Source organism: Pelodiscus sinensis, chromosome 27 (genome assembly GCF_052426305.1).
Source record: "Pelodiscus sinensis isolate ZL-2025 chromosome 27, ASM5242630v1, whole genome shotgun sequence".
Taxonomy (NCBI): domain Eukaryota; kingdom Metazoa; phylum Chordata; order Testudines; family Trionychidae; genus Pelodiscus; species Pelodiscus sinensis.
Genome location: NC_143078.1, coordinates 17,573,442 through 17,640,772, shown reverse-complemented (window position 1 = coordinate 17,640,772; position 67,331 = coordinate 17,573,442). Strand labels below are relative to the sequence as shown.

Here is a 67,331-nt window from a genome sequence, read left to right as displayed (position 1 = left end):
CCCAGGAGAGCGAGCGAGAGCAAGACACACCCAAAGCGAGAGCTCCGGAGTGAAAAACCTCGCCGCGGCGGAAGCTGAAAGATGGTTTTTGCGGGCTCTACGTACCCGGGGCTGAGCTGCAATAAAGGGGGAGAAATAGTGGGGTAGGGAAGGGGGCAGCTGAGGCTGGTAACGCAGCTGGGGCGATGCCAAAAATCTAGAACAAAACGTTTTCGTTTTGTCTGCACCAGCCTGTGAAGGAGAGCGAGCGAGGGGAACGGGGAGAGTGGCCGTGCTCGGAGAGGCCTACAGCCACTTGGGAAGCCTCGGCAGTAATTCTCTCCCTTCCTCGCTCGCATTCACCCTGCCCACTCTGGCTTGGCTGCCAAGGCGGGGAGCTGGCACGGCTCCCCAGGCAGCGCGAACAAAGCCGTCCCCAGCCCTGAAGAGGCACGGGCGGCAGGCAAAGGGACAGGCGCATCTTCAGCATGTTAATCCAGAGGGGTGAGGAGGAGAGCTCCCTGGCACCGCCACTCCCGGCCGGCCCCGGCCCCGGGCGCAGGCTGGAGGCAGAGCTCGCCCTGCCGGGAAGTCAAACAAACAAGCACAGGAAGGATTTAAACAAACCACCCCCGACCCAGCAGCACCCTGGTGAACGAGGCCGCTCGGCGTCTGCTGTACCTGTTCCCGCTGCCTTCATCTCGCCTTGGAACTGTGACAAGGGAGCGCGTCGCCTCTGGTGGGCTCCCGCAGCCTCGGGTCTGCAACCCTGTGCAGGAAGTTGGCATCGATCCCAGGTAGGACTTTACTCCCACATCTCCCCCCCCCCCGCCGCCTCCCGCGTCTTTCCCTCCCCTCCTCCACCCACCCTATTCCTTGGCAAAGCCCTCTCCTTCCTGAACTTACCTCCCCCCCGGCGGCACTGGCGTGGGGCACTCTAGCGACCAAGCACCTTCCGTGCCCTTCAGAGTACCAGCCAAGAAACGCACAATCCCCCCCAGGGTGACCTGGGCAGCACGGAGAAAGCAGCTGGCTCCCCCGAACGCCTGTTTTGACACCGGGGTTGGTTGGGTGAGTTGGAGTGGGGGGGGTGGGTGTTGGGGGTATTTTTTATGCTTGGCAGACTGGTCCAAAGACGAGGGGAACGGGAAGAAAATATTACGGCCGCGGCTCTGCCCAGGACAATCAGAAGGCAAGGCTGAGATTAGTGCAACTCCCTGATCACGAGCCTCCTCCCAGCCGCTCACCCCTCCTCGGCGTTTTTAATATTCCCAGCCCCCAAGCGGGAGGGAGTTTACAGTACAGGCTCTCGGGAGGCTGCCAGCGGGAGAGGGAGTTCTCACATCCAACAGCGAGAAGAGCAAGGAGAAATTAACATCCAATTAGCGCCGTGTGTAACGAGGGAGACAGAGGCAGCCGTTGTTTTATTGCCCTGTTCTTTTCATTTGGATCTAACAGGCAGTGCGGCAGGCACCCCCGGCTGCGGTGACGTCATCCCCCCCCCTTTTCCTCCGCCAAGTTTCCCAGAGGTGGATCGTCAACTGGGCTGGGGAAACGCGCTGCCTCCTTGCGTTAACACCTTCCTCCTTCCTCGCCTCTGGAAACAAGAGCAAAGCCCATCTCCTTCCCTCCGTGCAAAAGCCAGCGCGGGAGCCGCTCTCCGCGGGTCTGTCTCGCTCTCGCTCTCCGGCTCAGAGCGCTCGCTCAGCTTGTAAAAGTTTGAGCCATGTGACACTCCACCCAGCCTCCTTTGGCAGCGTGACAAGAAGCGCTTTGGTGTATCAAAGAACAGGCAGCTTGGAAGGAAGAACCTCGCCGGAGAGCGCGAGGGTGGGGAGGGGAACTGCCCAATGCGTCTGGATCGACAGGAGCGGCCTTCACAAAAGGCTGCAGCAGCCGGAGCGCTTGAGGGCTGTGCGTGCGGGGGCAGAGCCGTAGCTCAGTTCCACGCTCGTCATTTCTCCCTCCCCTTTTGGCCAGAGAGCCAATGTCTCACTCACAAGCTCTTCACCCATCTCCGGGGCAGCCTGCCACCTGCCTAGAGCTCCCAGGGGCAGAGAAACACGCTGCCCAATGAACTCTGCATCGGCTGCCATGGCTCCTGCCCACCCCAGCGCCGCAGCGGGGAGCCCTGGCCCGCCTTTCAGAGATGACAGAAGGGCTGGCTCCTTATCACCCAGGTCAAAGTCCTAAACACTGCCAAAGCTGGTCCCTCCGCGCAAGAACTCTGGGACTGGGGACAGCTCACCGGGGCCCCGGGCCGGCTCGCAGGAACCCCCGGGCTTGGTGCTTTTCCTCCAGCACGAGCACAGGGATATACGGTGCTCCCCTTCGTCCCAAACTGGGCTTCCCAACCCAGACAGAAACCAGGCCCCTGCTCTCTGGGCTGGCTGAGCTGTCCCTCAGCTCCCCCAGGCCAGGCCAGGCCAGAGCGACAGAAGCCGAGAGGTCCAGGACTACCCTGCCTGCGCTTTAGGCCCCCTCTGCACTACATGGTTAAGTCAATACAAGCCGGCTGTGGATGTCGCATCTAGGCCAGTCTCTCCCCGGTGACTGGCCTCCCGGGGGATTGCTTAAGGCCAATCTCTCTAAGAACATCCGAGCAGCCAGGCTGGGTCAGACCCTCTCGCCCAGGGGCCTCTGACAGCAGCCAGTGCCAGATACCCCCGAGGCAATGAACAAAACAGGGACTCAAGTGATCCCTCCCTGTTGCCCATTCCCAGCTTCTAGTAAAATGAAGATTAGTGATGCCATTCCTACCCATCCTGGCTAATAGCCACTAGTGGGCCTAGCTTCCATGAAGGTATCTAGTTCTCTTCCGAGCCCTCTTCGAGTCTGGACCTTCACAACATCCTCTGGCAAGGAGTTCCACAGGTCGACTGCCTTGGGCGAAGAAATGCTTCCTTTGGTTTGTTTTAAACCTGCTATTAGTTTTGCTGGGTGTCCCCTAGTTCTTGTGTTAGAGGGTAAAGAGCTCTTCCTCATTCACTCCCCCCCACCCGTCATGGTTTTATAGACGGCTAGCATTGCTGCCTAAGGAGAGAGCTCAGCCTCCCTCCGCTAGCAGTACAAGGCCATGATACCTGGCTGGGCAATACACAGGACACCTCTTTCCATGCTGGAGGGTTCCTTTGCAAGGAGCCAGGCACAGGCCTGACCAGCCTTCCACTTCCTTGCTCCCATGTGTACTCTGGCTCTCCCCTGCCTAGCCCCCCCAGGGCTGATCCCCACAATGTGGCTTGTGCCCGCAGCACCAGGAAAGGCCCCACCCTTCAGGTGAGAGTCACACTGCAAACCTGGCTGCTCACTTCCCCAAACCCAGTCACAGGGCACCTGCGCTGCTGTCTGAGGAACTGGGCACCTTCCTACAGCTAGCAAGTCTCCTCCCATCCCCACTTGGCAGCTGACTGCGCGCACTGACCCCAAGTGAAACCTCGGCTGCTCCAGATCCCAGGCCCAGACCCACAAAGGCGTTTCAACTTCCCACCGTGAGCAGCGGATTCATTGCACAACCTGTGCCCGGCCTAGCCCATCTCCTATGGCACAATGCCACCCCGCTCCCTGGCAGCAGGCCACGTACACTCAGTGACCCCTCAATGGCTGAAAGGTGGGCTCAATTTCCAGGAGTCACTCCCCACTGGAATACCACTGCTTGACCCTCCTGTGCTTGGGCTGGGGGCTAGTGTAGGACAGCGAGACTCCCAAAGGCCAAGGGAGATTGTTCGTCATTTTATTGTAGAGCTCAGCAAAACCCTCTGGAACAACGCTCCCAGCTACAGGCAGACCGGGCAGCGCTCACGCCTCTCGCACAAGCCACATCCAGGGGACTGGGCACGGGCACGGGAGGAGGGGAAGGCCCGATCCCAGGGCAACGGCGGAGGTGAGGTTCTTGCTTGAAGTTGCTGAAATTCCAAAGGCTACAAAACCTTGCGGCTGCATCGTGCACAAAACATGCTTGTGGTCAGGTCCTGTCCCTCTGCTCCAACGAGGCACCCGAGCAGGACCCAGAGCCCTGGGTGTGGAGGGGGCTGGTCGTCCTATTCCCCGAATGAATCCCTCAATCAGCAGAGCCCCTGGGTAGGCTGTGCAGGAAAGCACCATGCTGCGGTGGACACGCCTCCCTTGGCTGAACGTTTGGGACGCGGGGGCCCTACTGAAGGAAGGAGACCCCCTGTGTGTGTGGAAGAGACACAAGGGTTGCTCTGCAGAACGAGTGCGGAGGGGGGAAGCTGCCTGACCTTGGCACCCAAATGCCACGAAACCTGGTTCGGAAGCTGTCGATACCCCCCCCCCCAATCAGGCGAGGCCTGAAACACCCCCCCAGGCACCGACAATGGAATTCGCTGCCTTCTGAGCGGCGCGCAAGTCCGCCTGCTTCTGGTTTGGTCCGGTGCTCGCATCAGCAGCTAAGACTGCGCACTGAACGTGGAGCCCATCGCTCTGGGGCAACCCGAACCCATCAGACAGGCTGTTCACAGGCACCCCGGAAAGGTGCCCATTTCCAGTCCAGCTGGCGACGTGCCAGAAGCAGCGTCTGGTGCTGTGGTCTCAGTCGGCCCTGGGACTCAGAGCCAGGGCAGGAACAGACCTGCCAGGGAATGGGCACAGGCGCACGCCCAGTGCGGTCCGGTCGTCTCAGTGCCACCCAGCGGCAGGGAGACCCCAGACCGTGTTCTTAAATCCTGGGTGCAGAGTCAGGCCTCTCTCGCGCCGCCCCAGAGTGCTCTGCCCCAACCCCACCCTTCCTCAGGCGCTCCCAGCCATCACCTCACCGTGTCTTCATGGCTCATCTCGGACTCCGCTCCCGGAACGCAGCCGGGGAGAGAGCAGCCTTGGTGCCGATACCTTCCCGAGCTGGGGGAGGCTGACAAGTGTCGTTGCGGGTTGTCTGGAGTGGCACCTTCCCAGGAACAGGGCTCGCACAGCGTCATGCAGCCTTCCTGGCTCGGCCGACTCGCTCGCAAGCACCGAGGTGTGTCCGTGGGCTGGCCGGGCAAGGCAGTTACAAAGGGAGGCAGGCGAGAGCGCTAAGCGCAGACACTTCCTGTAGTGCCGTGCGGCACGAGGGCGGAGGGCCACCTACTGTGTGATCCCATTGGCAGGGCAAATTCGAGTTCATCTCCCAAGCACGGGCTGCCTAAAGCAGCTTCTCGCTGCAGTGCTGCTGGGAGACGGGGCACTGGCCACTTTTACAGCACAGACTGTCCCTTCTGACTCAAGCCCTGCAGGCTGAGCCGGAGGAGCCAACTGGTGCACCTCAGCCAAACCAACCACTAGCAATGGGCTCCAACCCAGCTCGCCACAGGTGGGTTCATTTCCGGCTTCGCTGGACAGGAGGCAGCTTGTCCCTGCACTTTGGTCTTCAGATTCAAAAGAAAAACCCTCAGCGGAGGCCCTGCAGAGCCATGTGTCCCCTCTCTCCCAGCCGAGGTAACGAGTTAATAAAGTACAAGCAGAATTAGTCAACAGGGAAACTTGCTGTGGCAGACACTCTGCGGAAAAGCAGGCTGGAGCCCCGGAACAGCTGCCCCTAGGAGAGAGAAGAGCAGGAGTTAGGGGACGGAAGCAGATACTCCCCGCCCAGCGGCCTGGTGCCCCCTTGCCAATGGCAGTGCTGTGACAGCGTTAGGAACAGGAAGCGGAAAGTTTAAGCCCTGAACTGTTCGGCGGGGAACGCCCCCCAGCGCAGGATCTCGGCGCATGGGACCCACGGGGCGACCCGACAAACATCGTCTTTTCAGGGACTAGTGAGCTCCAGCAACTTCGGCCAAAAGGCAACAGAAGAAACCACCAACATGGGTGGGTACAAGCATCTGCTCCTTCCCGTAGCTATGCAGACTGGGCACAGCCCTCACGCTCACTGGAAGTTACCAATGCAGCCCACGCAGCCCTCACGCTCACCGGAAGTTACCAATGCAGTCCACGCAGCCCTCACGCTCACCGGAAGTTACCAATGCAGCCCACGCAGCCCTCACGCTCACCGGAAGTTACCAATGCAGCCCACGCAGCCCTCACGCTCACCGGAAGTTACCAATGCAGCCCACGCAGCCCTCACGCTCACCGGAAGTTACCAATGCAGCCCACGCAGCCCTCACGCTCACCGGAAGTTACCAATGCAGTCCACGCAGCCCTCACGCTCCTCGGAAGTTACCAATGCAGCCCACGCAGCCCTCACGCTCCTCGGAAGTTACCAATGCAGCCCACGCAGCCCTCACGCTCCTCGGAAGTTACCAATGCAGCCCACGCAGCCCTCACGCTCACCGGAAGTTACCAATGCAGTCCACGCAGCCCTCACGCTCCTCGGAAGTTACCAATGCAGCCCACGCAGCCCTCACGCTCCTCGGAAGTTACCAATGCAGCCCACGCAGCCCTCACGCTCCTCGGAAGTTACCAATGCAGCCCACGCAGCCCTCACGCTCACCGGAAGTTACCAATGCAGTCCACGCAGCCCTCACGCTCCTCGGAAGTTACCAATGCAGCCCACGCAGCCCTCACGCTCCTCGGAAGTTACCAATGCAGCCCACGCAGCCCTCACGCTCACCGGAAGTTACCAATGCAGCCCACGCAGCCCTCACGCTCACCGGAAGTTACCAATGCAGTCCACGCAGCCCTCACGCTCACCGGAAGTTACCAATGCAGTCCACGCAGCCCTCACGCTCACCGGAAGTTACCAATGCAGTCCACGCAGCCCTCACGCTCACCGGAAGTTACCAATGCAGCCCACGCAGCCCTCACGCTCACCGGAAGTTACCAATGCAGTCCACGCAGCCCTAACTTAGAACATCAGTGCTCCCGCTCGCCCAGGCTGTCTAGACTGCAGGCTTCCTTCGGAAGAAGCGTTTTCCGGAAGAGATCTTCTGACAGCGTCCACACGGCCAAAGCGCATTGAAAAAGCCATCTGCTTTTCCAACAGAGCGTCCACGTTGAATGGAGGCGCTCTCGCCTGTCAGCTGTGATTGCTATGGGAGGAGTGGCCACCCGGGCACCTGTCCTTTCCGTTTTCCTCCTCTTGCGAAAGAACCCCCTCTTCCCCACCCACACACGCCCTTCGGCAAGAGCTCTTTCGGAAAAGGCTTCTTCCTCACAGAAAGAGGGTTACCGATGCTGCAAAACCCCTCTGCTCTTTCGAGGTACTTGTGGAAGAACACAATCGCAGTGTGGATGTTCCTCAAGTTTTGTCGGAAACACGGCTGTTTTTCTGTTAAAACTCTGTAGCGTGGGGACAGCCCGAACGCCTTCAGCCTCGGCACGCCCAGCCTGCCCACTTCCATTCCTTGTGTTTAAGCATGTCCCCCCCACCGGGTGCTACACAGCAGGAACGAGAAGCTTGTCTAGGCTGAACGTAAGCATCGCTGGGGTCTAGCAGGGTGCTCACCGACCATTCTAAATGCCCTGGATTTTTTCCTGGACGAACGCACGTTCCATGGAAGTCTCCCCCCAGACTGAGTCACCCAGCCCAGCCCACAAGGCCAGGTGGGGACGTAAACACAAGGACACAATTTCCAGAACTCCGTGCACAAGTGGCACCCTCCTCTAGGTGACACAGGATGGGAGGAGGAGAACCCAGGGGTGCAGACCACAGCCTCGGACGGAAGAGACCAGGGGGCGATTCCCTGCTCCTCGCACTGGGTAGCCCTGCCCTGTCTCAGACAGCTCTGGTGAAGCTAGATGCGGGAGAGATGGCGCAGGAGCCACGTCGCCCTCGGAGAGGGATGCCAGCGATGGAAAGAGCTGCACATCAGGCTGATGGGACCTCGTGTCAGGCTTCTAGGCAGGCCAGGAGTCCTTGAGAGCCTGCATGTGAACAGAGACCATCCCACACTGCCAAGGAAGCCCCGGAAATCCGCCCGCTGCCGCCCTCACCTGAGCACCGAGGTGCCTCCAGCACTGAATCCAGGAGGTGAACACAGGAGCATAGGGAGGCAGGCCGGCACGTAACCTGCACAGCAAGGTGAGAGGGTCAGAGGGGGGCCGCGAACACAGGGAGGCAGGCCGGCACGTAGCCTGCACGGCAAGGCGAGGCAAGAGGGTCGGGGGGGGGGGACACGTAGCCTGCGTGGCAAGGCGAGAGGGTCGGGGGGGCCACGTGAGCAGGGAGGCAGGCCGGCACGTAGCCTGCGTGGCAAGGCGAGGGCGGGGGGGTTGGGGGGGCAGGCCGGCACGTAGCCTGCGTGGCAAGGCGAGAGGGTCGGGGGGGGACACGTAGCCTGCGTAGCCTGCGTGGCAAGGCGAGAGGGTCGGGGGGGCCACGTGAGCAGGGAGGCAGGCCGGCACGTAGCCTGCACGGCAAGGCGAGGCGAGAGGGTCGGGGGGGGGGGGGGGGGCGTAGCCTGCGTGGCAAGGCGAGAGGGTCGGGGGGGCCACGTGAGCAGGGAGGCAGGCCGGCACGTAGCCTGCGTGGCAAGGCGAGAGGGTCGGGGGGGCCACGTGAGCAGGGAGGCAGGCCGGCACGTAGCCTGCGTGGCAAGGCGAGAGGGTCGGGGGGGCCACGTGAGCAGGGAGGCAGGCCGGCACGTAGCCTGCGTGGCAAGGCGAGAGGGTCGGGGGGGCCACGTGAGCAGGGAGACAGGCCGGCACGTAGCCTGCGTGGCGAGGCGAGAGGGTCGGGGGGGCCACGTGAGCAGGGAGGCAGGCCGGCACGTAGCCTGCGTGGCAAGGTGAGTGGATCAGAGGGGGGCTGCGAGTGCACACGCAGGGAGGATGCTGAGCCCCACAGAACGGGGCAGGAGGGGGAGGAGTGCCGGAAATGGCAGCATCAGGCTAAAGGCCAAGTTCCTGACACCCGACATCCCATGGAATTCAACGGCAGCCCGTGCGAACCCGCATAGCGCAGAGCCGCTGCTGCTCAGAAAGGCCCCAGCGAAGGGCCAGCCCCACTCCCTGTTAGCATTCCTCACATGCAGCCTGCCACACTGGGGACACAACGTGGCGAGGTGCATGTCTGGGGGTGGCTGTTTCTTAATTCTCCCCTGTGCCAGTCCTTGCTGCCCTCCTCTTGATCGTAGCCCACCTGCCTCCTTTGGTGCATGGCCCGCAAACGTCTACCCTGAGGCCATAGCAGCCTCTGAGCCCAGTCCCCTCACTCCTATCGGGCCGAATCTCTGCACCTCCCTTAGCTGCTGTCCCACGACTTGTCCATGCCTTCCGATCCAAGTCTCTGGGACAAAGCGGGCGTGTGTCTAAGGGGCTAGGAGAGCCATTTCCATCTGAGCGTGAAGACAATTATTGAAAACTACTGATCTCCAGGTCTGTCAGAACAGAGAACAAAGCACTAGGCTTCCAAATCAGACATACCCACAGTTGTTCACAGCCATGAGGTCTCCCACCAGAAGGAAGGGATACGTCAGCATGCTCACAGCAATCTGAAACCAAGAATCACCAAAGCTGAGCGGCTCCCTTCCACAACAGGACGGGGTGGAAGTGCCTAACACACTTTGGGTGCTGTAAAAAAACAACAAATTAAGCACAAACCATCGGGCAGCAGCTAACCGCTGCAGTGACAAAAGCTAGTGGCTGCAGATAGTTTTGTGCGTTTCTGTGCTAGTATTCGACAGGCTGGGAGCAGACGTTCCTCGCAGGCCCATCTTCTCGCCTCTTTCCCCCTCCAGAGCTGCCACATTATTGGCTTGACTGTTACACAAGAAGAGGAAAACGCAGTGGTGCTGCATGTCAAAGTCAGAAGAGGTGTGGGGTCATCTTGTTACCCATCAGCCTCTGCCGTCCCATGCTGGGCTCTGAGATCACGTATCTCAGCACTATCGCCTGCCCATTCTGATTTACACACTGGACTATTTACAGAAGTGATGAGCACTCACAGCTCCACCTAAGTCACTGGGACCTCGGCGTCCGATGGGCCCTTACACCAAGTGACCTAGAAAGAGGCAGGAGACACCCATACACAGTGCACGCATGCCTGCTCGTAGCCTGGCAGTGCCCCCCAGGGAATGCAAGAAGTGGCGTCTACATACCCCCATCACGAACTTCGTGTAGCTCCTGATCACAGATGCCTGGCTAAACTGCAATGGAGAGGAAAGACGAAGCCAGTGAGGTCACGGAAAAGGCAGCTGATATCAACATCTCATTGTGTCATGAACCCCACACAAGAGCATTAGCCCGAGGGGCTAGTGTCTGAAGAGCAAGTCAAGTAAGCGGCAGAAAAGCAGAGGTAGCCATGATATGGCACAGGCCTGGCACACCCAAGAAAGGAGCATGGTGTTAACAGATGGATAAGGGGATACGGAGGGCTGGGGGGCAGGAACAGTTCAGCCAACCTGTTTTAATGATTGGCTCTTTCATCATGCTTTTGTCTTACCCTGAAACCTCCTTGCTGTGCGCATGCTGTAACAGCGGAAAACTGGCAAACCCACTCGTAGGCCTGTTTCCAGGAGGGTATTTTCGGGAGGGAGGAGCAAGAATGGGGGCGCTGAGCATTCAAGTCAACAGACCCAACAAGCCCAATGGCTTTAGGCCAAACTGAAAAGGGTCCATTTTCTAGTTCACATGCCGCTGAGCTTGTGATGGTCACGCCAGTTTAGGCTAAAGATTTGGAACTACAGAGGCTGAAGCCAAACTCCAGACGCAATTCATCCCTGAGCCTGACTCCTTCCCCCTCCAACGCTCAACCTAGCGCAGAGCGGGACTGAACGGACGCCTGCTAGGGCCTGAGCCACATTCTGCCGATTTCTATGCCCCCTGCTTTACGCTAACGCCTCTAGTTTCGGGTCCCACTACAAACCCTCTGATGCTGGAGCATGAGCAGCGATGGGCAACCTGCGGCCCATGGGCGATCCATCAGGGTTCTGCGTGTGGCCCATGAGACGCTGCCTTTGCCGTTGCTCACACAGGGCTGCCAGATTTTGCTGGGTTTTGTCCACATGGTTGTTTCCCTCCCAGTGTTACTAACTGACACGAAGCCAGGGCCCGTGCAGGGAGGTGGGTGCTGACTGCACACAGCACTGACTGTGAGAGCCAATCAGAGCACGGCCACGGGTCGGTCAGCACAGCCCGCACGTTCTAGGCACGCCTGCGCCGCGAGCCAGCTGCCCAGTCCCGGGAGAGCGGCTTGTTATGACCATCGTGCGGCCCAGCGAGGCGAAGGAGAGCCACTGGCATGGCCCACACACTGGCATGGCCCACACACTGGCCTCAGCTACTTCTCTCTGCGCTAGAGTCAAAGTCCCCGGCTGCTCCAGGCTAACAGCATCCCACTCACACTGTCGTCCACGGCGTAGGTGTTGATGAAATGAGCCAGGATGTTACAGCACCACAGGAAGACGACGTCTCCCAGGATGTGAGGGACTAAGCCGCTGAAAGAACAAGGACACGAATGTGAGGCAGCGCCTCCTGAGCTGCCGCCAGGATCCCATGCTGGGACTCTGGAAGCCAGACTGGATTGCAGTTGCGTATTGCCGATTACATGGGCCAAACAGAGAGCCCTGGAAACAGGAGTCCCAGAGCAGGAATAGCCCAGGTAGCGACAATGAAACCTTCCCCGGCCTCCCCCACTAAGCCACGGAAACGGGCCCCTGCCCAACCAGCTGTCACATCTGCACCACACGTCTCCAGCCCTCGGCCGCCTGGCAGAGCGGCGAGGGAGCCAGGCCGTGGGCTGGCCCACAGCAGGACAGCTAAGAGGTTAATCATCCCGGGGAAACAAGCGACAACCCTGGACAGCGTCACGCTAGGAAAGGTCTGCAGCTGCAGGGAATGGACTGAGACAAGCTAACAGATGTTGGCCATGGAAGGCTCCTACCATGTGAATCAGACCGAGATCTACCAGATCATCTCAGCCCACCAAACAGCAGCCGCATGACGCCTTTTGGCCACTACCCAAGCGAGAGTGGAGCTGAACAAGTAAAAGGCTTCCACCCCCACGATCCACCCCCCTTCTTCACCACGGGCCGTCTCCTTGCTTCATCGCTGCTTTGAAGTCTCAGCAAGATTCTTTGCCTGACCATCCCCTGCTGTGAGTTTGTCTGTCTGCGTGTCCCAAGAGGGCCTTGTGCAAAGGCTGAGAAGGTGGGAGAAGGTGAGAGTTATCTGTCCCCGCTCACCCCGCCACCTACACTGTGTGAAGACAGGCCGTTTGCAGCCCTCTTTCGCCGCAAAGGGTCATTAAAGGCTCTTTCGAAACTACCCTGTGTCTGGGCAAAGCCAGCTTTACCCAGGGAGGTGGGGGCACCACCAGTGAAGTGCTGCAGCCACTGGAAACATCCCTCTTGAACCAGGGGGTTTCAGACTCCGAGCGCAGCTCATGAGGGCAAGCCACTAGCTGCGGCTGAGACGCTTTGCTCCTCTGCAGCTCCTGTTGGCCGTGGATCGTGGTGCAGACTGGGACACTGCTCCCATTGGCCGGGAACAGCGATCCACAGCCAGCGGGAGCTGCACTTGCCCGTGCCGGCAGAGGCGCAGGTGAACAAAGCACCTCATGGCCAGCTAGCAGCTCGCCCTCACAAGCCGCAACCCAGTGGGGAAGAACTGGGAGTTTCTCATTTTCCTGAGTGGGCCAACGTCACGGCAGAACTACCACGGACTCGGTTTCTAACAGCACTTAGCAATGAATGAGGCTGGGGGGTAAATTGCCTTATTTGTCCATCAGCGTATCCACCAGAACAGCCACTTAGTTCATTTACGCTTCCCCTGCAGAGCAGGGCACAACCCGGTGCTTTGGCCAAGGCCCCGCCCACCGCTTGCTCACACGTTTATTCCTCCGCAGCAAAGGCTCTGGAGTTTAGCTTAGTTACCAGAATAGTCCTCCCAGAGTTAGAACATTTATGGTAAATTAAGCGTGAGGGTTTCCAGAGCTTGGCAGAGCCTTCTCTGGCCCTTTCGTTCCTGTTCCACCCACCCCTCCAAACACTTCTCTAGAAAGGAAAAAAACCCCAAACCCGATTTCCTGTTCCATTTGGTGAAGCAAACTAAACTTGATCAGAGCAACGTGGTTCAGTCCCTCTCCTCGAGAGCAATGGTTGGCTTTTATGCTTTCAAGGGAATCTTGTGCTGTGAACGGCTGCACAGCTTGGAAGACGCCAATTCATTTTGCCAGGGAAATGATGCAGGCAGGGATCTAGATCTGTGGATGTGTCATACAGCGAAGTAGCACACACGGGATATGCCAGAGAAAGTGAAGGCTCTAATTCTTCAGATAGGTTGGTCCTGATTTATAATTTTAAAATATTCATAACATAATACACAAGAAACATTGGAAGCCAGCGCCCCGAATACCTGCAAATACAATGCAATTATGCCGGGGGGCAACAGGAATTAAGCGCATCATCAGACCCAGTCTTTCCAGAAGTTCAACATGTGCTTTCCTGACAGCATCCAACAGAGCGGGCCTCTCCCCACATCAGACCAACATCACTAGCAGTTAATAACTGGTTAGGGAGCATGTCGGATCAGATAGCAGGCCTTAACACAGCACAGACAATTCCCGCACCCAAAATCCCCTCCTGCAGTTTCAATGAGAGAGTTTGCTATGATTTGATGCAAGAGAGAAAGTGACTTCTCTAACTGTGGCTAACAGAAGCAGCAAGTGGCCTGTTTGATTGTATGTCAAAAGGGGAGGAAGGTGAAATTTTGATGTAAACCCTTAATTATCTGCCAGACTTGCTCTTTAGTTACTGTCAATTCGTCCGGCTTCACGGAGGTGCTTCTGGCCCTGTTGAGCTTTACTGGTGTTTGCTTTAGGGAGCGGAGTCCAGAGCATTTTGCATTGCTGTAGCCAAGTCAACCCTTCTCTCAGCGTGAAGCGCTTGCTAATTCCCACCCAGAGGCATCCGGCACTTGAATGTGCCTCCAGGTTTTACTTGTTTTACTGCAGCAGCGCACCTCTTTCATTTTTGCACTTCGTCTACTCTTAGCATCGGCTGTGCAAGCAAGTGCTTGAAATGCCCCTTTACATCACTGGGACCTCACACCAAAGATTCTCTCGAAAAGAGGGCTTTCCCTTGCACACTGCGACTGCATGCACACCCCAGACTGGTGCTAAAGACGCACTCCTCACGCCTCCAGCAACAGGGAAGTCACTTGGACAAATGAGATAAAGACTCACGTACACAAAGAATCCCAAGATCCCTTCTTCTTTAAAAATCCTGCCAATGGAGCTCAGCACACCACTGTTGGGAGAGGAAAACGGTTATAACCGGGTCCAGTGTGCACCCCCCTCTGGCCAACCGCATCCTTGCACGGAGCCCGATATCTTCCAACACTGAAGACACGTCCCTACACCCCAGGAATAATTCTGTGAATGCCTCCTTTCGAGAGAACCCTACTGCTGGCTTGAGGCATGCATGTGTATGGAAGAAAGCCCTGCATTTTGCATCCATCCACTGGTTCACGTTACACACAGAGCTCCAGCCACACTAGATCAGAATTACAACTGATTTTAAACGCTGTGGATCGGGGTGTTGTAATCTGCTGTCCACTACAAGCACAAGAGACTTTTCTGAACCTCGTGCTGTAACTGTCAGAATTCGTCTTTTGCATGATCCCTCTAGCTTCTCAGGAGAGGAACCTGCCTTCCTCTCGGTGGAAAGCCATGCTAGAAATCTCTATTCAACTGCAGTAGCTGCCAGTGTGTTTCAGGAATGAAAACGTACCACTGGCACCACCTCGTTTTGGTTAGAACTTTTCAGCGGTGGCTCTTGAAGCACGCCAGAGTCTTAACACAGGTACTCCACCACTGCTGTGAGGACTGCAGTGCTATTGCCCCCACTGCAAACCGGGCAGCGGAGGCAGAGACGACACCGTTTGCCCAAGATAACAAAGGAAGCCTGTCATGGAGCTCAGACTTCAACCAGTGACTCCCAGCTCCTAGGCCACAAGCTCAACTACTGGACCATGCTAGGTGGCTCTTGCAGATCCTCACAATGGAGCCAATGCGCAGCCATGGCCCTGGAGGAACTGGCGTCTGGAAAGGCGTCCCCAGACAAGCCGTCGGAACGGTACATTATGACCAAGAGGCCCTGCAGCCCAATTCACTTCCTTGCGGTTTTCAACATCTAGCAGGACAGCGATCCAAAGAAAAAGCCCAAGAAACTGGAGTGCACTTGTGAATAGAGCTGGGAGGGTGAACCGGAACAGGGCACAGCCTTCCCTATCCCAGGCCTCCACTGCTGGCCACAAAGCCAGTCATCCTCTAGACGCAGCACAGGAGTCAGTTAAGTTCCGGGCTCCACAATCACTGGGTGTGACCTGGAGCATTATTATTTCAGCTCCTCCACCATGACTGAAGGAGGAAGAGACCCAAGACTCCTGACTCCAAGCCTTGTGCTTTAACCCTCCGACATATGCCAGAGCTGCTCACCTGTACTTGACTTCCCGGCCTACAAACTGGACCATGCAGCGCACTGAGATCACTGGAAGAAGAGAAACAACGGGGTTGACAAGGAAGCAAATTAAGCACAATTATGTTTTTAACTGGACAGGCATCTGGCCTGGGAGGTGGAAATGACAGGGAGCCAAACCAGCCAGTGTCCCATCATCCTGAGAGCAGTGAAGGAGTCTTCGCCATGCACCCAACAGTAGCGATGGCTTCCGTGCCATTGCACAATAGCAGCAGCACTCTCGTGATCGGGACCCCCCTTGTCCTAGTAGATCGGGGAGGCAGGATTTCCCTTTATAAAAGCCATGCGGACTCTTCCCCACAAGTCTCATTCATCCAAGCCTCTGTTTCAACCAGTCTGCCTAATGCTGGAATCGTATGTGGGAAACTCTCTCCTATGCTCCCCAACAAAGACCGATGCAAAGAATTCATTCAACTTCTCAGCAACAGCCTCATCTTTCTGGAATATCCCTCTAGCACCTTGACCATCCAAGCAGCTATTCGACAGGCTCCGGTCTTGGACGTACTTAAAACAATATTTTGCTGTTAGTTTTTCTGTCTTACTAGTTGCTCTTCAAATTCTTGTTTGGTCTGCCTGATTATACGTAAAATGCCTAGCACAAGCTACCAAGCCAGCTGTAAGAGACAGCTTCATCTCCAAGCTCTGAATGTCCCATCACTAGGATGTTGGCTATTATCCTTCTCTAGGGTTAGTTTGTAATCCATGCTCTTCTAATAGGGCTAGATGCTAGGAATCACAAGCATCAATGGGCTTAAATTGCGGCAAGGGTGGTTTAGATTGAACATTAAGGAAAAACTACCTGTCAGGGTGGTTAAGCACTGGAACAAATTGCCTAGGGAGGTTGTGCAATCTGTCACTGGAGGTTTTTAAGAGCAGGTTAGACAAACACCTGTCAGGGATGCTCTAGATTATTCTCTGTCCTGCCTTGAATACAGGGACTGGATGAGTTGACCACTTGAGGTGCTTTCCAGTCCTACAATTCTCTAGTTCTAGAGAGGATTTTTATCAAACGAAAACACTGAAGTCAGGGACAGGAACAGACTATCCAGCATGCCCCAGGGCCGGCAAGCACTGAGAGACCAGGACTCACCGTGCAAGGGGTGCGAGATAACCCGGGACATGCACTGCGTCAGCATCTCATGAGAGGTCTGGAAAAAAAACAAACCACATTAAAAGCTGCAAAGCTGTGTTGCAAGGAGTTCACCGGAACTGACTCTGGCTACAAAAGATCAGCTCCCACCAACAACCAGTGGTTCAGAGGGCTCAATAACTGGCTTCTCACCCAGCATGCCCATTTTAATATTGATGAATGATACGGTGTGTTCTGGAGCCAGTGGAGTGACCCCAAAAGAGGGTGCTGAAGAGAAGCCCCTTGTGGTTACCCCAAGTGCATTAGTGCATTGCCCAGAATATGCCACGCCTGGCCGGTTCCTACCTAGGCTGCCTCTGAGGTGCTGTCATTCCTGCCCTACTTCTGCATCTGTCACCGCTTTCATTCCCTGGTTTCCTGAATATTGAGGGCCTGGAAGCTGGTGAACAACTGGCACCTGCCTCCTTCCCCTTCCCTTTTATTAAAGCTCAGGTTAAAGACTCCACAGGGGTCTGTTTTGGGGCTGGTTCTGTTCAATATCTTCATCAACGATTTGGAGGACAGCAGAGAGGATATTTATGAAGTTTGCAGATGATACCAAGCTGGGAGGGGTTGTGAGTGGTTTGGAGGTCAGAATTCAAAATGATCTGGACAAACTGGAGACATGGTCTGAGCTAACCAGATGATCTTAATAAGGACAAATGCAAAGTGCTCCACTCAGGAAGGAACAATCCATCTCACACATTCATACAGAATCGGAAGCGACTGTCTAGGCAGGAGTACTGCATAAAGTGATCTGGGGGTCCGAGTGGACCACAAGCTACATAGGAGTCAGCAGCGTGATGCTGTTGCAAAAAAAGCAAACATCCTTCTGGGCTGCATTAACAGGAGTGTTGTGAGCAAGACACGAGGAGTCATTCTTCTGCTCTACTCTGCGCTGGTTAGGCCTCAGTTGGAGAACTGTGTCCAGTTCTTGACACTGCATTTCAAGAAAGATCTGGAGAAATTGGAGAAGGTCCAGAGAAGAGCAACAAGAATGATTAAAGGCCTTGAAAACATGACTTATGAGGGAAGACTGAAAAAAGTGGGCTTGTTTAGTTTAGGAATGAGAAGACTGAGAAGGGGACATAATAGCGGATTTCAGGAATCTAAAAGGGTGTCACAAGGAGGAGGGAGACAAATTGTTCTCCTTGGCCTCTGATGATAGGACAAGAAGCAATGGGCTTAAACTGCAGCAAGGGAGGTTTAGGTTGGACATTAGAAAAAACGTCATGCCTGTCAGGGTGGTTAAACACTGGAATAAGTTGCCTAGGGAGGTTGTGGAATCTCCACCTCTGGAGATATTTAAGAGAAGGTTGGACAGACACCTGTCAGGGATGATCTAGACCACGCATGACAAACTGGTGTTTGGCGGGTCGCATGCGGCCTGATGGAAATTTTTTGCAGCCTGCCAGAACATCTTTATAAAAGAATGAAGTGCGGCCCGCTGGCAGCTCGGAGCACATGGCTGAGTGCCTGCTCACAGCTGACCAGGACGCTCTGTGCTGCAGCAACTGCTCATGCCGAGCCAGGCTGCTCTGCTCATGTGCTCACAGCTGGCCCGGCTGCTCTGCGCTGGGCTCTCCAGCAGGTGCTCACAACTGGCCACTGTGCTCATGCTGCCCCAGCGCCTCAGGCGGCAACGTTGACTCCGAGACCCAGGTATTAGGTTGTGCGGCCTGACGTGCCTGATCAAGACTTGGTCTTGCCGTGAGGGCAGGGGACTGGACTTGACCTCTCGAGGTCCCTTCCAGTTTTAGTAGTATATGATTCTTGACTCAAAGGACTTAAGCTACATTAAAATGCTCACAGTAAACTTCAACAATATTTGTATGAAAGGGTCCTAGTGAACCTCCTGTTTCGTGTCAATATCTTGGAACTCACTATGTATTTTTCCGAGCAATTACACCCATAGCAGCTGTGCCTGCTTTGCCCCAGTGTTTTCAGCCTCGAGGGTATTGAGCTCCATTGTGAGCTCTTTCGATTATTCATTAGCATGCAATATTCATACACAGATTGCTCTCACAGCCTGCATTTGATAAAGGTTTAATGAGGAGAAAACGTTTCTAACCTCTTTCATCACTTTTCTGAGGGAAGTCTTCACATCATCCTTGTTAGAAACATGCTCCATGTCCTCCACAGGAAAGACCTGGGGTGAGCGGAGGAAAACAAATACATGAAATTCACAGTAACTGAAGACAAATGTGAACAGTGACTGATCCGTGCTCACGCTGACAGTGAAACCAACATCTCAGTCAAATTCAGACTGTCCCCATACGATAAGACTAACAGGCCTGATGAGGAACTTCAAGGTTACTGAGGTCAGCCCTTCAGACAGACATCATTGATCCTTTGTGACAGACAAGTTCCCACCAGCTAAAAATGGAACATGCACTTTTCTAAAGCAACTTGGTCATAACTGAATAAGTTGCTCTCCAAGGATGGTCCAGAAGAATTGTCAGCATTGATGGCTTTAAGGACCATTTGCAGTGGTCCCTAGAGCCCATGGACAGAGAACACGGGGAGTGGGATGTGCTTGAGACCCTCTTCTCACAAAATTATCCCCCTAACCAACAGGTAAAGAATCACCAAGTGTGGGCACATCCAGAGAGGATTCCCTAGAGGCTGAAACTCCATCTTGCTTCTAAGCAATTTTCAGAGCTGACTAGAACACACTGGTTCTCAGCAAAGCTCGTGCAAAGAGGAGGCTGTAGCAATAATCACATGTACATGCCATTCAGTTCTGTTCCACAACCACTGTAAGATCAGGCAACAGTCGATCCAGGAGGTCCCTTAATAAAAGCAAACTTGTTCTTTTACCTTCTTTACAGTGCCCCGGGTGACGGTGGATAAAGTGCTGGAGAGGATTCGAGGAGCTAGGCCGCGGAAGAGGCCTGTTTTCCCATCCACTGCCACAATGTGTTTAGCTAGGTAAGAAAACATCACACTGGTCACAAGTTATCCTCTTAGCAGGGAACGGAACCACAGCTTTGCAGAGTCTCCAACTTCCTGTCTAAACAGCACCTGGATTCAAGCATGTTAAAACATCTGGACATCATGCAGAACCCCTCGAGTGATGATTTATCACAAACGCCCACCGATATTTCAGGGGACATGTAAACAACTGCTTCTAGGGTTGCTGGGAGAGATGGAGCTGATGTCTTGGACTAATAAAGCTCTTGATTATGTTCTGCCTAAGTAAGAGAGTTAAGGCAATTTAACTGGATTAAGACAATGGGTAAAGAATCCCTTATCCATTGCACAAGATTTCTATCTCCTTCCAGCTCAAGGGGGATAGTTAGGGAGGGTGGATCCCTGGGGTGCTATCAAGGAAGAGAGAAGACCCAGCTTCAATTCATCACTTTGCCACAGACTACTTACATGGCCTTGGGCATGTCATTTAGTATGTGCCTCAGTTTCTCAGCAATATATTGTAGATAATAGTACTTCCCTCTCTCACAAGAGTGTTGTGAAGATAAATACATTCAAACTTGTAAGTTGCCCAGACCCTACAGTAATGGGGGGCTAAATAATCTAACAGATTTCAAGAACAATAATTTATTCAGTTCTTTGAGATCTTTGAATAAGGTGCTGTATAAAACTTCAGGCATTACATAAAACAGCTGACTGTTTTCCTCTAGGGAAAGCAGAGAAACAAGCACATCAGTCATCCCTGGTGTAAATAGCATTAATTTCAGTGGAATTACAGCTGAGGTGAATTTGATCTGCTGAGCATAAAACAGACTGTTCCTGCCTACCCACTCTTTGCTTTCTACAAGGCTGTTTGTTCCCTAGTGGCACATTGCATGGATTCCTTCAATCACAAGACCCCAATCACTACCAACATTGTGAAAACAGACCATCTGACAACAAGGCGAGAGACTATAAAACTCTGCTTAACACAGCTCCAGAGCCGCCATAAAAACAGGTTTGCAATTTACTGGTTGATCGCAGCTGCATTTTGTACCCCTTCCCCCACCAATTAATGGATATTTCAAGGCAATTGCAGGATCCAATCCATTTCATCCTTTTCATTTGAAAAGAGCTTTACATGGGCACTTGTCACTCCCTGTCTCTCAAGTACTAGGAGTATTTCTCACAGGAGCCAAGCAATGCATCTTAGGCCAGAGAAATTCACTACCAGCCCTGGGATCAGGGGTAGGGATGTAGATAGCCATTTACAAAGTTAACTGGTTAAAAAATATGATGGCAATCGTTCAATCGGTTAACTGCACCGTAGGGGGCCTGCTCTGGCCAGCCAGGCCTGCCGCACTGCATCAGGAGGGAGGCTGTTCCTTCTGCTGCCCGCTGGTGACGTGAATATGGAGTAATCATGCCAGTAAGGCGAATGCTTACCAGGTAACCGGTTAACCTTTTACATCTCTAATCAGGAGCCATGGGTTTATGCCTCCATCTCTCTCTCGAATCAAAACCGAACAACTCTAAAATGTACCCTGCTGCAGCAGCACTGATTTCACTGGAATTACAGCGGAGGAGAAAGATCATTTCTCTTTGGAAGAGAAATTCAAGTGTATTTTTCTTCCAAACATCTCCCCCTCCCCTTGCTTATTTACTCCATTTTTGCATATTTCTGTCCCTTTAAGGTCCAATCTACACTACAAATAAGTACGTGAGGCCATCAAGTTACAACACAGCCATATTTTGTAGCAGAGAGGAGTTGAACTCTCCCTTAAACCAGGATAAATCCTTCATTGCAAAGTTTTAGCTCAGCTATAAGCCACATTTATATTCCCCACTCACAACAAAACAAAACAGTGTGGTAAGTGGCCCAGCAAATAGCAGTGTTAGGTGACATGGTTAAATGTGCCAAGTAGACCTTAATATAAAGCCATCCCTAGAACAGTCTCAACCCCAGCTTGTTAGTAAAATGACAAACATCTAATAGTTTAGTGAAGCTGTGGCATGCTTCAGGGTTAGCTCTTCCCAACAACTAGCTTTCTCCCCCTTGCAGCAAATGCTGCAGACATCAACCAAAACCTTGGACTAAAATACTGAGCCAGCAATCAGCCCAAACATTTCGGGTCCCATCTCTGCTTGCAGTTGAATTCAACGGTATCATTTGCAAGAACCAGTGTGCTCAATGTTGCCAAAGTGCGAGAGGCAGAAGCCTAGGGTATGCTCCAGAAGCAAGGCAGAATTGTATCGGGATATTACTGTTGTAACTGGGATGGAGAACAGTCACATTAGCGGATTTAAATAGACCCTAAATGGGCAGTTCTCACACCTTCCTCTTTAGAATATGATCTCAAGCTATTACTAAGTATACTCACCATATGTGAAAAAGCCAGGTAGGTACAATACTTTTCTCCCCAGCACGTTTCTCCCAATGGTTGGAGGTAGAGGTTCATGCCCGACCTTCAAAAGAAATACCCCTTAGCTGCTATCCGCTTCTCACAAGGACTCTCCGAAACCAACGGATCACAAGACCGTCATCACTTGTATCATGTTATAGCAGGACTATATCCCGTGTGTCTCCCATCTATACCAAGCTCAGTGTAATGATACCACTCCTCCTCTGCATACACAAACTCCTTCCTCAAGGACAGCCCAATGCTTAAAGAAACTCATCACCTTTTCTCAAACAACCCCATGAATGAAAGTACCCTGGCAAGCCAAGACACCAGTAGGACTGTTACAAACATTCTTGGCAAGTCTCATTCATGGCCTGCTCAGGGCTGCCCCTCTCCACCGGGCCCTGGGCCAGAACCAGGAGCAAGTGGATGGGATCAGCCCCCCCCCCCAACACTCCCTCTGGCTGGAAGGGCCAGTAGGGATTGGAAAAAGGACACTGGGCTGGCCAATGATGAAAAGGGCTCAGGTAGCAGAGTACGCTCACCTTGGCAGCATACGGGACACCCCGAGCCTCTGAGGTGCACAGAAGGACCCACCAGGAAGCACAAGACCCACAGGCCTTAGCCCAGACTTACCACAATATATATTGCAACCCAGAGCCCCATGCTCCTGAACCCTCCCCACGCCCAGCACCCTGCAAAGAGCCCCGAACAGATCCCTGCACCAGCGTCTCCCTGGATCCCCGCCCCAGCCCTGCGGGAACAACAAGCAGCGGAACCTGCCCCCGCCCCTGCCGGGCCTGCAGCTCCGAAGCGAGTCCCGCAGACTGGCAGGGGCCTAGGGACACACGTGGCAGCCGCAGCCGCAGAAATGAGCGGTAGATGCGCACAGCGGCAGACAACGGCCCCGCCCCCCCCCACCGGGCACCGGCCCCGCCCCCCCCCACCGGGCACCGGCCCCCGCGAACAGCCAGTGACCCCCCCACTCCAGGGCCCCCCCCGCACCTGGACCAGCAGCTTGGCGTAGAGCAGCGGGTGGCTCAGCGCCGTGAGCCCGGCGCCCAGCACCACGAAGAGCGACTCGGCCCCTTCCAGCGGCTCCGGCCGCGCCCCCGCGCGGGGCCCCCCGGGCAGGGCGGCGGCTGCCGCCATCCCCACAGCAACTGCGGCAGGCCGGGACGCGCTTCCGGGTCAGGCACGTGACTAGGAAGAGGCGGGGCCGGAGCCTTACGTCACTACGGCGAGGCGGGGAAAGGACCGAACCATCGCGTAGGAAAGGGGGGGGGTCGGCACAGTCCACGCCACCAAGGTGGTGGGAGATGCCATTGTGCACAGACTGCGGGGGGGGGTGGTAAAGCTGTTATTGTAGGGTCCCCCCTAACGTGCGCATCCAGGGATCGGTTATAGGGCCCCCCACAGCCTGTCCCTGCCTGTGTCTTGTTGTAGGACCTCCCGGCGCCTCTCTAGCCACTGGGAGCCTGACCACCTGCTCACAAACAGGGAGGAACTAATAGGGGAAGTGGAGGTGAGTGACAACCTGGGAAGCAGTGATCATGAGATGGTAGATTTCAGGATCCTGACCAAAGGAAGAAAAGAGAGTAGTAAAATACACACCTTGGACTTCAGAAAAGCAGATTTTGACTCCCTCAGAGATCTGATGGGCAGAATCCCATGGGATGCTAACATGAAGGGGAAAGGAGTCCAGGACAGCTGGCAGTATTTTAAAGAAGCCTTAGTGAAGGCACAGAAAGAAACCATCCCGACGCGTAGCAAGAGAGGCAAACATGGTAGGAGACCGGATTGGCTTACAGGGGAAATCCTTGGTGAACTTAAGCACAAAAAGGAAGCTTACAAAAAGTGGAAACTTGGACAAATGACCAGGGAGGAGTTTAAAGGTCTAGCTTGAGAATGCCGGGGGGTTATCAGGAAGGCGAAAGCGCAGATGGAATTGCGACTGGCTAAGGATGTGAAGGATACAAGAAAGGTTTCTACAGGCATGTCAACAAGAAGAAGGTGATCAGAGAGGGTGTGTGGCCCCTACTGGATGAAGGAGGTAACCTAGTGACAGATGATGTGGGGAAAGCTGAAGTACTCAATGCTTTCTTTCCCTCTATATTCACGGACAAGGTCCGCTCCTGGACTTCTGTGCTAAGTGACGCAAGATGGGATGAAGATGGACAGCCCTTGGTGGGTAAAGAACAGGTTAGGAACTATTTAAAAAAGCTAAACATACACAAATCCATGGGTCCGGACTTAATGCATCCAAGGGTACTGAGGGAGTTGGCAAATGTCATTGAGGAGCTTTTGGCCATTATCCTTGAAAAGTCGTGGAGATCGGGAGAAATCCCGGATGATTGGAAAAAGGCAAATGTAGTGCCCATCTTTAAAAAAGGGAAGAAGGACGATCCAGGGAACTATAGGCCGGTCAGTCTTACCTCAGTTCCTGGAAAAATCATGGAAGGGATCCTTAACAAATCCATATTGAGGCACTTGGAAGAGCGGAAAGTGATTAGGAATAGTCAGCATGGATTCACAAAGGGCAAGTCGTGCCTGACCAATCTGATTAGCTTCTATGATGAGGTAACTGGCTCTGTGGACATGGGAAAGTCAGTGGATGTTATAGACCTTGACTTTAGCAAGGCTTTTGATACAGTCTCCCACAATATTCTTGCCAGCAAGTTAAGGGAACGTGGATTGGATAAATGGACGGTAAGATGGATAGAAAGATGGCTAGACGGCCGGGCCCAGTGGGTAGTGATCAACGGCTCGATGTCAGGATGGCGGTTGGTTTCTAGCGGAGTGCCCCAAGGTTCGGTTCTAGGACCGGTTTTGTTCAATATCTTTATTAATGACCTGGCTGAGGGGATAGATTGCACCCTCAGCAAGTTTGCGGATGACACTAAGCTGGGGGGAGAGATAGATACACTTGAGGGCAGAGATAGGGTCCAGAGTGACTTAGACAAATTGGAGGATTGGGCCACAAGAAATCTGATGAGTTTCAACAAGGACAAGTACAGAGTCCTGCACTTGGGACGGAAGAATCCCAAGCATTGTTAGAAGCTGGGGACCAACCGGTTAAGTAGTAGTTCTGCAGAAAAGGACCTGGGGGTTACAGTGGATGAGAAGCTGGATATAAGTCAACAGTGTGCCCTTGTAGCCAAGAAGGCTAATGGCATATTAGGCTGCATTAAGAGGAGCATTGCCAGCAGATCCAGAGATGTCATTATTCCCCTTTATTCGGCTTTGGTGAGGCCACATCTGGAGTATTGTGTCCAGTTCTGGGCCCCCCACTACAAAAAGGATGTGGATTCATTGGAGAGGGTCCAGCGGAGGGCAACCAAAATGATTAGGGGGCTGGAGCATATGACCTCTGAGGAGATGCTGAGGGACTTGGGTCTGTTTAGTCTGCAGAAGCGAAGAGTGAGGGGGGATTTGAGAGCAGCCTTCAACTTCCTGAAGGGAGGTTCCAAAGAGGATGGAGAGAGGCTGTTCTCAGTAGTGACAGATGGCAGAACAAGGAGCAATGGTCTCAAGTTGTGGTGGGAGAGGTCCAGGTTGGATATTAGGAAAAACTATTTCCCTAGGAGGGTGGTGAAGCCCTGGAATGGGTTACCTAGGGAAGTAGTGGAGTCTCCATCCCTAGAGGTGTTTAAGTCTCGGCTTGACAAAGCCCTGGCCGGGTCGATTTAGTTGGGATTGGTCCTGCCTAGAGCAGGGGGCTAGACTTGATGACCTTCTGAGGTCTCTTCCGGCTCTATAGTTCTATGATTCTATGAGAGGTCACTGCCACCCCCGCCCCTCCCCTGGGACGCAGGGTCTGGAAAGCAGTATGGGTGCTTGACTGGAGATGTAGAGTTTGGGTTACTTAGGACAGGGGTACAGGACGGGGTCAGAGGGTTGGGGAGAGGCTGGAGTGCCAGAGGCAGGCTCTGGCAGGGAGACACTTACTTGGGCAGCTCCCAGCCAGCAGCCCAGCGGGAGCCTCAGCCAGGCTGCATGTGCTTCTCTGAATGGTGTGAGACCAAGGGGAGGGGTTCTTCGCACACTGCCTGTCCTGAAAACAGGCAGCTCCCATTGGCCAGAAGCAAGCCAATGGGAGCTGCGAGACTGTGTTGGGGGTGGGGGCAGCATGTGAAGCCTCTTCCTCTTATGAGTTTGCAGCATTCAGAGTTGCACATGGCCCTCCACAGCTGCTCCAGAGGAGCAAGAATGGACCCAAGGCAGGGCATGAACCTGGCTGGAGCAGGGGTTGGCACATGGTCCCCTTAAAGGCCTAGGATCTCTCCTGACCCAGGAGAAGATGAACTTGACTCAAGTCTCCCATTCCCTACTCTGGCTCTGCCTGCCCAAGAGTCCCCGGGGGGGGGGAGAGACTCGGGGGGCGGGGGGGGGAGATGCGGAGACACGGGGGGGGGAGAGACAACCCAGAGCCCCTGCAATTGCAGATCCTACAGCCTGTTGGAGCCGGAGTCTGAGGTCACTTACGTCAAATCCAGGGTGTGGGGAGGGGAATCACAATGGGGCTCTCCCCCGGGACTCGATGCAGAAGTTGACACTCTGTGGGGGGAGAAGCAGTCCAGGACCAATAGGCCAGTGAGCATGCTGTGCAAATGAACCCATCCCCTGCCCAGCTGATTCATTGCTCATGGCGCTTGGGAAGGGGATGTCACAATGTGTCTTCATCTCTCTAGCTGGGACACTGCTCAGTGCTGGGCTGGTCCTGTCCTTCTGAGCCCCTGAACAGCTCATCAGGCTAGAGACAGACCCCTGGCTCCTCACTGGCTCGAAGCCCTTGGCCGGAGGAAGGGAAGGACACAGAGAATTTCTCCACACACTTCTCCCGAATCTCTGTGCCAGTAGTAGAGGAGCTGACTCCCTTGGGGCCCACCAAGATCTTTAGGAAGGATTGGATTCTTCTGGGAGCACCATCTCCTGGGTCTCCTAGGGGGAGCGGGGGAGGTTGGGCAGGGGCGGGGGATTTGAGGATTTGGGCAGGGGCGGGGGATTCTCACCCCCAAAGCCAGCCAGGGCCCTGACTCGAAGTTCCATCTCCTTCCCCTGTCCTTGAAGGAGGAAGGGCCCTGCCTAGCTCTGCCCTGACCAAGGCTGGCTCACTGAGGTGCAGGCCAGGAGGACAGACTGGAGAATGGATTTCCAGTCCCTCCTTTCCAGTTCTCCCAGCGCTACGGTAAAACTGCCCCCTGCCCCGCCTGCCCATTCTCACCTCCTGGCTGTACTGGATCCTGTCCATGGCTGGGACTCTGCCAGCAGGTTCGTGCCTGAGGGCAGCCAAGCCCTTGTGCAGAGCCTGCAAAGGCAGGACAGCTGGGGTCAGAGCTGGGAAACTGGGAAACTTCTCCCTGTGGTTAGCCCCCGGCTCGGCCAATCCGCGACTGGGAGGCTCGGAGGTCTCAGACTCCCAAAGGCTGGCTCAGGTCACCCCCAGAGGGGACCAGTCTCAGAGCAATTCCTCTCTGGGAGGGCCGCCCACAGGGCCAGCAAACCTCCGTGGTGGAAGTGGGGAAGAAATGGAAAGAGGCAAAGGGCCTCGGGTGCTGCAGGACAGAGGCCGCGAGAGGAAGGCCCATCGCCACCAGAACTGCGTGATTCCTTGCCTGAGCGCTGCTGGGACCTGCTGGATCTGCAGGTAGGCGCCTCAGAGGCTCGGAGCCTGTTCTCTCCGAGCCAGTAGCAGCCCGGCGGTGGGCGGGGCAGAGAAAACACCGCTCAGGCCCCTCCTCACGCGCCTCATTAACCTCGTTCCGTCGCCACCCTCCGCCAGGAACTCGCTGCTGCAAAGCCACGGGAATCTCTGAGCTTGCCCTGCTGTGCCCCTCTGTCCCGATTGGCTGATGTCAGGGGGTCTCTATGATGTCACCACCTCTCCGTCATTGTTCCCCCAATAGGCTGAGGTCCTGCAACAGGCCTTTGTGATGTCACTGCCACCCCCGCCCCTGCCCTGCAAGGCTGGCGCGTCCTGGCCCTGGTCAGCCTCTGAGGATGTGGGAGTGGGATGGTGCAGGCGCAGCTGAGTCTGGGGACCGAGCCAGCTGAGGGTAAACTGGCCGCACTGGTTCGTCATTAGTAGCTGCTAAGGGCAGCGGATCCCAGCCCCCTGCATGGCAAGTAGCTAAGTTTTGATCCAAGCTCCCGGCAGAAAGGCGACTTCACTAGACAACACGAGGAAGTGGAGAATCCATCACTGACTCCAATGGCGACTCCTCCGTGGGGTGAAGTTTCTGGGCCTTATTTCTAAGAGGAATTTGTCTGGTTTTACCTTCCAGCCACTGGGTCATCTCATGAGCACTGCTTCCCAGGTTGTCACCCACCTCCACTTCCCCTGTTAGTTCCTCCCTGTTTGTGAGCAGAAGGTCAAGCTGTGCCCGGCCCCTGTGGTCGGATCCTTCAGCACCTGTGTCAAGAAGTGGACCTCCTTCCACTTACCCCTCCCTAGCCCCCCTTCCTGATGTACAAAATAAAGGACACGTGTGTTCAAAAATAGAAACTCTCTTTATTGAACAAAACTCGGGGAGACTGGGAAAAGGAGGTGAGAGAAGGGAAGAGAGAGGGAGGGCAACTAAAATGATCAGGGGTTTGGAACAGGTCCCATATGAAGAGAGGCTAAAGAGACTGGGACTTTTCAGCTTGGAAAAGAGGAGACTGAGGGGGGATATGATAGAGGTCTATAAAAGCACGAGTGGTGTGAAGAGGGTGCATAAAGAAAAGTTCTTCATTAATTCCCATAATAGGACTAGAGGACACCAAATGAAATGAATGGGTAGCAGGCTTCAAACTAATAACAGAAAGTTCTTCTTCACAAAGCAAATAGTAAACCCTGTGGAACTCCTTGCTGCAGGAGGCTGTGAAGGCTAGAACTAGAACAGAGTTTAAAGAGACGAAGAGTCCTGTGGCACCTTATAGACTAACTGAAGTGTAGGAGCATAAGCTTTCGTGGGCAAAGACCCACTTCGTAAGATGCATGAGGTGCATAAGAGGTGCATAAGAGGCATGCATCTGACGAAGTGGGTCTTTGCCCACGAAAGCTTATGCTCCTACACTTCAGTTAGTCTATAAGGTGCCACAGGACTCTTCGTCGCTTTTGCAGATTCAGACTAACACGGCTACCCCTCTGAATCTAGAGTTTAAAGAGAAGTTAGATAAATTCATGGAGACTGGGTGCATGGAGTGGTACTAGCCAGGGGGTAGAAATGGTGTCCCTGGCCTCTGTTTGTGGCAGGCTGGAGATGGATGGCACGAGACAAATGGCTTGGTCATTGTCTTCGGTCCATCCCCTCCAGGGTAGCTGGTGTCAGCCGGTGTCGGCAGACAGGCTACTGGGCTAGATGGACCTTTGGTCTGACCCAGTACGGCCGTTCTAAGCTCAGGGCTTAGGGTCGGGGGTCTCACTGGACCACCTTGATTTTCATGCAAACCTGCTCCTGTGTGGCCAGGCTGGCAGCTCTCCTGCCCTAGCCGGCCACTTTCCTGTGCCTAGTGCGGAGGTCGTGGATGAGGTCCACAATCTCTGCACTAGACCAAGCAGGCGCCTGCCTCTTGCGGACCCGGGCAGGCTCCTGGGAGCCGCCAGCCTGGTCCCGGGAAGAGGGGGAGGGCTGGGTGGCAGAGGGTGGCTGGTTCGTGCCGTGCCAGGTGCAGGGTCTGCTGGCTGGGTGCTGGCAGGCTTGCACCTGGCACAGGCACCGTAGCCAGACCGTGCCCCTTTAAGGGGTCCGGGGCCAGGAGGGGGGCAGACGAGTTTCCCTGGTGGTGCCCAGAGTGGCCACCAGGGAAAGCTGGGGAGGGCTAGCCTCCCACTAGTTCGAATTAAGTGGCCACTACTTAATTCGAACTAGGCATTAGTTCTCGTGGAATGAGGTTTACCTAGTTCGAATTAAGCGCCCCGCTAGTTCCAATTAAGTTCGAACTAGCGGTTTGTATGTGTAGCGCCTATCAAAGTTAATTCAAACTAACGGCTGTTAGTTCGAATTAACTTTGTAGTGTAGACAGACCCCTACATACAAAATGTCAAATTCTTAAATATGTAAGTTTTATAAAACACGAGAGAAATAAATGTTATACAGCCTAAATATGAATTTCATCACTATTTCATTCAAGCATTTAAAACCACTGTTAGAGCAAATGAGTAACACTACTTTAATGAATAACAAGTAAAAAAGATTTTGAGCATATCAAATGTGTCGTAATGGAGAGATAGCTGTGTTAGTCTGATCTTGGTAAAACAAAAAGAAAAAAAGTTCTGTAGCACTTTAAAGACTAACAAGATACCTAATAAATTGCTTGTAAGCAATCTGTAATGCTTCCTAACTGCCCGCTTACTGACCTAGTTAACCTAATCGTTTTTCACATTATCGCACAGTGAAAAACTACATGAGAGTTCTGAATAAGCGATTAACTTCCCTGCTAAAATAACACTCTGAAAAACTTTAAAATAAAACTAACACACAACACAAGAATCACCCTCACTTTCTTGAAGGCACTCGAATCAGTAAGTAGCCTGAGCCTAACCCTGCACAGGGGCGGAGGATAATTTTGCGGGGCCCAGGGCAGCACAATTTCACGCATGCACCTCGGCAGCAGCTGACCGGAAGTAGCGTGTGTGGGGCGCGTGCGCGGGGCCTATTGAAGCGCGGGGCCCGGGGCAGCCGCCCCGCTCGCCCTGCCCTGTATCCGCTGCTGACCCTGCCAGTGGCTTTCTGTCTGCCATGAGGACTTTGTCCGTCAGGCTGCCCTGAGATTCTGTCCTTACGTAAAGGAGCGAGGTCTCTCTGAGCTGCTCTTCCAAATTTCACACAAGCCATTCAGCGGAATCCATAGATGTCAGGATTGGAGGCCGGCCTCGCCGTGGCAGACTGCCTCGCCAGTGTTCACAATCCCAACATCCCAACACGTGTAAGACTTGTAGTTGAGAGAGCCGCGTTAATCCCAAGGCTCTGCTAGGACCTGTCGCACGTCCCCTCCGTGTCGCACATCCCCTTCACACTGGTGCACGTAAGTAAACTCCCTCTGCTCGGGCTGGGAACATTCGAGGGACACTGGTGGGGCCCACTCAGCTTCCCTGAGGTCAGCCCCGCTGGCTCGGGCTGTACGCAGGAGGCCTGCCTGAGCTGCACCAATCCAGCACGCAGCACTTTCCTCCTTCTCCCCCGGCAGCCTGCAACACTTCCTCTTCACTTTCCCCGGGAGCCCAGCCCGGGCGAGATTTGCTCACGCCCCGGACAAGAGCAACAGAGCGACCCGCTGCTCCCAGGTCTGCCCCGCCAGCCACATCTGCCCTTCCCAGCGCCCCAGACGGCCGACGGCTCAGAGAACGCAGCTGGGGCCGCCTGCTACCGCCTGGTCTTCCTGCTGCTTTCTCACCTGGCTGGTGGGACTCGGCAAGCCTGATGGAGGGGGAGCGGGGCAGCCGACTGACTGTGCTTGATCTCATGGCTGTGTTTGAGAAGCCCAGGTAAGGCATCGTTCCGTGCAAATCAGGGTTCAGCAGCAGGCGAGAGATGGTGACGAATGGGGCAGAAGCGAAGCCTGATGGCTGAGGCCCTGCTTCCCCGGCCCCACAGTGAGCCCTGGGGTGCTCTGCTGGGCTACCGGCATCTCCCACTGCTCCTTGCAAAGCTATTCAGTGCCAGGGCCAGATTTGCAACCCACCGTCCTGCGGCTTAGCAGACCCCCGATCACGGAACAGCCTGGCCGAGGCCGGGCCCAGGAGGGACCAGGCCTGTGCTCTGGAGGAGTTCGGCCTCCACAGCCTCTCTGCAGAGACCGCCAGTCCAGGGGCTCAGAGTCATTGCGGGAGCTAGCTGTTGTCTGCTGTGGCCACTTGGCCACTAGGACCTTTGCTAAGGCCACAGTCCACTTGGATTTGCAGTGACTGCTCCCCAGGTATATTGGCACGTGTGCCCCAGAAACCTGCCCTGGGGGAAGGGCACAGAGTGTCCAGGTAGAGGAGAGAGGTTCCTTGTCTGTTGCCCTGTGAGGCTGCAGCTGTGCCTGGCAAAAGGGGTGAGACTCAGACTCTTTGGCAGACAGACAGGGGGATACTGCACTGAATGAGCACTCAGGAGACCTCTGGCTAGCCCTGGTTCACTGTATGCCTTTGGGCAAATCTCCTCTGCGCCTCATGCCTCAGTTTTGCCATCTTTGAAATGGGCACAGTCTTGCCCTTTTCTATAATATGCCTTGATCTGTGTAGCTGAGAGAGTCTCTCTAGGAGCTGCTGCTGCTGGCGCTTACGATATGGTACTGCACGGCTGAGGTGCCCGGTACGAGCCAGGAACCCGTGGGCAGGTGCTGGGCAGTCTGCGCAGCTCACCCCCATTTCCCAGGCCTGTGTTCCTGAGGTCAGGCAGGCTGTGACGGTGGAGGAGGCTCTTCGCCGAATGGCTTCACTTCGCTTTTTCAGATCAGGTCGCAGTTTGCCACAAGTTTCTGTCTTTTCTGGCCTAGTTCACGCCCCTGTGGTCTGTGGCTGCGCCAGCCGTGCCAGGAGTGGGTGCAGAGGAGGGGTCGGGACTTTGCACAGCTCATGTCTGGCTTTGTATTTTTCCATTTATTTAGGGTTTTATGCTGCTCCCCACCACCATGGTATCTGGCCCCTTCAATGGTAGATCAGTACCAGCCGTCAAGTGCCTAAAGGCCTTCGTGGAGACTGGCACATCCCTTTTCTAGGCCAAAACACAGCCTGGGGCCGAGGGGCTCACACACAGTGTCTTTGCTGGCGTGGTGGGGAGGCAGAGGGAGGAGGGGCCGTAGGGCTGTGGGCGGGTTGTCAGGGCGTGAGCAGGGCTTCCTGGAAGCTGAGCGCTCGGGTGACTGCCCAGGAGAGATTCAGAGCACCCCCTCTTTCAAAGAGGAAAACTCAGCAGCTTCCTGCAGAACGTCAGACTCCAGATGCACGCAGCGGCTCAGGAAGTTTGTTCTACGACAAGGTGCCCTCAAACGCCCCTGCTTTGTCCCCCCTCTGCCCTGCTTCCTCCCGAGCCCTGAGCTGCACGCTTTCCGCCACGCACAGCTGCTCCCAGATCCACACTTGGTCTCTGATGACATGGACGCGATCTCTTTCCTCGTGTGACCGTGTCCGACTGGCTCCTCTCCGGCGCGGCCCCGCAGGAGGAAACAGAAGTGCTGCCTGGGGGCTAGGGAAGCTGGAAATGAAACGTGCGTGCCGATTGTGGAACAGAAAAAGAGCTTGGCTAGGATCCGCACAGCACAGTGTGCCCAGGAATGGAGAAGTCCCGCTGGGGTCGGGCCAGGCTCTCAAGGGGCCAGGGCTTGTGCGCAGGTGGGGTCCCAGCAAAGCGTGTGCAGGCAGGGGGCTGTGTACATGGCTGCTTGGTGAGAGCAGGGGGCTGTTCCAGGCTGTGCACACCCGCGGGGGCTGGGTCCCACCCACGTGTGGGAGAGAACGCGTGCAAGCCTGCTGCCTGCAGAAAGGGCCTGTGGGGGGCAGGCCTGCCAGGCTCCTGTTCCCTTTTCAGGAGCCGCTCTTCTTGGGACCCCAAGTTTCACTTCACGGAAAGCAACGTGCTCAGAGACACGAGCAGGAGCAGGGGTTGGGTTATGGGGATAGGGGTGCAGGAGCAGGGGTTGGGTTACGCGGGTAGGGGTGCAGGAGCAGGGGTTGGGTTACGCGGGTAGGGGTGCAGGAGCAGGGGTTGGGTTATGGGGGTAGGGGTGCAGGAGCAGGGGTTGGGTTACGCGGGTAGGGGTGCAGGAGCAGGGGTTGGGTTATGGGGGTAGGGGTGCAGGAGCAGGGGTTGGGTTACGGGGGTAGGGGTGCAGGAGCAGGGGTTGGGCTACGGGGATAGGGGTGCAGGAGCAGGGGGTTGGGTTACGGGGGTAGGGGTGCAGGAGCAGGGGTTGGGTTATGGGGGTAGTGGTGCAGGAGCAGGGGGTTGGGTTACGGGGGTAGGGGTGCAGGAGCAGGGGTTGGGCTACAGGGATAGGGGTGCAGGAGCAGGGGGTTGGGTTACGCGGGTAGGGGTGCAGGAGCAGGGGTTGGGCTACGGAGATAGGGGTGCAGGAGCAGGGGGTTGGGTTACGCGGGTAGGGGTGCAGGAGCAGGGGTTGGGCTACGGGGATAGGGGTGCAGGAGCAGGGGTTGGGTTATGGGGGTAGGGGTGCAGAAGCAGGGGTTGGGCTACGGGGATAGGGGTGCAGGAGCAGGGGTTGGGCTACGGGGATAGGGGTGCAGGAGCAGGGGGTTGGGTTACGCGGGTAGGGGTGCAGGAGCAGGGGTTGGGTTACGCGGGTAGGGGTGCAGGAGCAGGGGTTGGGTTATGGGGGTAGGGGTGCAGGAGCAGGGGTTGGGTTACGCGGGTAGGGGTGCAGGAGCAGGGGTTGGGTTACGCGGGTAGGGGTGCAGGAGCAGGGGTTGGGCTACGGGGATAGAGGTGCAGGAGCAGGGGGTTGGGTTACGCGGGTAGGGGTGCAGGAGCAGGGGTTGGGCTACGGGGATAGGGGTGCAGGAGCAGGGGGTTGGGTTACGCGGGTAGGGGTGCAGGAGCAGGGGTTGGGCTACGGGGATAGGGGTGCAGGAGCAGGGGTTGGGTTATGGGGGTAGGGGTGCAGAAGCAGGGGTTGGGCTACGGGGATAGGGGTGCAGGAGCAGGGGTTGGGCTACGGGGATAGGGGTGCAGGAGCAGGGGGTTGGGTTACGCGGGTAGGGGTGCAGGAGCAGGGGTTGGGTTACGCGGGTAGGGGTGCAGGAGCAGGGGTTGGGTTATGGGGGTAGGGGTGCAGGAGCAGGGGTTGGGTTACGCGGGTAGGGGTGCAGGAGCAGGGGTTGGGTTATGGGGGTAGGGGTGCAGGAGCAGGGGTTGGGTTACGCGGGTAGGGGTGCAAGAGCAGGGGTTGGGTTACGCGGGTAGGGGTGCAGGAGCAGGGGGTTGGGTTACGCGGGTAGGGGTGCAGGAGCAGGGGTTGGGTTACGCGGGTAGGGGTGCAGGAGCAGGGGTTGGGTTATGGGGGTAGCGGTGCAGGAGCAGGGGGTTGGGTTACGGGGTGTAGGGGTGCAGGCGCAGGGGTTGGGTTATGGGGGTAGGAGTGCAGGAGCAGGGGGTTGGGTTACGGGGGTAGGGGTGCAGGAGCAGGGGTTGCGTTACGGGGGGTAGGGGTGCAGGAGCAGGGGTTGGGTTATGGGGGTAGGAGTGCAGAAGCAGGGGTTGCGTTACGGGGGTAGGGGTGCAGGAGCAGGGGTTGGGTTATGGGGGTAGGGGTGCAGAAGCAGGGGTTGCGTTACGGGGGTAGGGGTGCAGGAGCAGGGGTTGCGTTACGGGGGTAGGGGTGCAGGAGCAGGGGGTTGGGTTACGCGGGAAGGGGTGCAGGAGCAGGGGTTGCGTTACGGGGGGTAGGGGTGCAGGAGCAGGGGTTGGGTTATGGGGGTAGGGGCGCAGGAGCAGGGGTTGGGTTATGGGGGTAGGAGTGCAGGAGCAGGGGTTGCGTTACGGGGGGTAGGGGTGCAGGAGCAGGGGTTGCGTTACGGGGGGTAGGGGTGCAGGAGCAGGGGTTGCATTACGGGGGTAGGGGTGCAGGAGCAGGGGTTGCGTTACGGGGGGTAGGGGTGCAGGAGCAGGGGTTGCGTTACGGGGGGTAGAAGTGCAGGAGCAGTGGGTTGCGTTACATAACAAGTGCCTGTGTTGCATGGCGGGGGCGCGGGGTGGGACTGGCCTGTGTTGCATGGCGGGGGCGCGGGGTGGGATTGGCCTGTGTTACGTGGCGGGGGCGCGGGGTGGGACTGGCCTGTGTTACGTGGCGGGGGCGCGGGGTGGGACTGGCCTGTGTTACGTGGCGGGGGCGTGGGGTCGGACTGGCCTGTGTTACGTGGCGGGGGTGCGGCGTGGGACTGGCCTGTGTTACGTGGCGGGGGCGCGGGGTGGGATTGGCCTGTGTTACGTGGCGGGGGCGCGGGGTGGGACTGGCCTGTGTTACGTGGCGGGGGCGCGGGGTGGGATTGGCCTGTGTTACCTGGCGGGGGCGCGGGGTGGGACTGGCCTGTGTTACGTGGCGGGGGCGCGGGGTGGGACTGGCCTGTGTTACGTGGCGGGGGCGCGGGGTGGGACTGGCCTGTGTTACGTGGCGGGGGCGCGGGGTGGGACTGGCCTGTGTTACGTGGCGGGGGCGCGGGGTGGGACTGGCCTGTGTTACGTGGCGGGGGCGCGGGGTGGGACTGGCCTGTGTTACGTGGCGGGGGCGCGGGGTGGGACTGGCCTGTGCTACGTGGCGGGGGCGCGGGGTGGGTCTGGCCTGTGTTACGTGGCGGGGGCGCGGGGTGGGACTGGCCTGTGTTACGTGGCGGGGTCGCGGGGTGGGACTGGCCTGTGTTACGTGGCGGGGGCGCGGGGTGGGACTGGCCTGTGTTGCGTGGCGGGGGCGCGGGGTGGGATTGGCCTGTGTTACATGGCGGGGGCGCGGGGTGGGACTGGCCTGTGTTACGTGGTGGGGGCGCGGGGTGGGACTGGCCTGTGTTACTTGGCAGGGGAGTGGGGTGGGACTGGCCTGTGTTACGTGGCGGGGGCGCGGGGTGGGACTGGCCTGTGTTACGTGGCGGGGGCGCAGGGTGGGATTGGCCTGTGTTACGTGGCGGGGGCGTGGGGTGGGACTGGCCTGTGTTACGTGGCGGGGGCGCGGGGTGGGACTGGCCTGTGTTACGTGGCGGGGGCGCGGGGTGGGACTGGCCTGTGTTACGTGGCGGGGGCACGGGGTGGGACTGGCCTGTGTTACGTGGCGGGGTCGCGGGGTGGGACTGGCCTGTGTTACGTGGCGGGGGCGCGGGGTGGGACTGGCCTGTGTTACGTGGCGGGGGCGCGGGGTGGGACTGGCCTGTGTTACGTGGCGGGGGCGTGGGGTGGGACTGGCCTGTGTTACGTGGCAGGGGCGCGGGGTGGGACTGGCCTGTGTTACGTGGCGGGGGCGTAGGGTGGGACTGGCCTGTGTTGCGTGGCGGGGGCACGGGGTGGGATTGGCCTGTGTTACGTGGCGGGGGCGCGGGGTGGGACTGGCCTGTGTTACGTGGCGGGGGCGCGGGGTGGGACTGGCGTGTGTTACTTGGCAGGGGAGTGGGGTGGGACTGGCCTGTGTTACGTGGCGGGGGCGCGGGGTGGGACTGGCCTGTGTTACGTGGCGGAGGCGCGGGGTGGGACTGGCCTGTGTTACGTGGCGGGGGCGCGGGGTGCGACTGGCCTGTGTTACGTGGCGGGGGCGCGGGGTGGGACTGGCCTGTGTTACGTGGCGGGGGCGTGGGGTGCGACTGGCCTGTGTTACGTGGCGGGGGCGCGGCGTGGGACTGGCCTGTGTTACGTGGCGGGGGCGCGGGGTGGGACTGGCCTGTGTTACGTGGCGGGGGCGCGGGGTGCGACTGGCCTGTGTTACGTGGCGGGGGCGCGGGGTGGGACTGGCCTGTGTTACGTGGCGGGGGCGCGGGGTGGGACTGGCCTGTGTTACGTGGCGGGGGCGCGGGGTGGGACTGGCCTGTGTTACGTGGCGGGGGCGCGGGGTGGGACTGGCCTGTGCTACGTGGCGGGGGCGCGGGGTGGGACTGGCCTGTGTTACGTGGCGGGGTCGCGGGGTGGGACTGGCCTGTGTTACGTGGCGGGGGCGTGGGGTCGGACTGGCCTGTGTTACGTGGCGGGGGCGCGGGGTGGGACTGGCCTGTGTTACGTGGCGGGGGCGCGGGGTGGGACTGGCCTGTGTTACGTGGCGGGGGCGTGGGGTGGGACTGGCCTGTGTTACGTGGCGGGGGCGCGGGGTGGGACTGGCCTGTGCTACGTGGCGGGGGCGCGGGGTGGGACTGGCCTGTGTTACGTGGCGGGGGCGCGGGGTGGGACTGGCCTGTGTTACGTGGCGGGGGCGCGGGGTGGGACTGGCCTGTGTTACGTGGCGGGGGCGCGGGGTGGGACTGGCCTGTGTTACGTGGCGGGGTCGCGGGGTGGGACTGGCCTGTGTTACGTGGCGGGGGCGCGGCGTGGGACTGGCCTGTGTTACGTGGCGGGGGCGCGGGGTGGGACTGGCCTGTGTTACGTGGCGGGGGGGGGCGGGACTGGCCTGTGTTACGTGGCGGGGGCGCGGCGTGGGACTGGCCTGTGTTACGTGGCGGGGGCGCGGGGCGGGACTGGCCTGTGTTACGTGGCGGGGGCGTGGGGTGGGACTGGCCTGTGTTACGTGGCGGGGGGGGGCGGGACTGGCCTGTGTTACGTGGCGGGGGCGCGGCGTGGGACTGGCCTGTGTTACGTGGCGGGGGCGCGGGGTGGGACTGGCCTGTGTTACGTGGCGGGGGGGGGCGGGACTGGCCTGTGTTACGTGGCGGGGGCGCGGCGTGGGACTGGCCTGTGTTACGTGGCGGGGGCGTGGGGTGGGACTGGCCTGTGTTACGTGGCGGGGGGGGGGGGGACTGGCCTGTGTTACGTGGCGGGGGCGCGGCGTGGGACTGGCCTGTGTTACGTGGCGGGGGCGCGGGGTGGGACTGGCCTGTGTTACGTGGCGGGGGCGCGGCGTGGGACTGGCCTGTGTTACGTGGCGGGGGCGCGGGGTGGGACTGGCCTGTGTTACGTGGCGGGGGCGCGGCGTGGGACTGGCCTGTGTTACGTGGCGGGGGCGTGGGGTGGGACTGGCCTGTGTTACGTGGCGGGGGCGCGGCGTGGGACTGGCCTGTGTTACGTGGCGGGGGCGCGGGGTGGGACTGGCCTGTGTTACGTGGCGGGGGGGGGCGGGACTGGCCTGTGTTACGTGGCGGGGGCGCGGCGTGGGACTGGCCTGTGTTACGTGGCGGGGGCGTGGGGTGGGACTGGCCTGTGTTACGTGGCGGGGGGGGTGGGACTGGCCTGTGTTACGTGGCGGGGGCGCGGGGTGGGACTGGCCTGTGTTACGTGGCGGGGGCGTGGGGTCGGACTGGCCTGTGTTACGTGGCGGGGGGGGGGGCGGGAATGGCCTGTGTTACGTGGCGGGGGGGGGTGGGACTGGCCTGTGTTACGTGGCGGGGGCGCGGCGGGGGACTGGCCTGTGTTACGTGGCGGGGGCGCGGGGTGGGACTGGCCTGTGTTACGTGGCGGGGGGGTGGGAATGGAATGTGTTACTGGGCTTGGGCTGGCACTGAGCAAAGGGATGAGACTTTGTCTTCTTGCATGGCCCTAGGGCAGACGCGCCCTGCGGGACCCCCAGCGCAGAGCCAGCCCGCCCCCTGCCAGCGGCCAGGCCCTCGGCTCCAGGCTCCCGTGGGGACGTGCTGCTCTCGTGCCCGGCAGGCGGGGAGGCGCCGAGCAGGGGATCCCAGCGTGGAGCGGAGCCGGAGAGCCAGCCGGAGCCGCCCCGGCATGAGGAGCCAGAGGAGGAGAAGGCCCCGGGCCGGAGAGGACTCAGCCTCAAGTGCCTCAGCTCCTTCCGGAGCAAGATCAGCAGCGACGCCTGGCGCACACGGCCAGGGGGGGAGGCCCAGCTGGGCAGCGAGTTAGGCCCTGGGGGCAGCAGCAGCCAGGTGGAACTGCCCTCTCCCTGGGCGCTCACACCGGGGGGGGGGGGGCGCTGTCAGCCCTGGGAACGGGGGGGGGTTCCGATGGTGCGCGGCCCCCCAGACACGGCAGCGTTGGCGTGTCCCTCACAGCTGGGCTGGGGAGGACGGACCCTGAGGCGTGGCCCAGCCCTGCCACTGACTCTCTGTGAGCCTTGGGCGCATCACTTCATCGCTTCGGGCCATGCTAGCGGGGATGCCGCTCCCGCCCCGGGGCCCGCCCAGCCACGTGCAGGGAGCAGCACGGATGCAGGAAGCAAAACTGCTGCCACTCGAGCTCCTGCAGCCCAGCCGGACACCCCCCCCCCGTCGCTCCCCCAGCCCAGCCTGACCCTCCCCTCCCCTCCCCCGTCGCTCCCCCAGCCCAGCCTGACCCTCCCCTCCCCCGTCGCTCCCCCAGCCCAGCCTGACCCCCCCTCCCCCGTCGCTCCCCCAGCCCAGCCTGACCCTCCCCTCCCCCGTCGCTCCCCCAGCCCAGCCTGACCCTCCCCTCCCCCGTCGCTCCCCCAGCCCAGCCTGACCCCCCCTCCCCCATCGCTCCCCCAGCCCAGCCTGACCCCCCCTCCCCCGTCGCTCCCCCAGCCCAGCCTGACCCTCCCTCCCCCGTCGCTCCCCCAGCCCAGCCTGACCCCCCCCCCCCCGTCGCTCCCCCAGCCCAGCCTGACCCCCCCCTCCCCGTCGCTCCCCCAGCCCAGCCTGACCCTCCCCTCCCCCGTCGCTCCCCCAGCCCAGCCTGACCCTCCCCTCCCCCGTCGCTCCCCCAGCCCAGCCTGACCCCCCCTCCCCCGTCGCTCCCCCAGCCCAGCCTGACCCTCCCCTCCCCCGTCGCTCCCCCAGCCCAGCCTGACCCTCCCCTCCCCCGTCGCTCCCCCAGCCCAGCCTGACCCCCCCCTCCCCCGTCGCTCCCCCAGCCCAGCCTGACCCTCCCTCCCCCGTCGCTCCCCCAGCCCAGCCTGACCCCCCCCTCCCCCGTCGCTCCCCCAGCCCAGCCTGACCCCCCCTCCCCGTCGCTCCCCCAGCCCAGCCTGACCCTCCCCTCCCCCGTCGCTCCCCCAGCCCAGCCTGACCCTCCCCTCCCCCGTCGCTCCCCCAGCCCAGCCTGACCCTCCCCTCCCCCGTCGCTCCCCCAGCCCAGCCTGACCCTCCCCTCCCCCGTCGCTCCCCCAGCCCAGCCTGACCCCCCCTCCCCCGTCGCTCCCCCAGCCCAGCCTGACCCCCCCCTCCCCCGTCGCTCCCCCAGCCCAGCCTGACCCCCCCTCCCCTGTCGCTCCCCCAGCCCAGCCTGACCCTCCCTCCCCCGTCGCTCCCCCAGCCCAGCCTGACCCCTCCCTCCCCCGTCGCTCCCCCAGCCCAGCCTGACCCCCCCTCCCCTGTCGCTCCCCCAGCCCAGCCTGACCCTCCCCTCCCCCGTCGCTCCCCCAGCCCAGCCTGACCCCCCCTCCCCCGTCGCTCCCCCAGCCCAGCCTGACCCCCCCTCCCCTGTCGCTCCCCCAGCCCAGCCTGACCCTCCCCTCCCCCGTCGCTCCCCCAGCCCAGCCTGACCCTCCCTCCCCCGTCGCTCCCCCAGCCCAGCCTGACCCCCCCTCCCCCGTCGCTCCCCCAGCCCAGCCTGACCCCCTCTCCCCCGTCGCTCCCCCAGCCCAGCCTGACCCCCCCTCCACCGTCGCTCCCCCAGCCCAGCCTGACCCTCCCCTCCCCCGTCGCTCCCCCAGCCCAGCCTGACCCCCTCTCCCCCGTCGCTCCCCCAGCCCAGCCTGACCCCCCCTCCACCGTCGCTCCCCCAGCCCAGCCTGACCCTCCCTCCCCCGTCGCTCCCCCAGCCCAGCCTGACCCCCCCTCCCCTGTCGCTCCCCCAGCCCAGCCTGACCCCCTCTCCCCCGTCGCTCCCCCAGCCCAGCCTGACCTCCCCTCCCCCGTCGCTCCCCCAGCCCAGCCTGACCCCCCCTCCCCCGTCGCTCCCCCAGCCCAGCCTGACCCCCCCCTCCCCCGTCGCTCCCCCAGCCCAGCCTGACCCTCCCCTCCCCCGTCGCTCCCCCAGCCCAGCCTGACCCTCCCCTCCCCCGTCGCTCCCCCAGCCCAGCCTGACCCCCCCCTCCCCTGTCGCTCCCCCAGCCCAGCCTGACCCTCCCCTCCCCCGTCGCTCCCCCAGCCCAGCCTGACCCCCCCTCCCCTGTCGCTCCCCCAGCCCAGCCTGACCTCCCCTCCCCCGTCGCTCCCCCAGCCCAGCCTGACCTCCCCTCCCCCGTTGCTCCCCCAGCCCAGCCTGACCCCCCCTCCCCCGTCGCTCCCCCAGCCCAGCCTGACCCCCCCCTCCCCCGTCGCTCCCCCAGCCCGGCCAGACACCCCCTCCCCCGTCGCTCCCCCAGCCCAGCCTGACCCCCCCTCCCCCGTCGCTCCCCCAGCCCAGCCTGACCCCCCCTCCCCCGTCGCTCCCCCAGCCCAGCCTGACCCCCCCTCCCCTGTTGCTCCCCCAGCCCAGCCAGCCCCCCTCCCCCGTCGCTCCCCCAGCCCAGCCTGACCCCCCCTCCCCCGTCGCTCCCCCAGCCCAGCCTGACCCCCCCTCCTCCGTCGCTCCCCCAGCCCAGCCTGACCCCCCCTCCCCTGTTGCTCCCCCAGCCCAGCCAGGCCCCCTCCCCGCCCTCTCTCGGAGTGCTAATGAATAAGGGGGCTGCCTGATTTCACGCGCCTATGGCCAATGGGAATTGCCCGCGACCCACCGGGCTAACATCGTCCCTGGCCAAGCTGGCCAATGCCACAGACTTGCCAGCAGGCCCCTGGCTCTCGCCCCTTGTTCCCAGCCACGTGAGCAAAGCCCTTTCTCCTCTGCCGCCACGCAGGACCCCGAAGAAAAGAAAATTGCCCTGGAGCTGCTGGAAACGGAGCGAGCCTACGTCCATCGCCTGCATCTCCTGGACCAGGTCAGGGAGCCGACCGGGCCTGGCTTGAGCTGCAAGGCCCGAAGATCTGCCGGGACCGTCCGGCGTGGGCAGGGGCCTGTGGCCTCTGACGGGTGTCCCTGGCAGCTGGGCGCTTGGGCAGCCGCCCGGGAGAGAGCCAGGGGCCGCCAGCTGGGTTTGTGGTGCCCATCCATGTATGCCTGGGTGCACATCACAAAATGCATCCCACACAGGCGGAAATCAGGTTGAGGGACCATTTCTGTGCCCCCCGCCTGGGCACCCCAGGAATCTCTCCTCCCGCAGGCCCAGAGCATCTGAGGGGAGAATCGCAACCATTGGGCAGCAGGGGCCCAGCTCCCTAGGCCAGGGGCTCTGTCTTCACTGCACCACAGTCACTGGGGGCAAGGCCACAGCCCAGAGCTTCAGCCGGGGAGGGGGGCCTGCACCCTGCTACCCCAAGCAGCAGCCTCAGCCCCAGGCCCCAGCTCGTCTACAGCCCCCCAGTAGCCCCCTCCCCACCAGGCTGTGACCCACTTTGGGGTCCTGACGCGGGGCCTGGCCTAGCCCTGGGAGGCAGGGCCGGGGCTTCCCTCCGCACGGCTCCAGTGCTTCCGAGCCTGCACTTGCCCCGGCTGCAGCGGGAGCCCGTCTGTCCGTCCGTCCGTCCTGCCTGCAGGGCGCGGGGGGGGGGGGCTGAGCCCCACTTGGGAACAGCCCGGCCCCGCTTGGAAAACCTGTCCCAGGCCCTGCTCGGCCGCGGTTCCTGGAGACCAAACTGAGCCGCCTCTGCTCCGACCACTGGGCCTCCCCCCCCCGGACAGGCTCACCGGGACTCTGCTCCGACCACTGGGCCTCCCCCCCGGACAGGCTCACCGGGACTCTGCTCCGACCACTGGGCCTCCCCCCCGGGACAGGCTCACCGGGACTCTGCTCCGACCACTGGGCCTCCCCCCCCGGACAGGCTCACCGGGACTCTGCTCCGACCACTGGGCCCCCCCCCGGGACAGGCTCACCGGGACTCTGCTCCGACCACTGGGCCCCCCCCCCGGGACAGGCTCACCGGGACTCTGCTCCGACCACTGGGCCCCCCCCCGGGACAGGCTCACCGGGACTCTGCTCCGACCACTGGGCCTCCTCCCCCCGGACAGGCTCACCGGGACTCTGCTCCGACCACTGGGCCCCCCCCCCGGGACAGGCTCACCGGGACTCTGCTCCGACCACTGGGCCCCCCCCCCCGGACAGGCTCACTGGGACTCTGCTCCGACCACTGGGCCTCCCCCCCCGGACAGGCTCACCGGGACTCTGCTCCGACCACTGGGCCTCCCCCCCCGGACAGGCTCACCGGGACTCTGCTCCGACCACTGGGCCTCCCCCCCAGGACAGGCTCACCGGGACTCTGCTCCGACCACTGGGCCCCCCCCCCGGGACAGGCTCACCGGGACTCTGCTCCGACCACTGGGCCCCCCCCCCGGGACAGGCTCACCGGGACTCTGCTCCGACCACTGGGCCCCCCCCCCCGGGACAGGCTCACCGGGACTCTGCTCCGACCACTGGGCCTCCCCCCCCGGACAGGCTCACCGGGACTCTGCTCCGACCACTGGGCCCCCCCCCGGGACAGGCTCACCGGGACTCTGCTCCGACCACTGGGCCCCCCCCCGGGACAGGCTCACCGGGACTCTGCTCCGACCACTGGGCCCCCCCCCGGGACAGGCTCACCGGGGCTCTGCTCCGACCACTGGCCCCTCCCCCCCCGGACAGGCTCACCGGGACTCTGCTCCAACCACTGGGCCCCCCCCCAGGACAGGCTCACCGGGGCTCTGCTCTGACCACTGGGCCCCCCCCCGGGACAGGCTCACCGGGACTCTGCTCCAACCACTGGGCCCCCCCCCCCCGGGACAGGCTCACCGGGACTCTGCTCCAACCACCGGGCCCCCCCCCCGGGACAGGCTCACCGGGACTCTGCTCCAACCACTGGGCCCCCCCCCGGGACAGGCTCACCGGGACTCTGCTCCGACCACTGGGCCTCCTCCCCCGGACAGGCTCACCGGGACTCTGCTCCGACCACTGGGCCCCCCCCCGGGACAGGCTCACCGGGACTCTGCTCCGACCACTGGGCCCCCCCCCGGGACAGGCTCACCGGGACTCTGCTCCGACCACTGGGCCCCCCCCCGGGACAGGCTCACCGGGACTCTGCTCCAACCACCGGGCCCCCCCCCCGGGACAGGCTCACCGGGACTCTGCTCCGACCACTGCCCCCCCCCCCGGACAGGCTCACTGGGACTCTGCTCCGACCACTGCCCCCCCCCGGGACAGGCTCACCGGGACTCTGCTCCGACCACTGGGCCCCCCCCCGGGACAGGCTCACCGGGACTCTGCTCCGACCACTGGGCCCCCCCCCCGGGACAGGCTCACCGGGACTCTGCTCCAACCACCGGGCCTCCCCCCCCGGACAGGCTCACCGGGACTCTGCTCCGACCACTGGGCCCCCCCCCCCGGACAGGCTCACCGGGACTCTGCTCCGACCACTGGGCCCCCCCCCCCGGACAGGCTCACCGGGACTCTGCTCCGACCACTGGGCCTCCCCCCCGGACAGGCTCACCGGGACTCTGCTCCGACCACTGGGCCCCCCCCCCCGGACAGGCTCACCGGGACTCTGCTCCGACCACTGGGCCTCCCCCCGGGACAGGCTCACCGGGACTCTGCTCCAACCACTGGGCCCCCCCCCGGGACAGGCTCACCGGGACTCTGCTCCAACCACTGGGCCCCCCCGGGACAGGCTCACCGGGACTCTGCTCCGACCACTGGGCCCCCCCCCCCCGGACAGGCTCACCGGGACTCTGCTCTGACCACTGGGCCTCCCCCCCCGGACAGGCTCACCGGGACTCTGCTCTGACCACTGGGCCCCCCCCCCGGGACAGGCTCACCGGGACTCTGCTCCAACCACTGGGCCCCCCCCCGGACAGGCTCACCGGGACTCTGCTCCGACCACTGCCCCCCCCCCCCCGGACAGGCTCACCGGGACTCTGCTCCGACCACTGGGCCCCCCCCCGGGACAGGCTCACCGGGACTCTGCTCCGACCACTGCCCCCCCCCCCCCCCCCCCGGACAGGCTCACCGGGACTCTGCTCCAACCACTGGGCCCCCCCGGGACAGGCTCACCGGGACTCTGCTCCGACCACTGGCCCCTCCCCCCCCGGACAGGCTCACCGGGACTCTGCTCCGACCACTGGGCCCCCCCCCCCCGGACAGGCTCACCGGGACTCTGCTCTGACCACTGGGCCTCCCCCCCCGGACAGGCTCACCGGGACTCTGCTCCGACCACTGGGCCCCCCCCCCCCGGACAGGCTCACCGGGACTCTGCTCCGACCACTGGCCCCTCCCCCCCCGGACAGGCTCACCGGGGCTCTGCTCTGACCACTGGGCCTCCCCCCAGGACAGGCTCACCGGGGCTCTGCTCTGACCACTGGGCCTCCCCCCAGGACAGGCTCACCGGGGCTCTGCTCTGACCACTGGGCCCCCCCCCCGGGACAGGCTCACCGGGACTCTGCTCCGACCACTGCCCCCCCCCGGGACAGGCTCACCGGGACTCTGCTCCGACCACTGGGCCTCCCCCCAGGACAGGCTCACCGGGACTCTGCTCCGACCACTGGGCCTCCCCCCCGGACAGGCTCACCGGGACTCTGCTCCGACCACTGGGCCCCCCCCCGGGACAGGCTCACCGGGACTCTGCTCCGACCACTGGCCCCTCCCCCCCCGGACAGGCTCACCGGGACTCTGCTCCGACCACTGGCCCCTCCCCCCCAGGACAGGCTCACCGGGACTCTGCTCCGACCACTGGGCCCCCCCCCGGGACAGGCTCACCGGGACTCTGCTCCGACCACTGGCCCCTCCCCCCCGGACAGGCTCACCGGGACTCTGCTCCGACCACTGGCCCCTCCCCCCCGGACAGGCTCACCGGGACTCTGCTCCGACCACTGGGCCCCCCCCCGGGACAGGCTCACCGGGACTCTGCTCCGACCACTGGCCCCTCCCCCCCCGGACAGGCTCACCGGGACTCTGCTCCGACCACTGGCCCCTCCCCCCCCGGGACAGGCTCACCGGGACTCTGCTCTGACCACTGTCCCCCCCCCCCGGGACAGGCTCACCGGGACTCTGCTCCGACCACTGGCCCCTCCCCCCCCGGGACAGGCTCACCGGGGCTCTGCTCTGACCACTGCTCGGGGTATGTCGGGGGGCCCAGCTCCGTGGCTGGTCGGGGATGCGGCCAGCGCTGTGCTCATCCCTCCTAGCCCCACGCCCCTTGGTGACATCGCCCTCCTGGGCGCGCGCCGCCCCAGCACGTCCCTGGGCGCGCAGCCCGTCTCCCCTTGCCAGCCCAGGGCCCGCTGGGAGCCTCCTTCCCTGGTCCTGCCCGAGCTGCTCTCCTCTGCGGGGCAGGCGGGTGCCGGGACAGAGCCGGCGGGCACCAGAGCCGATGCCCTAATCCCTGGGCGGGACGTGAGGGCCTCGGGCTCGCGGATGCCGACGGCCACGGCTCCCCTCTGGACGCCCCCGCCCCAGCCCTCCGGACTCTCTTCCAGGTGTTCTGTGTGGAGCTGCTGCAGGAGGCCAGAGGCGGGAAGCTGATCCCGGAGGACGTGGTGAAAATGATCTTCTCCAACATCTCCTCCATTTACCAGTTCCACGCCTGCTTCTTCCTGCCGGAGCTGCAGAAGCGCATGGCGGACTGGTGAGTTGGGGGAGCCGAGACGCCCCAGGGGCACTTGACTGGGGCCAACCAGCCCACCTGAATCATAGGACATCGCACACTAGAACAGTCCCGGCCCTCCCGGCAGGACCCAGCGCTGTCTAGCCCATCCCCCACAGGCGTCTGTCCAGCCTGCTCTCCAATATCCCCAGGGATGGGGATTCCACAGCCCCCCAGGCAACTTATTCCAGTGTTTGACCCCCTGACAGGCAGGGAGTTTTCCCTAATGTCCAACCTAAACCTCCCTGGCTGCAGTTTAAGCCCATTGCTGCTTGTCCTGTCCTCAGAGGCCAAGGAGAACAATTCGTCTCCCTCCTTCCTGTGACACCCTTTTAAACACCTGAAAACGGCTCTCATGTCCCCTCAGTCTCTCCTCTCCAAGCTAGAGAAGCCCAATTCCTTCAGCCTTTCCTCACTGGCCATGTTCTCTAGACCTTTCCTCGTTCTTGGTGCTCTTCTCTGGACCCTCTCCAATTTCTCCACATCTTTCTTGAAATGCGGTGCCCAGAACTGGACACAATTCTCCAGCTGAGGCCTAACCAGCGCAGAGTAGAGCGGAAGAACGACTCCTCGTGTCTTGCTCACAACACACCTGTTCACGCAGCCCAGAATCATGTTTGCTTTCTTTGCAACAGCATCACACTGCTGACTCATATTCAGCTTGTGGCTCACTCTGACCCCCAGATCCCTTTCTGCCGTACTCCCCTCTAGACAGTCGCTTCCCGTTCTGAGGACCAAATGTGGTGCACGGGTGTGGCAGAACGTAGGGGTTCCCCCGCCTCCTGCACCCCCGTAGTGGCATGGACAGACTCCACCAGCCAGTAGAACAGAGGGGCTGTGTCTACACTGGGAAGTTATTCTGGAAAATCAGCCGCTTTTCCGGAAAAACTTGCCAGCTGTCTACACTGGCCCTTGAATTTCCGCAAAAGCACTGACGATCTCATGTAAAATCATCAGTGCTTTTCCGGAAAAACTATGCTGCTCCCGTTCGGGCAAAAGTCTTTTTCTGGAAAACTGTTCTGGAAAAGGGCCAGTGTAGACAGCACAGTACTGTTTTCCGCAAAAAAGCCCCGATCACAAAAATGACGATCGGGGCTTTTTTGCGGAAAAACGCGTCTAGATTGGCCACGGACGCTTTTCTGGAAAAAGTGCTTTTGCGGAAAAGCGTCCTGCCAATGTAGACACACTTTTCCAAAATTGCTTTTAACGGAAAACTTTTCCATTAAAAGCATTTCCGGAAAGTCATGCCAGTGTAGACGTAGCCAGGGAGTTTATTGCTTCTCCAGGACACAGCCCAGCGCAGAAGTAATCTGGTTCCAGGGCAGGCCTAGGATGCCTCAGCCCCCTTGAGATGGGGGAGCCTGGGCCCCTAAATCCCAGCCCCTTTCCTAGGCTGCTTCCTCCATCATCCCAGACAGAAACTAAACCTCTCTTCCAGCCCTGACCCCCAGCCAGGGGCTGGTCTCGGCCCCCCCCCCCCCCCCTTTGTCTCTCCCTGGGCAGCTGAGCCTGGGTGTCTGGGTTAATACACCAGTGAGAATCCCCCCTCCCAGCGCAGGGGCCCCGGGTCACAGAGCAGACAGGCCCCGCTGCGCTACAACGGGAAAGCGCTTCCGGCAGATGACGTCCAGCGCCAGGCACTGCGCGGGGAGGAAGTGCTGGCTGCCTGCCCACTGCGGCCGCTCTTGGAGCTGGCTGACACTTGGGCCCCTGCAGCGACTGCGAGCGCATTGGGGGTCGATGGTTTCCATGCTTGGGAATGGGCAGCTGATCCCCTGGGCTGCCAGAGTCTCCCAGCTGTGTCAGCCTCCGGTCCCCGCCCCAGGGCCCGCTCCGGCGTGGCCCAGACTGCAGGGAGTCAGTGGCACACACGGGTCTCGTGATGTCGTCCAGCGTCTTGCTCACGGTCAGTCGTGATGGGATTGTGGTCGGGGGCAGACCCCCAGCCCAGAAGCGTGGGCTGGAACCGGTACCCGACCCCACCAGAGCAGCCCTGCCCGCGGCACACCAGGCCGGGCCGCTGACGACTTAAACGCAGTTTAAGCAGGTAACATTTTAAATGGGATTTTATGTCCCTACTAGAGACTCCACCAGCACAGCCCCGGGTGCCATAATGCTAATGATCCGCCACCAGCCGAGGCCAGCGGTCGAGAGGGGTAACGGTGTCCCGTCTCCCCCCCAGTGCTCGCAGCCTCCCATGTCCAGCCATTGGTAACTCAGCAACAGGAGAGCGACTGACAACACGCGGTGTCATAAGACACCTCGCTCTTAATAGTCCTTTGTCGATCACAGGGCCCTTCACAGAGTGTGACTATCACAACCCCCATTCGTACACAAGGGGAAAACGAGGCACAGATAGGCGACGTGGCTTAGGCAATGTCACCTGGCAGGCCAATGGCTGAGTCAGTCAGGAGCCTCTGGTCTCCTGTGTCCCAGGCCTGTGCTCTACCCACTAGGCTTCACTATCTCAGCCTTGGGTTGGGACCAAGCCATGCAGGAGCCCTGCTGGGTCTGACCCAGCCGGCTCAGCGCTGAAGATGCACCGCAAGGTGCCAGGCTCTCAGTGCAGCCGCCCTGGCGCTGGCCCTGCCCCGACCCAGGCAGCGAGCCGGGCTGATCCTGGCTCTGCCGGCAGGAGCACCAATCCCAGGATCGGGGACGTCATCCAGAAGCTGGCCCCGTTCCTCAAGATGTACGGCGAGTACGTGAAGAACTTCGACAAGGCGCTGGAGCTGCTCAGCACCTGGGAGGAGAAGTGCCCCCCCTTCCAGGAGTTCCTTGCGGCCATCCAGGTGAGGCTCCGGCGGCTCCGCCCGTGTTCCTGGGCAGCCGCTCCCCCGGGCGGCGGGTCTGGGCCCCGCTGCCGCCTCTCACGCCGGTGCCGTTCCAGAAGAGGGACGTCTGCGCCAACCTGAGCCTGCAGCACCACATGCTGGAGCCGGTGCAGCGCATCCCGCGCTACGAGCTGCTGCTGAAGGACTACGTGCGGAAGCTGCCGCCCGGCTCGCCGGACCGGGGCGATGCGGAGAGTAAGCGCTCGGCCCGGGAGTGGGGCGCTGCGGGTCCTAGTCCCCGCGCTGCGTGTGCCCTGCTGGGGCCAGCGGGTGTCCCTGGCAGGCGGGCGCGACTCCGCCGGGGGCTCGGCTCACGCTGAAGGCTGCGCTCTCTTGGTGGCTGTTTCTGTAAAGGACAGGGACAGGCCACGGGCAATAAGTCACTGCCCTGCCCCTGGGTCCAGGGCCCTACCCCGCTGCCCCCCGCCCCCGCCCAGGGGCTGGGACGATGCCCACAGTAACTGGGACTGCTGGGGCCCTGCCCTTGTAGCACCTGGGGCGCTCCGGGAACTGCTCCCTCCACACCCAGCAGGGCCGGGCGCTGGGAGCCCCCCACCACCCCCAGCCTCTGGGCTGCTGCAGGGTGTGACGGCGCGTTGGGGTCCCCCGCCTCCTGCACCCCCGAAAGGGCACAAACAGACTCCACCAGCCGGTAGAACAGAGGGAGTTTATTGCCTCTCCAGGATACGGCACAGCACAGATGTCACCAGGTTACAGGGCAGGCCTAGGATGCCTCAGCCCCCCTTGATATGGGGTGGAGGGGTCTCGGCTTCTAAACCCCCCAGCCTGTTGCTGAGGCTGCTTCCTCCATCCTCCTAGACAGAAACTAACTCACTCTCCTCCAGCCCTGCCCCCAGCCAGGGCAGCATCCACCTTCCTTTGTTTCTCCCCATGGGGGGTGGCTGGTCAGACAGGTTTGGAGCCCCCTTTGCATAATGACCAGACAGCAGAGGTCGTCACAGCCTTAGCAAGTTCCCCCCACTACGTCACACAGGGCTCCAATGTCCCTGAGGTCTCTGGAAGTCCCAGATTCCGGCCTAGTGCTCAGAGCCGGGGAGGCCTTGGCAGCTCGAAGCTGCCGGCAGTGTGGCCTGCGCCCTGGCCAGCTGGGATCTGGTACCAGGGGCCTACGCTGAGCTCCTGGGGTGTGAGGCCCAGCCTGTGGCCTGTGGCTCTGGGGGCCTGGTCTGACCACCACGTGGTTCTGAGCCCGGCAGGCCCCAGGGCACCTCCCAGACTAACCAAAACAGAGAGGCCTGAGCCTTCGCGGGCAAACCCGCTTCCTCAGATGGGCCCGGTGGCAATAGCAGAACCCAAGAGCGATAGCGGCAGAACCTGGCCCGTGTGGCACCCGTGGGAATGAGGCCAAGTGGGATGGACGTGTCCCCTTCGTAGCTACTGAGGTGAAAATGCGACTCCCAAAGGCAGGGGACGTTGGCTTTGTAATGAGCCAACGGTTCATTCCCGTCACCTTGGGAGAGGAATTCCGGTTCTGCGGACTCTCTCTGGTGACGCTGCTGGGTAGAAGGGCCGGGCTGAGTGCCGGGGCAGGTCTGTGTCCCCTGCAGGCCTGTGCCCTCCTGCTGTCCAAGCTGTGTCCGCGAGACAGTCCAGCTTGGCCAGTGCACGTGGCCGAGGGGGCTGCTGGCAATGGGCGGCCGAGATCGCATTGGGGGCTGTGCAGGTGGAGGAGCCCTGGGTGTGGCGGCTGGTGACGGAGCCGCTCGTGTAGCTGTGTGGAGGGGCTGTCTGGGGTTTCTTGCAGGGCTGGCTGCTGCCCCAAGGCCTGAGAGTGAGGGGTCGTTTCAGGGCAGGCTGTGGATTGTCAGTGATGCGCTGTGGGGGTGGGCAGGGGGATCCCTTTGGAGCGCTTAGCCCTGGCTGCCCCGCTGCTCTCCTTGCAGAAGCCCTGGAGATGATCTTCTCTGCAGCCAAGTACTCCAACGCGGCCATCGCCGAGATGGTGAGAGCCTGCCCCACGCTGCCGTCCGGGAGCTCCCCCGCCCCCGCCGCAGACAGGGCCCGTGGGGCTAGACGCTGTACGGCCCTGCCCCCGGATCCCCCGGCCCTCCCCCGGCCGCCCCGGCCCTGCCCCTGGATCCCCCGGCCCTGCCCCCGGCCCTGCCCCCGGATCCCCCGGCCCTCCCCCGGGCGCCCCGGCCCTGCCCCCGGATCCCCCAGCCCTGCCCCCGGGCGCCCCGGCCCTGCCCCTGGATCCCCCGGCCCTGCCCCCGGCCCTGCCCCCGGATCCCCCAGCCCTGCCCCCGGGCGCCCCGGCCCTGCCCCTGGATCCCCCGGCCCTGCCCCCGGATCCCCCGGCCCTGCCCCCGGGCGCCCCGGCCCTGCCCCCGGATTCCCCGGCCCTCCCCCGGATCCCCCGGCCCTCCCCCGGGCGCCCCGGCCCTGCCCCCGGATCCCCCGGCCCTGCCCCTGGATCCGCCGGCCCTGCCCCCGGGCGCCCCGGCCCTGCCCCTGGATCTGCCGGCCCTGCCCCCGGGCGCCCCGGCCCTGCCTCTGGATCCGCCGGCCCTGCCCCCGGGCGCCCCGGCCCTGCCCCTGGATCCCCCGGCCCTGCCCCCGGCCCCCCTGGCCCTGCCCCTGGATCCCCCGGCCCTGCCCCTGGATCCCCCGGCCCTGCCCCCGGGCGCCCCGGCCCTGCCCCTGGATCTGCCGGCCCTGCCCCCGGGCGCCCCGGCCCTGCCTCTGGATCCGCCGGCCCTGCCCCCGGGCGCCCCGGCCCTGCCCCCGGATTCCCCGGCCCTCCCCCGGATTCCCCGGCCCTGCCCCCGGATTCCCCGGCCCTCCCCCGGATTCCCCGGCCCTCCCCCGGATTCCCCGGCCCTGCCCCCGGATCCCCCGGCCCTGCCCCTGGATCCGCCGGCCCTGCCCCCGGGCGCCCCGGCCCTGCCCCTGGATCTGCCGGCCCTGCCCCCGGGCGCCCCGGCCCTGCCCCTGGATCCCCCGGCCCTGCCCCTGGATCCCCCGGCCCTGCCCCCGGGCGCCCCGGCCCTGCCCCTGGATCCCCCAGCCCTGCCCCCAGCCCTGCCCCTGGCCCTGCCCCCGGCCCTGCCCCTGGACCCCCTGGCCCTGCCCCCAGCCCTGCCCCTGGCCCTGCCCCCGCCCTGCCCCTGGACCCCCTGGCCCTGCCCCCAGCCCTGCCCCTGGCCCTGCCCCTGGCCCTGCCCCTGGACTCCCTGGCCCTGCCCCTGGACCCCCTGGCCCTGCCCCCGGACCCCCTGGCCCTGCCCCCGGGCGCCCCAACCCGGGGAACAGAGGCTGCTCGCGGCTCGGAGCCTGCAGCGGAGGAGGCTTTGCTCTGCAGCAGGGGGCCAGGCAGCCACGTTCCAGGCCCACTCGCTGGCGCTGGGGCAGCCCTGCACCCTCGCAGCCTCCGGCGTCACTGGGCGGGCGGGGCCGCTGCTCTCCCAAGGGGCTGTGCCCAGCCCAGCAGGAGGGCGACACACGGGCCCTGAGCCCAGGGACAGAGCAGCCGGCTGGGCCACCAGGCTCCGGCCAGCCCCGAGTGCCCAGCTCCAAGGGGCAGCCTCTGGGCCAGGCCCCTCAGTGCGGAGCCGCCAGGGCCCAGCTGCTGAACAGTGTGCATGTCGTCTGGAGAAGGAGAACCCCCCCATCCCCCATCTCCGGACCCCTTCCTCGCCAGCCCCCCCCATCTCCGGACTCCTTCCCCCTTCCTCGCCAGTCCCCCCCATCTCCGGACCCCTTCCCCCTTCCTCGCCAGCCCCCCCCATCTCCGGACCCCTTCCCCCTTCCTCGCCAGCCCCCCCCCCATCTCCGGACCCCTTCCCCCTTCCTCGCCAGCCCCCCCCATCTCCAGACCCCTTCCCCCTTCCTCGCCAGCCCCCCCATCCCCATCTCCGGACCCCTTCCCCCTTCCTCGCCAGCCCCCCCCATCTCCGGACCCCTTCCCCCTTCCTCGCCAGCCCCCCCCATCTCCGGACCCCTTCCCCCTTCCTCGCCAGCCCCCCCCATCTCCAGACCCCTTCCCCCTTCCTCGCCAGCCCCCCCCATCTCCGGACCCCTTCCCCCTTCCTCGCCAGCCCCCCCCCCATCTCCGGACCCCTTCCCCCTTCCTCGCCAGCCCCCCCCATCTCCCAGACCCCTTCCCCCTTCCTCGCCAGCCCCCCCATCCCCATCTCCGGACCCCTTCCCCCATCCCCCTTCCTCGCCAGCCCCCCGGCCCTATCCTCGGATCCCTTCCCCCTTCCTCGCCAGCCCCCCCGCTGTTCTCGGCGCAGAGCCGAGCGTGGCCCATTCCCCCCAAAGCGCGAGGCTGTGGCGCTCGGCCCCTGCCACCGTGTCCCCCTCACGCCTCCCTCGGCGCCCAGGAGCGCCTGCAGAACCTGTGGGAGGTGTACCAGCGCCTGGGGCTGGAAGACGACATCGTGGACCCTTCCAACGAGCTCATTAAGGAGGGGCCCGTCCAGAAGATCTCCCTGCGCAACAACACCACCAAGGAGAAGTATCTCTTCCTGGTAGGGCTGGGGGAGAGCGCTGGGCCCGTGGGAAGGGAAACCCCAGCGCGTGGCCTTGCCATGGCCCCGTGGCCCGCGCGGCCTGAGGCCTGGGCTGGCAGCTCTGGGACCCGCTCTGTGTCTGGGTGGCAGTGGCGCCAGGAGGGGCAGAGCAGGGAGGGGCAGGCCCTCTGCTCCCGCAGCCCCGAGCCCCGACAACTGACCCTGTGGGGCCTCTGCCACTGCCACGCGTGTGGGTCAGCCCGGGCGCTAGCAGCCCCTTGTCCTGGGGCGGGCAGCCGAGCCGCGGGGGGGGAACAGCTGAACCGGGGGGGGAGCCGAGCTGCGGGGGGGGACAGCTGAACCGGGGGGGGGAGCAGAGCCGCGGGGGGGAACAGCTGAACCGGGGGGGGAGCCGAGCTGCGGGGGGGAACAGCTGAGCCGGGGGGGGAGCCGAGCTGCGGGGGGGAACAGCTGAACCGGGGGGGGAGCCGAGCTGAGGGGGGAACAGCTGAACCGGGGGGAGGAGCCGAGCTGCGGGGGGGGAACAGCTGAACCGGGGGGAGCCGAGCCGCGGGGGGGGAATAGCTGAACCGGGGGGGGAGCCGAGCTGCGGGGGGGGGAATAGCTGAACCGGGGGGAGCCGAGCCGCGGGGGGGAACAGCTGAACCGGGGGGGGGAGCCGAGCTGCGGGGGGGACAGCTGAACCGGGGGGGGGGAGCAGAGCCGCGGGGGGGAACAGCTGAACCGGGGGGGGAGCCGAGCTGCGGGGGGGAACAGCTGAGCCGGGGGGGGAGCCGAGCTGCGGGGGGGAACAGCTGAACCGGGGGGGGAGCCGAGCTGAGGGGGGAACAGCTGAACCGGGGGGAGGAGCCGAGCTGCGGGGGGGGAACAGCTGAACCGGGGGGGGGAGCCGAGCCGCGGGGGGGGAATAGCTGAACCGGGGGGGGAGCCGAGCTGCGGGGGGGGGGGAATAGCTGAACCGGGGGAGCCGAGCCGCGGGGGGGAACAGCTGAACCGGGGGGGGAGCCGAGCTGCGGGGGAACAGCTGAACCAGAGGGAGGGGAGCCAAGCCGCGGGGGGGCAGCCGAGCCGCGGGGGGGGGGAACAGCTGAACCGGGGGGAGCCGAGCCGCGGGGGGGAACAGCTGAGCCGGGGGGGGAGCCGAGCTGCGGGGGGGAACAGCTGAGCCGGGGGGGGAGCCGAGCTGCGGGGGGGAACAGCTGAGCCGGGGGGGGAGCCGAGCTGCGGGGGGGAACAGCTGAGCCGGGGGGGGAGCCGAGCTGCGGGGGGGAACAGCTGAGCCGGGGGGGGAGCCGAGCTGCGGGGGGGAACAGCTGAACCGGGGGGGGAGCCGAGCTGAGGGGGGGAACAGCTGAACCGGGGGGAGGAGCCGAGCTGCGGGGGGGGAACAGCTGAACCGGGGGGGGGAGCCGAGCCGCGGGGGGGGAATAGCTGAACCGGGGGGGGAGCCGAGCTGCGGGGGGGGGGGAATAGCTGAACCGGGGGGAGCCGAGCCGCGGGGGGGAACAGCTGAACCGGGGGGGGGAGCCGAGCTGCGGGGGGACAGCTGAACCGGGGGGGGGAGCAGAGCCGCGGGGGGGAACAGCTGAACCGGGGGGGGAGCCGAGCTGCGGGGGGGAACAGCTGAGCCGGGGGGGGAGCCGAGCTGCGGGGGGGAACAGCTGAACCGGGGGGGGAGCCGAGCTGAGGGGGGGAACAGCTGAACCGGGGGGAGGAGCCGAGCTGCGGGGGGGGAACAGCTGAACCGGGGGGGGGAGCCGAGCCGCGGGGGGGGAATAGCTGAACCGGGGGGGGAGCCGAGCTGCGGGGGGGGGAATAGCTGAACCGGGGGGAGCCGAGCCGCGGGGGGGAACAGCTGAACCGGGGGGGGAGCCGAGCTGCGGGGGGAACAGCTGAACCAGAGGGAGGGGAGCCAAGCCGCGGGGGGGCAGCCGAGCGCGGGGGGGGGGGAACAGCTGAACCGGGGGGAGCCGAGCCGCGGGGGGGAACAGCTGAACCGGGGGGGGAGCCGAGCTGCGGGGGGGACAGCCGAGACGCGGGGGGGGAACAGCTGAACCGGGGGGGGAGCCGAGCCGCGGGGGGGAACAGCTGAACCGGGGGGGGAGCCGAGCTGCGGGGGGGGACAGCCGAGCCGCGGGGGGGGAACAGCTGAACCGGGGGGGGAGCTGAGCCGCGGGGGGGAACAGCTGAACCGGGGGGGGGAGCCGAGCTGCAGGGGGGAACAGCTGAACCAGAGGGAGGGGAGCCGAGCCGCAGGGGGGGCAGCCGAGCCGCGGGGGGGGAACAGCTGAACCGGGGGGGGGGGGCCGAGCCGCGGGGGGAACAGCTGAACCGGGGGGGGAGCCGAGCCGCGGGGGGGGAAACAGCTGAACCGGGGGGGGAGCCGAGCTGCGGGGGGGGAACAGCTGAACCGGGGCGGGGAGCCGAGCTGCGGGGGGGGAACAGCTGAACCGGGGGGGGAGCCGAGCTGCAGGGGCGAACAGCTGAACCGGGGGGGGAGCCGAGCTGCGGGGGGGGAACAGCTCAACCGGGGGGAGCCGAGCCGCGGGGGGAACAGCTGAACCAGAGGGAGGGGAACCGAGCTGCAGGGGGGAACAGCTGAACCGGGGGGGGAGCCGAGCTGCGGGGGGGGAACAGCTGAACCGGGGGGGGGGGAGCCGAGCTGCGGGGGGGAACAGCTGAACCGGGGGGGGGGGAGCCGAGCTGCGGGGGGGGAACAGCTGAACTAGAGGGAGGGGAACCGAGCTGCAGGGGGGAACAGCTGAACCGGGGGGGGGGAGCCGAGCTGCGGGGGGGGAACAGCTGAACCGGGGGGGGAGCCGAGCTGCGGGGGGGGGAACAGCTGAACCGGGGGGGAGCCGAACCGCGGGGGGGGAACAGCTGAACCGGGGGGGGAGCCGAGCTGCGGGGGGGGGGACAGCTGAACCAGAGGGAGGGGACCCGAGCTGCAGGGGGGGGGGGCTGCTGAGCCGCAGGGGGCAGCCGAGTCACAGGGAGGGCAGTCGAGCTGCGGGGGGGGGGGCTGCTGAGCCGCAGGGGGGGGCAGCCGAGCCCCGGGAGGGAGGGGGGCTGTTTCCGAAGGGCCCGGAGGCAGTCGGGTCTCAACGCCCCTGGGGCCTGGGAAGCGTCCGCGTGGGGCCCACGGAGCAGCGCGTACGGCTGAGCGCTGGCCCTGCGCCCCGCGTGCCGCTCACGCCCGCTTCCTCGCGCAGTTCAACAACATGCTGCTGTACTGCGCGCCCAAGGTCATCCAGGTGGGGGCGGAGTTCCAGGTGCGGCAGCGGATCGATGTGGCGGGCATGAAGGTCAGAGCCCCCCCGCTCTCTCTGCGCGCAGCCTCCCCCTCCCCGCCGCCCCTGAAATGCAGCCACCTCTGGGGAGCTGCGGGGCCGCCGGGTCTCTGGGCCAGCGCTGTGTGCGGGGAAGCCAGAGGGTGACTTGGCACCGTGCTGGTGAAAACACGCCCAGGCGAGCGGCTCCTCCGAGTGCCAGCCCTTTCAATGGGGGCCCCTTCCTTTCACGCCCTCGTGCAGCCAGTGCCAGGCAGGCCCCTGCTCTGCAGGGCTGCGGGAAGCGCCGAGCGGGAGCGCAAGCCCAGACGCCCACGTCCTCAGCCGTGTCCTCGGCACCCGGCACTGCCCTGCTCACCCCGCTGGCCCGTGCCTGTGCGCCTGGGACCCAGCCGGTCCTTCCCCGGGCTGCCGGGGGGCTGCCGTCCACCTCTGGCCCTTGCTCTGACGCCCCCCCCCGGCTTCCAGGTGCGGGTGCTGCAGGACGTGGAATTCCCTGACTCCTTCCTGGTCTCCGGGAAGCAGCTGACCCTGGAACTGCAGGCCAGGTGAGGAGAGAGGGGCCCTCCCTGCCCAGCCCAGCCCAGCCCCAGTGGAGGGACTGAGGGGCTAGTTCCAACTGGCGGGGTAGTGTAGACGTACCCTGAGCGCTGGGCTCTCACCACCGCCTCCCCTCTGCCAGGTCGCAGGAGGAGATGAACGCCTGGATAACGGTAGGGTGCACCGCAGCCCGGGGGGGGGGGGGGCACAGACCCAGGCCAGTCCCAGTCCTGTGGTGGGTCCAGGGGGGGGGCACAAACCCAGGCCAGTCCCAGTCCCAGTCCTGTGGTGGGTCCGGGGGGGGGGGGGCACAGACCCAGGCCAGTCCCAGTCCTGTGGTGGGTCCAGGGGGGGGGCACAAACCCAGGCCAGTCCCAGTCCCAGTCCTGTGGTGGGTCCGGGGGGGGGGGGGCACAGACCCAGGCCAGTCCCAGTCCTGCGGTGGGTCCGGGGGGGGGGGCACAGACCCAGGCCAGTCCCAGTCCTGTGGTGGGTCCAGGGGGGGGCACAGACCCAGGCCAGTCCCAGTCCTGTGGTGGGTCCAGGGGGGGGGCACAGACCCAGGCCAGTCCCAGTCCTGTGGTGGGTCCGGGGGGGGGGGCACAGACCCAGGCCAGTCCCAGTCCTGTGGTGGGTCCGGGGGGGGGCACAGACCCAGGCCAGTCCCAGTCCTGTGGTGGGTCCGGGGGGGGGCACAGACCCAGGCCAGTCCCAGTCCTGTGGTGGGTCCGGGGGGGGGCACAGACCCAGGCCAGTCCCAGTCCTGCGGTGGGTCCGGGGGGGGGCACAGACCCAGGCCAGTCCCAGTCCTGTGGTGGGTCCGGGGGGGGGGGCACAGACCCAGGCCAGTCCCAGTCCTGTGGTGGGTCCGGGGGGGGGGGGGGGGGGGGGCACAGACCCAGGCCAGTCCCAGTCCTGTGGTGGGTCCGGGGGGGGGCACAGACCCAGGCCAGTCCCAGTCCTGTGGTGGGTCCGGGGGGGGGCACAGACCCAGGCCAGTCCCAGTCCTGCGGTGGGTCCGGGGGGGGGCACAGACCCAGGCCAGTCCCAGTCCTGCGGTGGGTCCGGGGGGGGGCACAGACCCAGGCCAGTCCCAGTCCTGCGGTGGGTCCGGGGGGGGGCACAGACCCAGGCCAGTCCCAGTCCTGTGGTGGGTCCGGGGGGGGCACAGACCCAGGCCAGTCCCAGTCCTGTGGTGGGCCCGGGGGGGGAGGCACAGACCCAGGCCAGTCCCAGTCCTGTGGTGGGTCCGGGGGGGGCACAGACCCAGGCCAGTCCCAGTCCTGTGGTGGGTCCGGGGGGGGGCACAGACCCAGGCCAGTCCCAGTCCTGTGGTGGGTCCGGGGGGGGCACAGACCCAGGCCAGTCCCAGTCCTGTGGTGGGTCCGGGGGGGGGCACAGACCCAGGCCAGTCCCAGTCCTGTGGTGGGTCCGGGGGGGGGGGGGCACAGACCCAGGCCAGTCCCAGTCCTGTGGTGGGTCCGGGGGGGGCACAGACCCAGGCCAGTCCCAGTCCTGTGGTGGGTCCGGGGGGGGCACAGACCCAGGCCAGTCCCAGTCCTGTGGTGGGTCCGGGGGGGGCACAGACCCAGGCCAGTCCCAGTCCTGTGGTGGGTCCGGGGGGGGCACAGACCCAGGCCAGTCCCAGTCCTGTGGTGGGTCCGGGGGGGGGCACAGACCCAGGCCAGTCCCAGTCCTGTGGTGGGTCCGGGGGGGGGCACAGACCCAGGCCAGTCCCAGTCCTGTGGTGGGTCCGGGGGGGGGCACAGACCCAGGCCAGTCCCAGTCCTGTGGTGGGTCCGGGGGGGGGGCACAGACCCAGGCCAGTCCCAGTCCTGTGGTGGGTCCGGGGGGGGCACAGACCCAGGCTAGTCCCAGTCCTGCGGTGGGTCCGGGGGGGGGGGCACAGACCCAGGCCAGTCCCAGTCCTGCGGTGGGTCCGGGGGGGGGCACAGACCCAGGCCAGTCCCAGTCCTGTGGTGGGTCCGGGGGGGGGCACAGACCCAGGCCAGTCCCAGTCCTGTGGTGGGTCCGGGGGGGGGGCACAGACCCAGGCCAGTCCCAGTCCTGTGGTGGGTCCGGGGGGGGGCACAGACCCAGGCCAGTCCCAGTCCTGTGGTGGGTCCGGGGGGGGGCACAGACCCAGGCCAGTCCCAGTCCTGCGGTGGGTCCGGGGGGGGGCACAGACCCAGGCCAGTCCCAGTCCTGTGGTGGGTCCGGGGGGGGGGGGGCACAGACCCAGGCCAGTCCCAGTCCTGTGGTGGGTCCGGGGGGGGCACAGACCCAGGCCAGTCCCAGTCCTGTGGTGGGTCTGGGGGGGGGGCACAGACCCAGGCCAGTCCCAGTCCTGCGGTGGGTCTGGGGGGGGGGCACAGACCCAGGCCAGTCCCAGTCCTGTGGTGGGTCCGGGGGGGGGGCACAGACCCAGGCCAGTCCCAGTCCTGTGGTGGGTCCGGGGGGGGCACAGACCCAGGCCAGTCCCAGTCCTGTGGTGGGTCCGGGGGGGGGCACAGACCCAGGCCAGTCCCAGTCCTGTGGTGGGTCCGGGGGGGGGCACAGACCCAGGCTAGTCCCAGTCCTGTGGTGGGTCCGGGGGGGAGGCACAGACCCAGGCCAGTCCCAGTCCTGTGGTGGGTCCAGGGGGGGGCACAGACCCAGGCCAGTCCCAGTCCTGCGGTGGGTCCGGGGGGGGGCACAGACCCAGGCCAGTCCCAGTCCTGCGGTGGGTCCGGGGGGGGGCACAGACCCAGGCCAGTCCCAGTCCCAGTCCTGCGGTGGGTCCGAGGGGGGCACAGACCCAGGCCAGTCCCAGTCCCAGTCCTGTGGTGGGTCCGGGGGGGGCACAGACCCAGGCCAGTCCCAGTCCCAGTCCTGCGGTGGGTCCGGGGGGGGGCACAGACCCAGGCCAGTCCCAGTCCTGCGGTGGGTCCGGGGGGGGCACAGACCCAGGCCAGTCCCAGTCCTGTGGTGGGTCCGGGGGGGGGCACAGACCCAGGCCAGTCCCAGTCCTGCGGTGGGTCCGGGGGGGGGCACAGACCCAGGCCAGTCCCAGTCCCAGTCCTGCGGTGGATCCGGGGGGGAGGCAGGGGGGGAGGGGCTGTGTGGGGCTGGGCGCCCGGGCTCTGCTCTGGGCGTGGGGGGCTGTGTTGGGGTCTTGCTATCTGCAGCAGGAGTTCCCTCCCCAGCCCCACTGCGGCAGCCGGCTCCAGCGGGGGTGGCACCAGGAGGGGCGTTGGCCCTGGCACGGGGCTGCGCTGTGACGGCCGGACCCCTCTCCTCTGCCAGGCCTTCCAGGACGCCATTGCCAAGAAGGAGAAGCGCAGCGAGAGCTTCAAGGCGGCGGTGCAGGGGCCTGAGGGGGACGCCCAGGAGTTGGCTGTGAGCTGCCCTGCCCTGGCCGGGCCCTTTCGGCTGCTCCAGGGGGCTCTCGGGCCCCCCAAGGCAGCCCTGACGAGCCGGGGCGCGGCCGCGGGGCCAGCGGCAGGGGCGCAGGGAGGGGGGCTTGGAGGCGGCCGGCCGCACTGGGGAGCAGGCTCCCTGCGGGCTGCTGAATCGGGGCCGGGGTTTCGGGGGAGCTGTGGGCAGTGCTGGCCCCCCAGGGCCTGTGGCGAGTCCCGGCTCGGCTCTCCCCCACGCAGGCCCCCTCGGAGGAGCTGGGCCGCCGGGCCCCCCTGTGGGTGCGCGACAAGCTGGTGACCATGTGCATGCGCTGCAAGGAGCCGTTCAACGCCATCACCCGCCGGAGGCACCACTGCCGGGCCTGCGGCTACGTGAGTGACCCCCGGGAGAAGGGAAGCGCCCGTCCCCCTGTGGCCTGTTTGCGGGGGCGTCCCTCGGCCCAGCTGCCCCTGACCAGGGTGTCTGTGGGGCAGGTGGTGTGCGCCCGCTGCTCCGACTACAGAGCCCCCCTGCAGTACGACGGCCAGCGGCCCAACCGCGTCTGCCTGGCGTGCTACGTCTTCCTCACCGGCCGCCTGCTGCCCGAGGAGCGCGAGGGGCGGCACAAGGGCATCCTGGAGGTGAGGCCCAGCCGGGCGGCCTCTCCGGCTCCTCCGCGGCCGCCGGGGCAGCTCCCCAGGCTCGGGCAGGGGCGTGCGCGGCTGCTCAGCCCTGGGGGGCTCACGGCAGGCGCGGCGCGGGGGCCTCAGGTCGCTTGGAGCTACACAGATCTGCGCCGGGCTGGCCTCTGCCTTGGGGATCCCGTCCCCCTCGCCGCTCCTGCCTGGGTTACTCCTCCCTGCCCTGCCCTGCCCCGGGCCTGGGGCGCCTCGGGAGGGGCTGCCGGTGCTCACCCCAGCCACGTGTACGCCAGGGGGCTCAGCCACGCCCCTCCCTGGGCCCATTCCCACCTCTGGCCATCGAGCCATTCGCCCCCAGGCCGCCGCATTCCCTGCTTCTCGGGGGTGAATATCGACCCACTGCCCCTCGGGGTCGGGCTACGCGCCTGGAAGTCGGCATCAGACTCGCAGGGCCAGAGGAGGGGGCATCGCAGACCCAGGGGGTACGGCCTGGGGAGCCTAGAGACAAACTGCCCCCGAGTGCGGGTGCCGACAGCAGGGGGCAGGGTGGCCCTGCTGGGGAGTAGCGTGTCCAGGTGCCGGCAGCAGGGGGCAGGGGGCAGGGTGGCCCTGCGGGGGAGCAGCGTGTCCGGGTGCCGACAGCAGGGGGCAGGGGGCAGGGTGGCCCTGCTGGGGAGTAGCGTGTCCGGGTGCCGGCAGCAGGGGGCAGGGGGCAGGGTGGCCCTGCTGGGGAGTAGCGTGTCCAGGTGCCGGCAGCAGGGGGCAGGGGGCAGGGTGGCCCTGCGGGGGAGCAGCGTGTCCGGGTGCCGGTGGCAGGGGGCAGGAGGCAGGAGGCCCTGCTGGGGAGCAGCGTGTCCGGGTGCCGGTGGCAGGGGGCAGGGGGCAGGGTGGCCCTGCTGGGGAGCAGTGTGTCCAGGTGCCGATGGCAGGGGGCAGGGGGCAGGGAGGCCCTGCTGGGGAGGAGCGTGTCCGGGTGCCAGTGGCAGGGGGCAGGGGGCAGGGGACAGGGAGGCCCTGCTGGGGAGCAGCGTATCCGGGTGCCGGTGGCAGGGGGCAGGGGGCAGGGTGGCCCTGCTGGGGAGCAGCGTGTCCGGGTGCCAGTGGCAGGGGGCAGGGTGGCCCTGCTGGGGAGCAGCGTGTCCGGGTGCCAGTGGCAGGGGGCAGGGAGCAGGAGGCCCTGCTGGGGAGCAGCGTGTCCGGGTGCCGGTGGCAGGGGGCAGGGTGGCCCTGCTGGGGAGCAGCGTGTCCGGGTGCCGGCGGCAGGGGGCAGGGAGCAGGGAGCAGGAGGCCCTGCTGGGAGTAGCGTGTCCGGGTGCCAGTGGCAGGGGGCAGGGGGCAGGGTGGCCCTGCTGGGGAGCAGCGTGTCCGGGTGCCAGTGGCAGGGGGCAGGGAGCAGGAGGCCCTGCTGGGGAGCAGCGTGTCCGGGTGCCGGCGGCAGGGGGCAGGGGACAGGGTGGCCCTGCTGGGGAGCAGCGTGTCCGGGTGCCGGTGGCAGGGGGCAGGGGGCAGGGTGGCCCTGCTGGGGAGCAGCGTGTCCGGGTGCCGGCGGCAGGGTGGCCCTGCTGGGGAGCAGCGTGTCCGGGTGCCGGCGGCAGGGGGCAGGGTGGCCCTGCTGGGGAGCAGCGTATCCGGGTGCCGGGCAGCCGGACTTCTGTTGTGGCACCAGTATGGGGGGGTTCCGCACACGGGGGGACAGGGCTGCGAGAGGCTGCCCCGTGGGCAGCTTAGGGGGGACTGGGCGAGTTGGCTCTGGCCCTTGGGCTGTGCTTGGCCTGCACCTTCCTGCGGTTGCCTGGCTGGAGTCAGGGACCAGCTCCCTCGCCGGGCGAACCCCCCGCAGCACAGGGAGCGGGCTGCCAGCGCGGGGAGTGCGGGGCCCGGCTCACCCCAACGTCCTGCCGCAGCAGCGCCTCGGGCTCCAGCCCTGCATGCTCCCGGCGCGGATCCTGGGGTGTCCTTGGGGCTGGGCCAGAGCCCCGAGCACACGCAGCCCACACCCCACTGCCCGCGCCCAGAGCCCTGCGGAGTCGGGGGCCGCGCTGCCGGAGGGCCCAGACCGGCTCGCCTGAGCAGAGAGCCCGTGGGCCCCGGCCCGTGTCCACACAGCTGGGTGCCCCGCCCCACCCAGGGCAGCACTCAGCCACCGACGGCCCCCTGCGTCTGTCACCTCGGCTCCCATCGCGGGGCTCCGAGTGGGGCCTGGGCCCTGCTCTCCCAAGGGACACACCTGGCTTTGCTCGTCCCCAGCACCAGGCTCTCTCTGCAGCCACTGCCGTGAACATGCCCTGCCCCCCCCTCTCCCCTCCGTGCCCGCTGGGTCCCAGGCGCTAACGAGCAGCCAGCAAAGAGCAAGAGACCTTCCTCTGGGCAACTGTGCGTATGCACTTGTGCCCGTCGGGTGTCTTCCCGACCTGAGGCCATGGCTGGCTTGTGCCCTAAAGCAAGCGGGTCTGTAACTTCCTGAAGCATTATCCTCGGTACTGCAGGGGAACACAAATGCCTCCCTGCTTCGGGAACCTCTTTGCTACCCTGTGGCAGTGAGTTCCGCAGGTCAACTCTGCTCTCTGCCTTTGCTCGACTCCACACTGTGTGGCAGGGCTACAAAGGGGGCTGGTTTGTTGGTTTCTTGGCAGAAAGAGTCGGCGGAAATCTCAGGGCAGAGCCTGATGTGCAGTTTCCTGCAGCTGCTGGATAAAAACGGGAAAGGGGGGCCACGCGGCTGGTTCGTGATCCCCCAGGACGATTCCCTGGTGCTGTACATGTACGCTGCACCCCAGGTAGGTGGGGCATGTGCCTGGGGACCCCGCGGTGGCCTGGCTGCCTTGGCTGGCGGGAAGGGGGAAAAGGCCGGGACCCTCTGACAACGCTCTCCCTCCAGGACGTCAAGGCTCACACCTCTATCCCCCTGCTGGGCTACCGGGTGCAGGAGCCGCCCCACAGTGACCCCCGTCACCTCTTCCAGCTGGTCCAGTCCAAGCAGATCTACACCTTTGTGGCCGAGACGGAGGAGCTGAAGCGGCGCTGGATGGAGGCCATGCGGCAGGCTGCCAGGGGCTCTGCTCTCCTCCCCCGCCAGGAGGAGGAGGAGGAGGAGGACTCCTTCGATGACCTGGAGTGACCGGGGCTGGGCCTGTGGGCGAGCCCAGGCAGTGTGATCTAGTGGTTACAGCAAGGCGCTGGGGACCCCAGAGACCTGGCGTCCTGTCCCCAGGCTGCCACTCGCTTGCGGCCGGTCACTTGGCTTTCTCATGCTGCGGGCGGGGCCTCGCTGAGCGGTGCGCGTTGCTTTGAGCGCTGTCGCGGCGGGTGGCGCACGGCCTGGCCAGGTGAGGGGCAGCCCGGCTCCCTGGCAGACTTGTACTGGGGGGGCAGGCCTGGCCGCGTCTGCGCTGCTTGTGTGGGCCGCGCGGGCCCTGGGGGCTGGCCGTGGGGGGAGGCGCTACGGGACTGAGGTGGGATTCGCATCCATAAAGCTGAGCCTTGACCAGTGCCCCCTTGCCTGACTCTTGGTGGGAGGCTGAGACGAGGGGGAAGCCCCCATGCGGGCCTGGCTGCCCCTATGGGAGTGGGGGTCGATCCAGGCCTGTCCGGCGGGGGCAGGCAGACCAGGGCTGTCCGGAGATGCGGATGGGTTCCCGCCTGGGCGGGATGAAGAGCTGAACTCTGGAGCCGGGTGGAAGTCAGGCTGGCGGGAAGCCCAGCAGCCCGCCCCAGGAGCCGCCAGTCCGGCGCTGCGCTGCGCTCCGCGGTGTCCCCGTGCCGGGCAGCGCTGCTTGGAGACGGGCCCGTTCGCCCGGCAGGTGTGGGACCGGCCCCGCTCCCGGGGGGCGCTGGGGGCCTGACAAACGGGAAACCTTTTCCTGCAGGGACACGCCCAGCCGGCGGCGCTGCCCGTGTGCTTCCGCCCGTGGGCACCAGAGGGCAGTGAGACCCAGCGGTTGCAGTCCTGGTCCCCGGGCGGCGGGCGGGGTTCCACTTTCCCAGCACAGCCCCGGGAGGGCCGGGTGGGGGGAGCCCAAAGCTTGGCCGGGGGGCTGGCGGCTGGAATCCCGATCCCCAGGGCCAGCGGGGCAGGGCCTGTGTGTGCCACAGCCCACAGCAGTGCCTGGCCTGGGCCCACCCTGCCCCATTGCTCAGCCCCACAGGCTCAGTCCCTGGCCAGCCGCGTCTGCAGTGCCCGTGGGCCCCGCCTGGGAGCCGGCCAGGGAGCAGCCTTGTTAGTCTCGCTCTGAGTGGTCTCAGTGCTGCCCAATGGGCCTGCCCAGCACCCCGGGCCGCCCAACTCCCACTCCCAGGGCTGTGCCACAGCCCCCTGGGTTGGATTCTAAACTGCAGCACCCTCGGCTATGCCGCTCCTGGAGACCCCCCCCCCCCGCTAACGCCTCTCACTGCTGCCCTGGAGCCCACAGGATTTTCCAGGCCTGGGCCCCACACAACTTTCCAAGCACCCCAGGGCCCTCTCTCCTGCCTTTCCTCTCTCGCTCACAGCCAGCCTTGGGCCAGGCCTCTCCTGGGACCTGCAGCCAGGGCAAGCAGCCACTTGTAGTACAGGCTCAGACTTCGCTCAGTAACCCGTGGAACTCCTCGCCAGGGGATGTACTACAGGCTCAGACTTCGCTCAGTAACCCGTGGAACTCCTCGCCAGGGGATGTACTACAGGCCCAGACTTCACTCAGTAACCCGTGGAACTCCTCGCCAGGGGATGTACTACAGGCCCAGACTTCACTCAGTAACCCGTGGAACTCCTTGCCAGGGGATGTACTACAGGCCCAGACTTCACTCAGTAACCCATGGAACTCCTCGCCAGGGGATGTACTACAGGCCAAAACTATCCTAGGGTTCAAAAGAGAACTTGCTAAGTTTCCGGAGGAAGGTCCATCAATGGCTGTTAGCTGGGGGGGTCAGGGATGCGACCCCATGTGCTGGGTGCTCCTCAGCGCTGACTGCCAGGAGCTGGGACTGGCCGTACTGCAGGATTCCCTGCCCTGTTCACTCCTGGGCACCTGGCATTGGCCGCTGTGGGAAGGCCGGATCCTGGGCCAGATGGCCCACTGCTCTGACCCGAGCCAGTCGCTCTTGTGTTCCACCAGCCTCCCTGCAAGCCAGGAAGGGGCAGGGGGCAGGGGCTTTGCTCCCCCGGGAGGTGGACACGACGCGGCCCCTGGAGGCTGCACTGCGGGAGCCGGCTAAGAAAGGAGGGGAGGGGGTGGAGAGCTGGGTGAC

General features: G+C 63.5%; 2 protein-coding genes and 1 long non-coding RNA gene across 9 annotated transcripts; 1 reads left to right on the top strand and 2 right to left on the bottom strand.

Moving 5' to 3' along the window:
- Positions 1-3,695: 3,695 nt before the first annotated feature.
- On the bottom strand, positions 3,696-22,963 carry MTCH1 (mitochondrial carrier 1). 3 transcript variants are annotated; one of them, XM_075909930.2, is made up of 12 exons: positions 22,773-22,963; positions 21,747-21,831; positions 19,276-19,382; positions 18,527-18,604; positions 16,417-16,474; positions 15,287-15,338; positions 14,037-14,096; positions 11,192-11,285; positions 9,948-9,995; positions 9,274-9,341; positions 7,843-7,918; positions 5,289-5,509 (listed from the first exon to the last, which is right to left on the bottom strand). In XM_075909930.2, the coding sequence occupies exons 1-12, from the start codon at positions 22,917-22,919 to the stop codon at positions 5,438-5,440; spliced, it is 945 nt and encodes a 314-aa protein (XP_075766045.2). In that variant the 5' UTR covers positions 22,920-22,963; the 3' UTR covers positions 5,289-5,437. The 3 variants fall into 3 exon arrangements, with proteins under 3 accessions (XP_075766044.2, XP_075766045.2, XP_075766046.2); XM_075909929.2 differs by lacking the exon at positions 7,843-7,918 and having other exon boundaries at positions 3,696-5,509; XM_075909931.2 differs by lacking the exons at positions 5,289-5,509; positions 7,843-7,918 and having other exon boundaries at positions 9,281-9,420.
- Positions 22,964-26,184: 3,221 nt separating this feature from the next.
- On the bottom strand, positions 26,185-27,422 carry LOC149521405 (uncharacterized). Its single transcript, XR_016347942.1, has 3 exons — positions 27,383-27,422; positions 26,992-27,075; positions 26,185-26,324 (listed from the first exon to the last, which is right to left on the bottom strand). It is a non-coding gene; the product is annotated as an uncharacterized LOC149521405 (long non-coding RNA).
- Positions 27,423-30,437: 3,015 nt separating this feature from the next.
- Positions 30,438-65,598, top strand: FGD2 (FYVE, RhoGEF and PH domain containing 2). 5 transcript variants are annotated; one of them, XM_089773642.1, is made up of 17 exons: positions 30,438-30,776; positions 30,939-31,236; positions 38,913-39,252; positions 42,123-42,203; positions 46,763-46,911; positions 49,565-49,721; positions 49,820-49,958; positions 51,668-51,726; positions 54,110-54,256; positions 57,472-57,564; positions 58,018-58,097; positions 58,232-58,262; positions 61,375-61,467; positions 61,728-61,859; positions 61,962-62,108; positions 64,742-64,885; positions 64,987-65,598. In XM_089773642.1, exons 2-17 carry the CDS (start codon positions 31,172-31,174, stop codon positions 65,224-65,226), a joined length of 2,097 nt encoding a protein of 698 aa, XP_089629768.1. In that variant the 5' UTR covers positions 30,438-30,776; positions 30,939-31,171; the 3' UTR covers positions 65,227-65,598. The 5 variants fall into 5 exon arrangements, with proteins under 5 accessions (XP_089629768.1, XP_075766113.2, XP_089629769.1 ...); XM_075909998.2 differs by lacking the exon at positions 30,438-30,776 and having other exon boundaries at positions 30,899-31,236; XM_089773643.1 differs by lacking the exons at positions 30,438-30,776; positions 30,939-31,236 and adding an exon at positions 31,261-32,713.
- Positions 65,599-67,331: the final 1,733 nt, after the last annotated feature.

Coding starts and splice junctions, on each gene's coding strand:
- MTCH1 (XM_075909929.2), bottom strand. CDS start 22,919: ATGGCGGCAGCCGCCGCCCTGCCCGGGGGGCCCCGCGCGGGGGCGCGG. Junction 18,605..19,275: donor CCCGGGGCACTGTAAAGAAG/GTAAAAGAACAA, acceptor CGCTCACCCCAG/GTCTTTCCTGTGGAGGACAT. Junction 16,475..18,526: donor TCAGAAAAGTGATGAAAGAG/GTTAGAAACGTT, acceptor TTTTTTTTCCAG/ACCTCTCATGAGATGCTGAC.
- FGD2 (XM_089773640.1), top strand. CDS start 32,825: ATGACATGGACGCGATCTCTTTCCTCGTGTGACCGTGTCCGACTGGCT. Junction 49,959..51,667: donor GGACCGGGGCGATGCGGAGA/GTAAGCGCTCGG, acceptor CTCTCCTTGCAG/AAGCCCTGGAGATGATCTTC. Junction 61,468..61,727: donor GGGACGCCCAGGAGTTGGCT/GTGAGCTGCCCT, acceptor TCCCCCACGCAG/GCCCCCTCGGAGGAGCTGGG.